Here is a 72,089-nt window from a genome sequence, read left to right on the forward strand (position 1 = left end):
GTAACTTGGCTGCAGTATCCGACCACATGTCACTGAGTTTTGTCTTTGTCTGTCAGATGCCTTCTGAAAGTGATGAGTTTTGGATACCGAGGCAGTAGCCTCATTACTCCACATTAATTTTCAGTTTTTTTGTTGCAGTTTCCGTTTTCCTATTGGTCTGTGACACTTTGTCACAGTTGAAGTTGGTTCACCATTTCAGTGCTGTGATGGGCCACAGATAGCAGTCAAATGGGTTTGCAGAAATGTCAGCAAATTTTCTTGATCAATGAGTTTTCTTTTTGATCCAATCCTTTGTAGAATGTCTCGTTGAGTTTGCAGAAATTGTCGTCCAACATCTCAATGCCAAGATCTCTGTGGAGGTCTGCTATTCTTACAAAGCAAGGAGCACCTGCTGCGATCCATAAGGCATTGCTCTGAAGTCTCTGCAGGTCTTTGTGATACTTTGGGTGGCAGCCACTCCAAACTGGTGAAGCGTAAGTCATTGTTGGTTGAATTATTGCATTGATTGCTCGCACCCTGCTCTGCATAGGCATCGACTTGGCCCTCAGCAGTGGGTACAATGCACCCAGTTTGTGTGTTGCTTTCTGGCAAGTTTTCTCTATGTGGTTTCCCCAGCTGAGTTTGGAGTCAAGAGTCACCTATAGGTAGGAGCTGTTGTTTTCCCATTTGATCTCCTCTAAATTGAGGAGGATCTGTGGATGCCTCCTGTTCTGCTTTCTACTGAATAACGTTGCTGTGGTTTTGTTTGTGTTCAGAGTTACCTGCCATTCACTGTACTATCCGGAGAGTATGCTGAGTGATCTCTCGAGTTTCTTAGCCACTTCCTTTTAGCTGAAGAATTGGGAGATGACTGCAACATCATCGGCATAAAGAGCATGAGTAATATTCTTTAGGTCCGTGGGGATATCGTTTGTAAATAGATTAAAGAGGAATGGTCTAAGAATTGATCCGTGAGGCATTCCAGCAAGAATATGGCGTGATGTTGAGCATTCTTCTTGTACCGCCATGTGAGAGGTCAGTTCTGTCAAGTAGCTAGATAGCAGTCTAACCAGGTAGCTTGGAAACTTGACCTTGATAAGCTTGTAAAGCAGTCCCATGTGCCAAACTCGGTCAAATGCTGTGGCTACATCCAGAAGGACTACTACAGCAGACTTATGGATGTTAAATCCATGGCTAATAATGTTCACAAGTCTGATAAGTTGGTGAATTGTCGAGTGGCCTTTCTGGAAACCAAACTGTTCTTTGGAGAGGAGGTTCTCACTTGACACAAAGTCCATGGGACGGGTGAGGATAACTTTTTTGAAGAACTTTAATAGGCCACTTAGCAGTCTTATGGGGCAGGATCTCATAGTGGTTTCCCAGCCTTAGGGAAAAACAGTGACTCTTGCTTCTTTCCAGGCATTAGGGAAGTACTGGTGCCGCATATATGCATTGAAGATCTCAGCAAAACGATCCACTGCGTCATCTGGGAGCATCTTGATGGCTTGGTTGGTTAATTTGTCCTTTTCTGGAGCCTTGCCATTTTTCAGTGTCTTTACCAGGGCCAGTACGTCATCAGTTGAGCATTCCTCAATAGTTGCAGCTTCTGTTTCTGGCAGGTGTCCCAGTTGGTGCTTAGTGACCTCTTGTCTGACTTCTGCTGCCAGTTTGTTTGCCTGGTTAGGCCTGAAGGACGCCTCCATCATGTCAGCTAAGATCTCAGCCTTGTCCCTGTTGCTGCTTGCTAGGTGAGTCTTTCCTTGTATTGGTGGGTTTGGTTCCTTCTTTCCAGTCAAGCGTCGGGTCATTCTCCAGAGAGAGTTGTCAGAGTCCTTCAAGTTAGCCGTAGCTGTTTCCCATTTATCACCTCTGTGCTGGCTTATTTGCATCTTTAGCTGTTTTGCAAGCTCGTTGCACTTCTCCAGCAGGTGTTAGGAAAAACATGGCCAATCCACATATTGTGCTCTGAGCATGGCCACTAGGTAGAGTCATTGTATACATTATAGTCACTGGTGCCGTAAAAAGACACTGTATAAGTTATTCCAGTACTGTCTAAAACGTGTCAATACATGTGTACATAATTGCTTTAATGTTTATTTGTTTCAAGTAAGTATTTTAAGTTATGCCCAGGATATTTTTGTCTTGTATAAGCTGGTGTGATTTACAGAACTAGCACATTTGCAAAACAAGCTGTTCAAATGTTGTCTCAAATGCACGTGTCTGCCACTTATCATTAACAATGATTGTTTTGACAGTTGGCTGCGTGCTACATGTGTCAATCCCTCATGCACCTTTTGACAGTTGGCTGCGTGCTACACGTGTCAACCCCTCATGCACCCCACCCCTACGAGACCTATAAAAGAATCACAGTAACAACGAGACACGGTTGCTCACGTCATTCTGTTCCCACTTACCTGATTCCTGATGCACCTTCAACATATCTGCATTCCACGGTGCTTCCGGAATTTCCTCCACTCTGGAAAAGAAAGAAAACTCAACTAAGGCATTCCCAGAATTCGCGCTTCGTGCAGGGAGGATTTACAACCATTTCCAGGTACTTTGATGATTTTAGAAAAAGCTCATTGACATTTACAGCTCGCACGAAAAGACTTATCATGCATTGTTTAAATGAATGCTTTGTACAGTGACTTTTGCATATTTACTCAGTGACTTTAAATATATTGCCTGCATTCTTTGTTGAACGTTAGCGGTACCGGTACAAAGAGGAAAGAAGCCTTTTCTCTAAAACCTGAGACATAGCTTTGCATGTTTATTATACATCAAACGATAGACAGTGGAATACTTCTTATTGAATAAAGACTACCACATAGAGAGAAAGATGCTAAAGATTGAGAATTCTGTATTGAGCAGTACCACATAGAGAGTGTTCACAGTACAACAAACGTTCCTTGAGCAAGAAGACAGCTGTGTATTGTTTCTTATTTTTTATTTTATCTCTTTTTCTCCCTTCCCCTGGAGGTCTGTTCCTGCCTTGGTGTTTTTGAGTGCATCAGGGTAGGCATAGGCTTTTGGGGGTGTTGGGACCTATCGTCTCATCTCTCAAATCGAACAACCTGGTTTTCAGGTGAGTGGTAACTTGACAGCAGGGCAGTGGTGCGATACTTTTGCCACTGTCTACAGGCTCTGTTTTTGTCAGCGATCAACTTCTTGATGCTGTTCGGGAGGTCGTGGATGGAGCAATGTTGGAGTTTCTGCTGAGGAAAGATCCTTTCACTTGCAATGTGGATTGCAGCTGTGAAGTGGTAAACCGCATGGTCAATGTCTTCAATGCAGCGTAAGGAACCAGTGATTCCTCCAGGCTTCTCTTGCATAGGCTCCAGTCTGCTTTCATGAAGTTGTGCCTGGTGCCCTGTTGCTGTTGTTCAATTACGTCTCCAACTGTGATTGATAATGGGTTGTGGTTGGATGTCAGCACTGGTAAGGTTTCAACTCCATAGACTGGGAGAGATTCTTCTTGACGACTATGACTAGAACATCCTGTTTATGCAGTGCAGAGCCTGGATAGTGTGTTGGATGAGTAGGGCCAACCTACAAAGTGCTTCTCCCTTGAGTGGGCAAGTAGAGCGTGTCCTTTCCTGTTTGAGGTGGGAGAGTTCCAGCACTGGTGCTTGGCATTGAGTTTGCCTCCAATAAATGTTGGGATGCTGGAGTCCAGTAAAGCATCCATGTCCTTTGGGCGTAGCTGGCCTGGGGGTGAGTAGGCGGCAATCAACAGTAGAGGGCCTGTAGATGTCTGGATCTCTATACCAATTGCTTTTATACTCCCCACTGGTGGAAGTACAATGTTGTGGTGCTTCACTTTTGTGCTGACAATCACAGCTGTTCTTCTGCCCCTAGCTCTGGTGGTGCAATCTGTGCTGTACACCCTGTGGTTTGCTGAGTTGAGCTTATGGCTGCTTTGGAGATATGTCTCGGAAATAAGCGCTATACTCATATCTTTAGTTTGGATCACTGAAATAATATCGACTACCAAAATATCGACTACCCAAAATATCGACGAGAAAATATCTACAACCAAAATATCGAGTTTGTATGTACAAACAGGTAAGTACAAAAATATCGAGTACAAAATATCGTGTACAAAAATATAGTTGTAAAAAATATCGACTTTAATAAAAACAATGTTTAATTACATTAATATAAAAAATTAATTACTAAAATATAATTAACAATACTTAAAATAACTTTTAATAATTAAATTATTAATGAAAGTAAAAAAATAATATTTTTTTAATCATATTTCTTAAAACATATATATATATAGTAACAAAATGTAATTAAATAATAGCCAATATTATTAACGTACAAATACAAAAGAGTTAAAATTACTATTCCCACTGCAAAGAGTGCAACAGTGGATATATGACGTTACAACGCAACTTTTACAACGCACTACCATTACAACGTAAATATTGGTAAGTATATAATAATTTTTTTTAATTTACATTATTTAAAATTATTTAAATATAATTTAATTTAATTTCATAAAATTAAATTAATGTAAATTTAATTTTACTTTATTTTTACACTGTACCCCTGTACCCCTGTACCCCAAAACTGACCCTGAACCCTAAAAAAACCCTTTACCCAAAAACCCAAAACTGACCCTGAACCCTAAAAAAACCCTTTACCCAAAAACCCAAAACTGACCCTGAACCCTAAAAATACCCCTTTACCCAAAAACTAAAAACTGACCCTGAACCCTAAAAATACCCCTTTACCCAAAAACTAAAAACTGACCCTGAACCCTTAAAATACCCCTTTACCCAAAAACTAAAAACTGACCCTGAACCCTAAAAATACCCCTTTACCCAAAAACTAAAAACTGACCCTGAACCCTAAAAATACCCCTTTACCCAAAAACTAAAAACTGACCCTGAACCCTTAAAATACCCCTTTACCCAAAAACTAAAAACTGACCCTGAACCCTAAAAATACCCCTTTACCCAAAAACTAAAAACTGACCCTGAACCCTTAAAATACCCCTTTACCCAAAAACTAAAAACTGACCCTGAACCCTAAAAATACCCCTTTACGCAAAAACTAAAAACTGACCCTAAACCCTAAAAATACCCCTTTACCCAAAAACTAAAAACTGACCCTGAACCCTAAAAATACCCCTTTACCCAAAAACTAAAAACTGACCCTGAACTCTAAAAATACCCCTTTAATTTAACATAATTAGCAATTAATCAATTAAATTAAATTAATTACCAATTAAATTTTAAATAATTAACATAATATTTAATTACCAATTAATTAATTATTACTACCAATTAATAAATTTACATATTTAATTAATTATAATTAAATTACTTCCCACCCTATTCCCCTATAAACCCACAACCCGCTACAGAATAAAATTACACAATAATTTAAAAAAAATCATTAATTAAAAATAATTATAACATAAAATGACACTTTTCACACATATTATAAAATAAAAACACTATAAATAATTACATATTATATAAAAAAAGATATTTTTTACTTTCGATATTATTTACAGTCGATATTACTTCACTTACCTTAAAAACGATATTTTGGCTGTCGATATTCTGTCCTGTCGATATTTTCTCCAAACGATATTTAAAACTCGATATTTTGTCCATTCGATATTGTGGAGTCGATATTATGTCTGTGCACCCTTTAGTTTCCATCAGGTGCAGGAGCTCAGCGGTTTTCTTCTGATTGCTGTGGCATTCCACATCAAGAAGAGGGAGTTTCCTTTAGATTTGTCTGCCATGGTAGTTGTTTTCTTCAGTGTGGAAAGGTCTGGCCATGACATGTGCCACTGTTGTCACCACAGGGTGGATATTCATGTCTGCGACTACTTTTGCAATCTTCACGATGATGTCCTGCCAGTTGATGGCTGTGCCTATTGCACAGGACGATGGTGGGGCAGTTGTTGTTGGTGGGCTGTCTTGTTTGGGTCTTGCAACCTCTGCATATTTCCTTACATCTGCGCGCTTCGCTATGGCTTTTGGTTGATGTGTGGGTTGGGATCCTGTGTGGCAATCCAGGTTTGTAGATGTATGTCTTCCTTTGACCCTGCTCTGTTGCTGGTGACTGGCAAGAAGACGTTTGTGGTTGTGGAAGCTGCTTGTGGGGTTCTTCCCTTTTTCTGTTCTGCAGGTAGGGACAGCAGCGATAGCTTGCTGTGTAATTTGATGTGCAATTTGCACATATCGCTGGTTCAGTTTCTCTGTTCCTGGTGCATTGATTGGAGGTGTGCTCGCCTCCACAGCATAAACACCTTGGTTTCTGGTGGCAGAATGCTGAGGTGTGCCCCAGGGATTGGCAGTTGTAGCACATGACGGTGCCCCGTCTCCTTGTGACTGCTGAGAAGACTGCTGGTTTTCCACCCTGGCTGGCCAACAGAGTTACAATGAACTGGGGAATTTTCTTGTTCTTCTCCGCCGGAGAGACTATTTGGGTAATATTTTTTACTGGTAGTCCAAGTGTCTCTAAGTCCTGAGTGATGAGTCCAAGGGATGCGTTTACTGGAAGTACCAGTATTACGAAGCGCTGGGCTTTTGCAGTAGTCAATGAGAAGGTGTGGTATTCCATTTTCTGATCTGTAAGTATGCTGGTCACACTCCTGTAGTCTTCTTGTGTGGTGAGCATTATCTTGGTGTGGTCCTGCCAGGGCTTGATTGTGAAAGTGGAGGTGCAATGTTCCTCCAGTAGCTCTATGAGGTCATTGTGAGTGGGCAAGTTCTTCAGGATGATGGGAGGGATTCGCAGTCGGGTTGTAGGACCTGAAGAGGTTCCAACTACAGCCGTCTTGTGGTTTTAAGGGTTGGCATTGCAGTCCTGGGAATTTTGAAGAAATGGAAGCAGTTTGCAGTTGCAATTGCAGCACCTCTGGAAGTTTTTGGGCTTTTTCTTTTGAATTCAGGCCAGGTTGTGTCCTCTCTTTGACTTTGTGTACCATTCCATGCTTTCCTTAGCATCACTAGGGTGAGCAGTGGCTTCTCCATTCATCGTGGATGATGCTTTGTTGGGGCAAAAGTGTGAGCTCCTTGGGTAGATATGTCAGCTCAGATATTTTAGCTCAGTTGCTGCTCCGGTCGCTGTCCCTTTAGACTGTCTGGTGGTCTTACATCTGAACGTAGCGTCTATTGGAGGCCCTTTTCCTTAGGTTCCCTTTCCACTCAACGCAGACTTTCTCCACGCAAGCCAGAGAACGGAGGTCCCAGCCTTGGGGTCCAGTTACACAGGGTCTGGACTATCAGCTTTTCACCACAGCGGTGTGCCCGTGGTCAAGCCAGTCAAGCCAGGGTGATGCAGGCCCAGCACCTAAGTGGGTCTAGAGGAAGCCCTTACAGTATTCAGCCCTTCCTTCCTTGGTACACAGCCTGGCCCCAGTCAAGCCAGGGAGACGCAGGCCCAGCACCTAAGGGGAGCAGAGAGTGAATCGTAATCGGAGTCTGAGCGCAGAGCTGACCAGGAATGAAATACTGTATGACCACCCATCCATGGCAGCATTGGAATTTTTTGTAGCTGTTTGATTTTAAGCAACTAGACTGCCAACTCCCAAAGCGGAATCAGCCAAGAAGTGTAAAAGAAAAACTTTGTGTTTTTCCGCTCAAGGTTAAATGCTCTCTTGGTCTTTTTTTTTTTTTTGCATATCTTAGACTAATGTTTTGTGTTTCTTATAATTGTAAAGCACACTGACTCCCTTTGGGGTAACAGTTGCACTAAATGCAAATCCGAAATAAATCAATTAATTAATCAATTATTTAATATCACATATATTGACTGCTTGACTTGTTTTTTTCCAGACTACATAACGGAAATTAGTTCTTCATTTCTATGAGAGAAAACGTCTGTATTCTGCTGTCATCGGTCCGTATGCTATATATACATAGCAGCTACTGCAACAAGGCAGCTTTCTGGCAGTATACCTATTTTGCATGCAGTATTTATCAGTGCAGTGCTGACGGAGGGATTAAGACGAGAATAGAAGAACATGGGTGATTGTACAGCACTGTCTGCATACAATGTTGTCCTTCTGAGAGAGAGGCCTTGGCAGTCCTTAGAAAACCACAGATACAAATGTGAAATATTGGTTCTTTCTTCCTACAAATTGCTTACATTTGTAACAGGGAATGACACTTTATCTGCATTTACCTTCCACAATAGCACAAACACAGCAGTAAATTACTTTTTGAGGTCAATCAGGCTATGTCAAGACTCAATGGATATTCAAAAGAAAGCACAATAAGCTACAGAAGTCACAAATAATACCACTTATACGAGGCTTTTAAAAAACTTTAAAAGGCTTTGATTCACATGAAAGTCTTTCTCTGTTCGGATAAATTACATGCACCTTGGCCCCTCATCTATTTTCCCACTTGGAAAAATTATCTAATTTGAAAAATGAAGTATGTGATGCTCTAACAACAAAAGCCAGATAATGGTCAGGAAGGTGAGGGACGCATTAGGGTAATTACACTGCTATGAAAGATGACTCTGTGATGTTCTTAAGTCCTTTGACATCAGACTTTGGTTTCCATTATACACATCCACTTCAGATTATGAGATGCATAGATATCATCCAAAGCACAGTATGGGCTCAGCACAAGTATGCAATTTATCTTTTTGATGAACTTATGTTTTGAAGATCAAGAAGCATGGTTATTGAATGGACGGTTGAGGTATCTTTTGCAAATTATAAACTAAATTTTTTATGAAATGCGTAGGGCGCAATTTTCAAAGGCATTTTCATTTGTAATTGTTTGTTTTCAACTGAAAATGTTTGTGTTTATGAATGCTAGGTATTCACAAAAAGATAACTAGTAGGTGTGAATCCTCTAACTCCTGTGTAACTGCATGCCATGACTGTGTACAAGTACGCAGGAGTAATGCCCAGTGATGTGGTGAGAAGGAGGATTTACAAGGTGGTGTTAGTTTTGTGATCTTACAAATTACACAAACTTGTAGATTGTGAGCATTCACAAACTCAGCTCTGAAATGTTCTGACACCAGTAAGTGGGTGATGATTTGCAATGGGTTGAATTAGATCTATTTCTAGGGTGGGAAGGGAACTGGGGTGTCATCAAACTTCATGGTGGTTTCTCCACAGAGAAATATGTATTCACATGGAATAAAATTGCCAAGAAAAAAATGGGTTATTGCACACATGATCTGCCTCTCCCTGTGAACTTGTAAAATGCCTATAGTTTAGCATCATGGAAACAGCGTCACAAAAGTCACTTGATGGGTGCGGCTTTCCAAAGCATACGACTTGGAATGCCTATAAATATCTCTTTTAGTTGGACCCAAGAACTCACAAATCTCAGTATTAATTCTATTGACAATGAAGTGTAGGGTAGGGAATAGGTTGAACTGTTCTGTTATTAAACATGAGTTGGTAGACATTTTCCTATTATCGACTACCACAATATGATGAAGGTAGGTATATATTAGTTAATATAGACATACTGTTTTTAACTTGTAATCTTGGGGAGACATATATTACCAATGAACATAAATGTGGAGTTGAGCATAGTAATGCTATCCTTACTCTATCCTTATTTGTATCATAGTCAAGCATTACCCGGTTATCATAGATGTTTGGACTATGTTATTTTGTGTATGATATTCTGGTAGAATTAATTTCAGATAGAATCTATCTGTAAATCATCACTGTTCCAGAGCCTCAAAATAGTATCATACCTTCCTTACACGGTGACTGATAATCAGGCAGTCACTATTTTAATAGTGTGATAAGATGGAGGCAATAGTCTCTGCAGATGTATGTTTGAAGCTCTGAGCTCGGGAATCATGATCAGCAAGTCGAATCCACAGTGCACTGTACTGAGATATCACAAAAAGTTTTGAGAAGACATTTGGACTCATAACATATACCTGGTAGGCTCACAGCCAACCAAACCACTAAATGAGGAGGATAGTGAAAGGATTGCACTGAAAATACTGAATCGTAAATCAGCTACATAGTTATGGAAACAGCTAACCACCACTCAGTATTACTCACCAAGTAAGATTTACTTTCTTTTGCGTTTGTACCTCTTTTGCACAGAATTATTTTCTGAAACAACCAATATTACTGTACAAAGAAATATGTTTAATGAGAAACCAACTGGGAGCAGTGAGTGGAGGCACAAATGTACTAATTGAGAAATATGGTGATCTTGAAAAGTGGACAAAAGACACAACATTAATATCTGCAAATTACAAGAAGGATGCAAATGATCAAACACTAAGCTGTGCCTTAAGGAAAGGTAACAAAGCCTAAACACCAACTAAAGCCCTATCAAAACTACATGACCACAAAATTTAGAAAAGAATATTGGAACAAACTGAAGAACCAGACAAAATGTCCTAGTAGAACTGCAAATTCCAACTATTCCAGGACCTCTCTTGAAGCTGGCTCATATGCAGAAGGATGATGAAACTGATAATACTCAAACCTCAAGAACATAAAATCAGATACAAACATATATTCAACGTTGGCATTCCAATAGAATAGATTTTCCAATAGAATGATCCTCATAATTGATTACAACTCATCAAGGGTGTATATAGTTGCTCTAAAAAATTGGGTTGCTAATTTACTGGGGTGTGAGCCCTGGTCAAGAAGAAACCACAGACCTTGTCAGAGTGAGGCACAAGCCAACCCCAAATTAAACTGTGCTCAACCCTCTGGTAGCGGGGCACAGAGCAGTTAGGGTTAACTTAGAGGACATTTTTTAAGTATTTGTGCAACACTTCGAACAGTAATAAAGTGAAAACACCACCCAAAAAGAATTACACAGCAAGTTAGAAAGATAGAGTATGCTTTATACCAAATGAAACAAGATCAAAATGACATAAATCCAATCAGTTGAACCGGAAAAATGCAATTTTGAAGATATTTGAGAAAATAGCGCCAAAAAGTGCAAAGCACAAACTGTGGACATCTGGCATGCTGGACCGGAACAATTTCACAAGTTGAGGGTGACCATAATGGATCATGGGCCGACTACAAGGACCCAGTTGGGCCTGCTGAATGGAGAATCTTAAATCCTGGTTTGCAGATCGTGGCAAGGCTGTGATGCAAGGGCTTCCGTTGTCACTGTGGAACCCGTTGACAGGGCTTATGATGCGAAGTCCAGATTCAAGGATGCGTTGCGCAGTCGGTTAATGCATCAGTTCTGAAGCGCTGTGAGGCTGCGAAACAGAGTCCATAGTCAAAGCTGCCAGTGATGGTTGATGGAAGGCCCTCCTTTTTCTCAGAAACATTACTCAAATGTGTACTATCCACATTATCTAATGCATTGCTAAAAATAAACTCTTGTCCTGGTTTGTAAACCACCACGCAGCTTTTATTCCACCACCTTTTGTTCTGCAAACATACTGCAGTGCCAGATACATTTTCCACCCTCACAGGATGTGATAAATTTGAAGTATCCTTGCAAACCACATCCGGTTTGGTAATGCGCACTTAATCCCCTTCTTGAACAAGTTTGGGTTTTACCCAATGAACCTCTTCATGATACCCCTTTCTTTTACTTTGCACATCACTCAATCTTTCCCTAACTCTTTCATTGACTCTACCAAAGTAATTTCCTTCACCATTACAGTTTTCACCACTGGGAGCCAGAAAAGTACGACCTTCCCTGCCCCTCATAAGGCAATAGGGAGTAACACCAGCGGTCGACTGAGGGGTATTACGGTAGCTCCATCGTTTTTCTTGTACAAATGCAGCAACAGCCTCATTATTTGCCAAAACTGTTTTGATGCCATCACTTAGAAGTCTGTTAGCCCTTTCCACTTGGCTGTCAGCTTTGGGGCAATAGAGAGGTGCCCGTTCCACCCTTGTGCCACATATACCTAGGATTTGCACTATTTAATATGAAACAAACTGTACTCCATTATCTGACAATAATACTTTGGGAACCCTTCAATTTGAAACACTCCCTCCAAGAATTTGGTCAACATATCAGTATTGAGATTTTCAAAACACAGGAATGCTCAAGCCACTTTGAAAAATTATCAATGTGTACAAGCAAATCATCTAGACCTAACATTATACAGACCTGACAAATCAATAAAAAACATTTTCCAAGATTTCTGCGGAATACTTTGAAGATTTACTGGCTCACACAACACATTCCAATTTTTGTCAGAATTCACACAAACCTGACAAGCATCAGTGAAGTTCTCTATTGCGGCATCCATGCCCAGCCACCAATAATGTTGTTTCACCACCTTCCTGGCTCCAAATACACCTGGATACCCATAATTAGCCAGCTTTATTAGCTTGTGTCTAACACCCACTGGTGGTACACATAAATCATGTCTTAGAAATAAGTTATTCTTAAAACTTGAAAACTTGAACAAAACTTTGTAATCCGGAACCCAAATTGCTTTCACATGGCCAACCTGTCATCACATACTGCTTTACTGTCTGCAACTGCTCATCTTCCTCTGACATTCTTTCCCATTCCCATTCTGAAATAATGCACTCACATTTGTCCAACTCATCCACCAAAGCAACCACAGATTTGGTCCAAGATAGGTTAATCCACTACCGCCTGTTTGGGCAATCTATATAAACAGTCCACAGAAATGTTTTTTCCACCTGGAATGTATGGTATCTCACAATTGAACTCCTGCAATCTAGTGAATAATCCTAACAAACTCAAAGATGCTTTTTTCAAATCTTACCTCATCCATCATAAACACCAAAGGTTTATGGTCTGTGACCAACTCATATGGCTTATCCCACAACACATTCTTAAGTCTTAAGATCTCTAAAGCCGATTCACAGGCCAAGGCTTCTTTCTCTGTAGTGCTATACTGCAGCTCAGCATCTCTTAATGCTCTAGAGATTAAAGAAACTACCCTCTGCTTGCTGTTATTCACCTGACTAAACACGCCAATGGAACTAGCATAAACTGTGACATACCACTCTCCATTGGGATCAAAAGTAGAAAGCTTCATCCTGTTTCGTTGACCATACAAACAGTACCCCTTTTTAAAAATGTTTTTTTAACAGTTCCACAAAAATGACGTACCCCTGTTCAAATCTGGCATAATAGGCTCCTTGTCCTAAAAAAGATCTCAAAGAATCTTTGTCATATGGTCTAATGGAATTTCAAATAGCACTAACCATATCTGCCTTTGGAGAGATGCCTTCACTAGTGATCTTGTGTCCCAAGTAATCAATTTCCTTGACTAAGAGCATGCACTTATCCTTACTCACATTCATACCTCTGCCTTTTTTAATTCCAAGCCCACATTCCAACAACTTATTATGTTCTTCATTTGTGTCAACAAACATAAGAAAATCATCCTGCAATGCTTGTACCCCCTTAAGATTCTGAAACAATATGTCAATTATTCTTTGGAACACAATGGCCACCGAGGCGAAGCCAAACAGCAGCCTTAAAAATTGGAAAACTCCAAAAGGAGGTGCAAACACTCTAAGATATTTGGATTCCGCCTCCAAAGTTATCTGCTGATATGCTGACTTAAGATCAATTATTAATTAATATTTAGCTCCATTGACCGCCACAAGCAACTGCAGAAATCTAGGCAATGGATGTTTAGCACAATATTTTTATTAACTGATCTCTAGTCAACACATAAGCATAAATCCACTTTGCTTCAAAGCTATCACAAAAGCCGGAATCCATTCTGAGCTGTCAGCGGGTTCAATGATACCCCCAGCATACAAATCGTCCAGGTGTTGCTTGAATTGAGTGTGCACTCCCAATGCCAGCATGCTTAATTTTGTTGCACCGAAACAGCCCCTTTTCTTTTGTTTAATCCGATGAGTGAACCCCCTCACTTGCCCAAACTTATTTCGAAAAACAGCACTATTCTTGGCAATTATCTGCTCAACATTGCCAAGTTGTACCTCAATATGGTTTTCAGAACATCGGACAATCAATGTTTGGGCATACCATCACTCCCAACGTTCCTAGAGCATACCACCCAACAATGTCCTTCCCATTGACTGCCAAACATCTTTTTGTAAAACATTCACAACCTTGAAACTCAAGTTTGTCTTCAAAATATCCCAACATATTCATTTCAAAATTTCAAAATGCTTTGGGAGTCACATCTAATTTCTTGAACTCTATATTACTCCACTTATTTTTGAAACTTTCTCAGGTAGTATGGAAATAGGAGAACCCAAATTATGCATGACATCTAAAGCCAAATTACCATTGTGAACCTCACCCAATGGTGCTTTAAGACCTTCTTTAATCCCATTTATATCGAAATCATACTGTTGATCATATAGTGTAAGAATCATGTTCGGTAAAGCATCGTTAGTATCATGTACTGCATTCACACTTACCCCTGTACCTATTCTCACACTACACTTCTGCAAACACTCTAAAAATGTACACTTTGTTGCACTTATTACATTTCCTTTTAATAGCTGGACAGCCTTGAAAATTACTATGATGTTATCTTGCACCACATCGGTAACAACTTGTGCCAAACCTGGTACTATTAGTTGTGGAAATCTTCCTCTTCACCTGAAGTGCACACATCGGAGAACTCACATTAGTCTGTTCCACCCTAACACTCTTTAAGATAAAATTAGTCTTTCAATGCTTTGTACAATATCAAGAACCTCAAAAACCTTGGAATTATGGCAAGCCAAAATTCTCTAATGAATTTTCCTAGATTCACAATTAAACACAAATTGATCTCTAATGTAAGTATCTATATTAGGACCAAACTCACAATGTGCCACAAGCACCCTTAATGCTGCTACATGCTCCTCTACTTACTCCCCCACAAATTGTTTCCTGTTAAAGAAACCATGTCTCTCTATCATGAGACTGTAAAAAAACATAGCGAACACACAGTTAACATCAATTGTACATTACGTGCATAGTCAAGTTTCTGAATATGTGCGGAAAGTACCAGGTACCTGTGACAATTCCTTACAATTTCCAAGTCGTTCCAAAAACTTCCAAGCCGATAAATAAAAGAGCTCCTCACAAAGTAATCCTCCTGGTTTCACGATAATCTTCACAGTGGGCAGACACTTGAATCATCACTCGTCGCCACTGCAGTAAAGGGTTTCAAGAACCGAACGAGGTTGAGGCATAGAATAAATATGTGTTCATTCAAGTGTCATACAAATGCCCACTGGTGAACAGCAGAGAAACACCTCTGCTCACCATCCGCTCCTCTTCCAGCCTGCCGGCCGGACTGTCCAATCTTTTCCTCCACGTCATTCAGAATGCCATGAACCAAGTCATTCTGAATACACCTGACTTTGGATGGCACAGTAGTGGAAGTGAGCAATGGCAATGGTAAAATTGGGTAGCAGCCTCTGAAGAAATATAATTGGACACATGCACTTACTTTTTTATTTATATAAAACAAGAATTGGCTTTAAATGTGTCCAGAATCGCACCAAATTGTTTAAATGAAACGTTTTTGGAGAGTAGAAAAACTTAAATCTTCGCACCCTCAGTCTAAAATATAATCATTCACTATTTTCAAAACAGCAACATATATAATTAGCATTTAAACAGCCAACACATACATTTAATGGTGTCTCAGTTATATAATATGTTGCGCTGGTCAGCCCCACAGGTTCTACAGAAACATTATAAAGATCAGGCTGAACTGCATTGTAATGTCTCCCTCTCCTAAGAAAATGGCCTGTGTTTATCCTTTATCAGGCTCTCTGGTAGACCAATGAATGTCATTGTACATATGCTGAATATGCTGAATGCACCTGAAACCAAGGAGATGATCAGTTAGAATCATTGCATATCAAGATTTTGGTGGTGATCAAAGACGGACACATGCCAAATATATACTCAAACAATGGTTCACCTGGAATTCATTTATACGAACATTGTAGATAGGTAAAGAGATATATTTAAGCTTACAGTTAATGAAGTAAACCACTGATACAGTCTTATGAGTGCTTTTAAATAAACTTGAAAAGTATAGTAACTACATGTGTAGAGTAGAAATTTGTAGACCACATGGAAATTGTACAAATGTCCCATACAAGGTGCAATAAGCAGACAGATAAACAAATATGTGCTGTGTCCCAAGGAGAAAAAACGAAATAGAATCCAGCATGTGTTTATGTACAGGTAACAGTTTCATTATGTGTTTATAAATGCCCATGTAGTGTGTGAAAATAGCAAATTCTTTTAAGTTAGCCATAATTAGTGTACTTCAGTGTTGATGAAGTTTTCGAACTCTTTAGAAATGTTGAGTTCCCTTTAGGACAATGAGATAACAGGGACACCTGAATAATGGGTAATCATAAGGTCGTTATTGGATGAAGGAACCAGGATGTGTCCAAGTTAAAGTGACGCACACATTGTGATAGATACAATGTATTCACTTGGTTGTGCTTGCTAGTGTGTAGTGTTACAGTGGGTAATTGGTATGCCCTTCGACCCCAGGGTCGGTTAGTAGGGGCCAAATATACTTTTCTGAGGAATATATCCAGCTCGAAGACAGTGCAGAATCCAAGCGGCAGCTGGCCAAATCAGCCCGAAGGAGGAAAGTAGGAGAACAAGGCACGGTCACTATCTCAAAGAGAAGTTACTGTTGGGAATAGTGGCAGTGCACTGTTAGAAGCACACATCTATTTTGTTCCTATTCTCTATTTTGTTGAAGTTCTGTAGCCCCTAAAACAGGTTGGTGGCACTTGTGTTTAAATGATTAGGAATTTAAGGGGACCTGAATGTCCACATAAGCACCTGCTATTTAGGTTACTCTTCTGTCACTGGCAGAGCTGGACGGGGCATGGCGGGCACCAGGCGTTTCCCCAGTGGGCCGTTAGGGTGGGGGCTGATTTGCCTACAGGACCGTTTTTGCAGCATAGCTGCAATATTGCCTTCTAACAAAACCTGCCCTGGCAAACAGCTCGGATGCACCCCCAATACCCCCTGGGGGACCAGCAGAGCACTTTGCCAGGGCCGGTTTTGGTTCCCAGTCGGACCCTGGTCACTGGAGCCAGTGTCTAAGTGCTGTTCTGCACAAGAAGTTAGAGCCTGATTACAAGTCTGGTTGTCTTGCGACCACCAAAATCCCAGTGGCGTAAGAGTGGCGGTCCACCTTTTTGTGTATTATGACTTTCAAAGTCGTATCAGCGGTTGACCGCCGGCTGCACCACGGAACAACACTGGTGGTGGCACAGCTGAGCCACAACGCAATTCACTGAGCAGGGACTGACACAGTCCCGCTCAGCATATTAGTGGGTCATCCCGCCCAGCATTCATGGTGGGAGTCCCGCCATGAAAGGCTCGCGATGGAGGAACAAAGGGGGTCCTACAGGGCCCTATCTAACCCCTGCCATCGGGATACATTTATCGGGGCACAACATGTGCCCCCTGTCTGTATCCCCTCGAGGTTCCAGCACGGCATGAATGTCACATCAGTCGCAGCTCCTGCAGGTAAGCGCAGTGGGGCGGTGGGGCAGGGCGAGAAGTCGACAGATGACGGAATAGGATTTATTTAATTTTCCCGATTCCATCGTCTGTCAACATTTTTCCCTGCCCCTTCCGACCGTGCTTACCTGCAGAAGCCACAACTGTGTTATCGACCATGTCGTGCTGGAGCTTTTTTGCTGGTTCCATTGTGGTGCCTGTTTTCCAGGCACAACCATGGGAAAGACAAAGGACCACAGACCTTCTTACGAGTTGAACTCATGTTACACGAGTTCAACTCGTAATCTGGCCAGCGGTCTTTGCGCAGGTTTGGCGCTGCGGAGGCGGCGTTACGCCAGCACTGTTGCAGCAAACTCATAATCAGGCTAAAAGATTTAAATACGGACTTCACAAGATGATGGGTTTTGCTTCCGGTGGGGTCTTAAAGGCCTACACTGACCAATAGATATAGAGATTTTCATACCACAAGAGCGTTCACAATAGAGTCACAGAAAGCTGAATTTGTTCAAGAAGCATAAATCAGCTACAAAAGAATCTTAATTTGTCCTAAAATACCGCCAGCTATTATAAAGACACACCCAGAAGGGATTTGATGGACGTTAATTGGAAGTCACTGTTATGAAGGCAAATTCCATGTGAACAGTCTCGCTCAGCATTTTCAGAAATGCAAAACAAGAGTTGAAAAAATAAATTGATTTACTGTTAATATTCTTCGGGGGTGCTGCATTAGCTTTTCTGACTTCATCCTTTGTTCCTTCTTTTCTGTTTTTATACTGCACTATCATCACACACATTGCACAACATTCAGCATTCTCGTAGGTCCAGTCTGTTTTCAAAGAATAAGGTGACCTTGTGATAGTGAATTGAAAAGCCTTTATTTTTGATTTAATATATGTTATTTTCGTTTCACATCGATAGTATTGCTTCGCATTTACCTTAAGATAAATCATCATTTTATAAAATGCACTGAGTGTCAAACTGAATCAAATTCTTTTGAATGAGATTTGATATCGGAGTGACTTCCTATAACGCAAAGTAGCTTTTGCGAAAAGAGCAGCTTTGTCAAGGAAATGTATGCTTTTGTTAATTTTTGTTATTAATTGCATATTGGTGATTTCCTTTCTCTTGTGGTTCCTATTTATATAATTGCTTCACTAAATCAAGTCATGCTGCATGCAATGAAAAGTGTTGTAGGGCTTTATGCCTCACTTCATGTCAGTTTTTATTCATAACCAGTTTAATGATACATAATTTACCGGCGCGTAGGGATTCCAAGTTGTGACCCGTAGATTACTGTGCAGTTCAACTCATTGAGCCACCCTGCCATTAAAAACAGTAGGCCATATTCATGAAAAAGTAGCGCAGCACAGCAAGACACCTTGCTGCGCTGCATCACTTGGAAAGGGGGGTAATGCAATGTATTTAAGGCAATACGGCGTATTCCTGTCCTTTCCCCTGCGCTGGTGTACAATGAGCTGCCTACCACCAACGCAGGCACCCTTGCACGGCTGCCTGCTTTGCATGCAGTATTGTTGTTGTGTAGTGTTATGTATTATTTTAGGACCCTATTGTAAGTTTCCCGATTCATGACCTTATATAGGCATAAATCAGCATATCCTTATATAGGCATAGAAATCATAACCATATTTAGGCATAGCTCATGCAGTCCAAATACGGCAGGGCTACTTCCACTAGTTCCGAAAATCCACACCGATTTCTTGGAAAACTCAGCTTCAGCAGCCGGGGACTTCCCCTTGCTTGAATATTGATTTGTCCAAGAACTCATGGAGTTTTCAAAGAACTGAGACTCTTTGATGACGTTAATATGTCCAACTGTACATCAAAGTCGGCACCTTCAAGATATAAATATGCTCACACTCGCCCAAGCAAACACACGGTGGTTTGGAGCAGTTCGACTATCTACTTGCCCAACACGCCCTGCTACAGCAAGGGCCGAAGGAAGCCGACCCTCCAGCAGAGGCACTGAGAGAGACGCTGTCTTTTCTCCTGACGAGAAATCTAGCTCCAGTGTTTCCAAGCCGAGCATTTTCACCCTCCTGAGGCGGAAGCCGGGAGGTCCTCTGCACTAACTCTACTCAAGATTCTTTTAGCGTGTAAATTGTACTCTGCTTGATTGAAGAAGTGGCGTATTTTATTTTCGTTTGTGGCACTTTTAAATAGAATTTGAAGCTTTTCATCCACGATATTTCCCTCCTTCCCTCCTCCCTCCTCCACTACTCGGGCCACTCTCAGCTGAGCACAGACGCTGAGAGATCGGTCCCGAGTAGACGAAGTCCTACGCAGCGGCCATATTGGGGGTAGTAAGCGCTCTGCCGCGCTCTAGTTTTCTATAAAAGGGGCTTCCTGCTTCGGCGCCTGTTCTAGCCGAGCATTTTCACCCTCCTGAGGCGGAAGCCAGGAGGTCATCTGCACTAACTCTACTCAAGCTTCTTTTAGCGTGTAAATTGTACTCTGCTTGATTGAAGAAGTGGCGTATTTTATTTTCGTTTGTGGCACTTTTAAATAGACTTTGAAGCTTTTCATCCACGATATTTCCCTCCTTCCCTCCTCCCTCCTCCACTTCTCGGGCCACTCTCAGCTGAGCACAGACGCTGAGAGATCGGTCCCGAGTAGACGAAGTCCTACGCAGCGGCCATATTGGGGGTAGTAAGCGCTCTGCCGCGCTCTAGTTTTCTATAAAAGGGGACGGTCTCCCTCCGCGTAGCGGACGCGTCTTGCGGACGCTCCGGACTCACGCCGGAGTCATGCCAGAGTCCTGCCCGTCTGCGCCCGTCCGCTCTAAGGAAGCGCCAAGGGCCACGAATAATACCTCGCGAAACAGAGACCCCGATCTGTCTAGAGCCTATCTTCTATCCTTGAATAAATCCTACCCGCATTGTCATGACACCCTTAAACCTGACACCTGGTATGGCCCAATCCACTGCCAACACTGTAAGACAACCTTCTGGCCAGAGCCAGTATTTATTAGGAAGTCAGGACCCATTACCTTACGAGGGGGGCTTATTAATGCCAGATCAATGTGCAAGAATGCACAACATATCCACGATCTGATTTTGGAAAGAGACTTAGATTGGCTTTTCATTACAGAAACGTGGCTAAAGTCCTGGTGCAATCCCGACATAGCAGTGGCTCTCCCACAAGGGTTCCAAATCCAACGTCTAGACAGACAGGAACAAAGGGGAGGGGGTTTGGCTATTATCCACTGCGACACTATAACATGCACCACCCATGAACTGCCAGATATCAAGGGGGCAGAGGCCATGGCCTTCTGCTTAAACATCCATGACTCCTTGACATTTTCTGGCGCCCTAGTATATCGCCCCCCAGGACAACCCCAAGACTTCCTGGAGAGCATTGGGGACGTACTGGGCGAGCTCACGCTCAGATTTGTCCAGTTTACATTACTAGGGGATCTCAATCTCCAACTAGATTCCCCAAAAGACCCAGGAGTAATGTGCTTCATGGAAATAATGAATGTCCTCGGTCTAACCCTGCTGACTCAAAACCCCACTCATAGAGAAGGCCACATATTGGACTGTATTTGCTCAAACTCCAATACTCTGACTATTAAGTCTCTATTGGTCCAAACCTTGTCAGATCACAAATTCATCCCTTTCGACCTGATATCAAATTCAAACTATAATGTCCAAGGAAAAACAAATAAAAGAACTGTGGGAGGTAACAAACCTGACTGGAAAAAAGTACTTGTCCAACCGAACCTTCTAAAGAATGTGACAGACACCAAACCCATATTATCCGGCCATACCACGACAGACAATCTGTATTTCTGTGAATGGATCACAGCTTTAAGTAAGCAGTCTGATCTGACGAATGTGAAAGAGCCAGGTGGCACCAAAAAGAAAAGGAACGCCCCTTGGTTTTCACCCACCCTGAAATCTGAATTAAGTAGAGTAAGATCATTAGAGCACAGATGGCGTAGAAATTATGAGGAAGACGCCTGCAGGATCTATAAAGTAGCACGTAGACAGTATCTTGCCTCAATTAAATTAGCAAAAAAGGCTCACTTCCTAGAGGCTATTGCCTCCTCTGGGAACGGACAAAAAGAAATATTCAGGATTGTTAATAGCTTTACTAATCCTACAGCACTTGCACAGGAAATCCCTCCCTCTCTACCCCTTTGCAACTCCATCGCTGATTATTTTGAAAATAAAATTCAAGATATTGTCAAGGACTTCCCTCTATCAATCCTGACCTCTCTCGATAATGAAAGATTGGAATTAAATAGAGAGAAGGACCCTAACACTCCCCATCTCAACGTGTTTACACCCATATCTTTAGAGGAATCACATCTGGCCATTCTGTCCAGCAAGTCAGGATCACCGTTCGATCCCTGTCCTCCCATGTTTTTAAGAGCCTTGGTCAATGAGGTAAATCCTATTGTTAATAGTATCATTAACTCATCACTTGCGACCGCAGAGATCCCACCTGACTGGAAATTAGCTGCTGTCAAACCTCTCCAGAAAAAACCTCTATCTGACCCCACGATTCTTTCCAACTTACGCCCTATCTCACTGCTGCCTGTGCTCTTCAAACTGACTGAATCTTTTGTCAATAAACAACTCACCATATTCTTGGAAGATAATAACATCTTTCATACCAATCAATCTGGCTTCAGGTCCAAGCACTCGACCGAAACTGCCCTCCTGTTCTCTGTTGAGTCCCTGCGTACCGCTATGGACCAAGGGAAGAAGGCCTTCTTGATATTACTCGATCTATCGGCGGCCTTCGACACGGTCTCACACACCATCTTGATTGACCGTTTACTCAATTCAGGGATAGGAGGTGTAGTGCTGGACTGGTTCAAAAACGTCCTCAGCCTAAGACGGCAAGTCACGGTGCTTGGCGAATTCAACTCCGAAGAAAAACACATCAGCCCAGGGGTACCTAAGGGCTCTAGCTTGAGCCCTGTACTTTTCAATCTTTATATGGTACCCCTGATCAAGCTCATTTCTTCTTATCAGATCAGTACTATATCTTAAGCTGGTGATACGCAGCTTATCCTGGTACGTGACAGGGAACTGCCTGGAGCTGAAGAAAACCTTAAAAAATGCCTGACTGCCACATTTGAATGGATGAAGACCAATCATCTCAAATGTAATTCTGGGAAAACAGAAATCCTACGGTTTGGCCCTAAAAATCTGTTCTCCCCTAAGCAGTGGTGGCCGGAAGATGCTGAAGCCCCCCCAAATACCATCCTTTCTGCCCGTAACCTGGGTGTCAAGTTTGATGACGCACTGTCAATTAAGCAACAAGCCATCGGGGTGGCCAGCACATGCTTCTATATCATCAGAATGCTCAGGAAATTCTTCGACCTCCTCCCACTGTCAACTAGGAAAACGGTAGCGGTGGCACTTATTACATCAAGACTGGACTACTGTAACAGCCTGTATGCAGGAGCCAATAAGACCGTGCTCCACAGGCTGCAGATGGTCCAGCATGCCACCGCTCGCCTGGTCCTTGGTTGGCCCAGGAAATCATCCGCTTCAGCTGCACTACACGCCCTTCATTGGCTTCCCATCCATAAACGTATCTTATTCAAAATCTTAATTATTACTTTCAGAGCTTATCACGCACAAGAACCCAGGTATCTCTTAAAGAATTTCAAACGCCACCTCCCCACTCGAAGTCTGAGATCCTCTAACCAGAACTTGTTAGTTGTTCCAAGATTCAGACTAGCCACCAAAGGGGGAAAATCCCTTGTGGTACTGGGTTCCAGAGCATGGAATAAATTGCCTCTCTCGCTTCGACAAATCTCATCAGAATCCCTTTTCAGGAAAGCCCCGAAGACCTGGGTCTTCACACTTACCGATGCTGCCTGTAGAGCCTTAGTGTAGAGGATATTAGTTCCTGGGAATTGCTCCAGCTAACCACCCTTCCATCCTAGGGTTGGTATTTAGCGCCAAGATGCTCCTTGGAGTGATAGAATGCGCTATAGAAAAGTTGTTTTACATTACATTACATTACAAGCTACCCTTGCGGGTTGTTGGGAAATCGAGTCCCGAGACAAGCCTTCTCCATTCTAAACTGAGGTACGGAGCTGATTAGACCCTTAGAGAAATATTGTACAGATTCTTGGCAAAAGAATACCACATTTATGCTACACCTCACTTACTTCCTCCCTTGTACTAAGGTTAGGTTAGGTACACCGGGGTAGGCGTATTTAGAAGCACCAGTTGAATACTTTTTGCCTCTGTTATTTATATATGTATTTCTATACGGTTTAGGAACCATACAATGCTCTTACAGTATTATTTTATTCTACTATTTACACTGTACGCATTATATTTTACAAACTGTTATGATTGTAGCAGTTCATTTCTTATGCTTAAGAAAGAAGACTGTTCAATGAAACCTTTTATTGAAAGCGCCTGTCTTTCTACTTTCTCCCCACCTCTAGTGAAACGAAGCATGCACGATTGACTAGGTGAAATATCTATCTATTGTTTCCACAACTCTGAAGATGCGTTTTATCTTGGGTAAACAAAGTTGTCATGTTTATGCGGTTGACAGAGACTAATCCCTTCTTGTGAATTCGAGAAAGTTTCTAGTGACCTCTGAGCTAGCTGGCACACACAATTAAGTCTAGTATATTCGATAGAGACCTAGTCGACTTCAGTCCTACGTCTAATCTATAGGATATATTATTCCAATGCGCAGAGCCTATTGGGAATATAGGAACTACACTACATGGCGCCCAATGTAGGGCAAGGCACTAATTTAACGCTAGATACTAGAGCAACTCAGTCGTGCTTTTCACAGAGACCCCTTTATCCCGTTAAAAAACTCCAATAGACGTCTGGAGTGGGTTAAAGGATAAAATATCCGCCTTAAACTGAGTAGGATGAAAAATCCTATGTATTAGTTTTTGGTTTTGTTCAACGTTGAAGGATACAGTGTTCCAAAATATTGTGCACCTTATCTTTATTTCCTTGAAACTTGCTCTGCAAACCTTCATAAAAAATGATGGAGAGTGACGAAGAGTTAGCTAGAGCTGTAGCAGCAGCACTTGCACAAAACTTAGATTCTACAGGTTTTAATGAGAATGACCCAGATGTTATACACATCCCGGCAAATGTAAGAAAAATTATAACTTACAAACTCATAAATAATGGAGTATCATCGAGAGGTGGTAAAGTGATATTTGTAACGGAGGCACTTGAATATCGGCAGACAGAGGTATTCTATTCATGGATTGTCTTTCCACAAGCAAATCCAGTAACACATGAGTTCCACTTCTATAAAATGGAGGAACATCCAGCGGAATACGTTCCTTTCGAGGACGTTGAAATTCCACTAACTTACCAAGAGCATCAGCTCTGGTTTAATGGCGCCCTACAACATCAAAATCACATTACCAGGCTCGGTCCACTAGGTAGACCATTATCCACATGGCCGGTACTAGCCAGTTATGCACCACATCCTGACATTGAACAAATGAGAGGACCAGAATTGCTAGCCCAGCTAAAACAGTTAAACAAAATACATAGACAATTGGCACAATATGTCATGCGGACCTCAACAGTCCAAACTGCTATAAGAATTCCACAGCACACCCCTCATCAGGGGAACACAAACAGAATCACACCACAGACTATACAGTCAGTAATCGGTAAGTTGCCCGCAAAAAGGGAACAAATTCCATTCTGGTTAGCCCAGAAAATTACTCAAATAGAGGCAGTATTTCCGGATAGTACACCTCATGAGAAACACAGGATTCTAACAATATGTTTACCAATGGGGATTGCACCACAGGTAGAGGACTATGGGCCCGATGTAGGTAAATCTAATTTACCGATTCATAAATACCGAATTTTACAGATTCGGTATTTATGAATCGGTAAATTAGATGTAGATAAAAAATCGATAATTTTTACCGATTCGGTAGGATTCGGTAATTTTACAGATTCGGTAAATACCGAATCGGTATTTGCCATTGATTCCTATGGGCCTTGAAGCCCATAGGAATCAATAGCAAATACTGATTCGGTAATTACCGAATCGGTAAAATTACCGAATTGACAGGGGGAACAGGGTGTCACTTTGACACCCTGTTGCACCCCTGTTTCAGGCTTGTGTGCCATGTGACACACATACATGCCCTTAGGGCATGTCTGTGTGCCACATGGCACAGGTGTACATGCACAGATGTGCATGTACACAGGGATTTGTTATTTACCATGTAATAGTATTACATGGTAAATACCGAATCCTGAAAGCCCTTTAGCACTGTTAACAGTGCTAACTACATTAGAAAAGACATAGTCGGTAATTTTACCGCTCAGTAAATTTACCAAATGGGTAAAATTTACATATTCTGTAAATTTACCGATTCTGTAATTTTACCGATTCGGTAAAATTATTGATTCGGTAAAATTACCAAATATGTATGTTTTAAACACCCCTACATAACAATGTCCAAATACCGGTCGGAAACGGCCGAAAATCGGTATTTTTGGCCATTTCCGACCGGTATTCGGGCACCTACATCTGGCCCTTAGACACTTGGGGTACAGTCTTTGCTTCAATCTACACAAAAACACATGGTGTTCCGTCTATGGCGGTAATGCCAGATGTTCTGAGACAGATTCAAAATGAATACGGTCCAGAACTGGCCTTGAATTTAGGTATGAAATTACTGAAAGATTTCAAACAGGTCTCAGCTATCTTATTAGCTAACATTAAAGGTGAAGCAGCATCAGTGGCAATCCACCAGAAATTAAAAGAACTTGATATTACTGAGCCACCGTATGAACTTGCCAGAATTATTGAAAAATCCTATGAAGAACTAGGAAGAGATAGTTTGGGAGGGAACCCTGTAAAACCTGAAGTAACAGAAAATCCTGAAAAAGTTTTTATCAAAAACAATCTAACTACTCCTAAAAAGAAATGGGAAAATAGTAGACAGTCACTTCCTAAAGAGAAGCGCTCTCAGTCCAGAGGTAGATCTCCTCAAAAGGAGCACTCTAAAAAGAGATATAAGCTTAGAAATAGGGATAATTTAAGAAAACCTGATAGATATCAAGGTACTGATACACGATCCTCTCGTACCTTTCAGACTTCCTTGCAGGAATCCGAAAGAAGAGGACGATCAGAACAAAAAGAAGAATGCGTGAAGACCAAAGACGATCAACACGTTCCAAAAAATAAGAAAACTCAATTCTCCAAAAAGAAGGTAGCAAGTATTAAAATCAGACAAGCCGAGGATCTTGAGGACACAACTCAAGAACGGGGAGTGGGCCTTGGCAATGCTGGACAGCGCAGCAGAGGTCACCATAGCTCGCAGGATCCTGAAAGATCATCTGGATACAATGGATCTGAATGAATGCATTCAGGTTGAAAATGCCGACACCAGGGTTAGTGTACCCCATAAGTTATATGAAGTAACACTCCGAATAGAGGGGGATATAACTAGGAAAATAAAAGCACTCTTTTGTGAGAAACTATCTAGGGGTTATAACATCCTTCAAGCTGAAAAAGACTGGCCACCTGATTTTGTCAGGGAGTGCCCACATGGCAAAGAGATCATTATGCCAGCCTTCTCTAATCATATTCCTATTCATAAAAAATACACCTATGCCAGAAAATGGGCTGTAGTCCAGGCCCCAGCATTATATAAAAATCATGTGGGATGGGATGTGCATTCTCCTCACCTCAAAATCCAGTTACAAAATCAACCTACTGCTCAGAAGCAGTATCCAGTAAAGCAGGAAGCTAAAAAACAAGTCAGGGAGATCTTAGATCAACTTGAATACCAAGGGGTGATTGAAACATGCACCTCGTCAATGAACAATCCTTTGTTTCCGGTCTCCAAACCAGACAAAACATATCGTCTAGTTTTGGATTACAGACATTTAAACTCTTGTTGCAAAACTTTTGCAGTACAAAATTCACACAGTGCAGCACTGATGAATGATATAGTTCGGAAGAAATATAAAACTACTTTAGATATTTCAAACGGTTTCTTCTTTCAAAACATTGCACCAGAAAGCAGGTACTTGAACACTTTCTCCATCATGGGGACACAACAACACTTCTGTTGTCTCCCCCAGGAATTCAAGACCAGTCCTGGATTATTTTCAGCCAGAGTAACAGAGCTACTACAAACATATGATGATGAGGCATTATCTTATGTCGATAACATCTATCTTACAGATGATGATTTGGACAGGCACTTGGAACAGGGTGAACACCATAATACTTGGATTCGCCTCTGAAGGGTATAAATTAAACTTTAAAAAGTCCAGAATTGCCCACCTAAACGTCCTATTCTTGGGAGACGAACTTTCGAGTGAAGACAAAAGCCTGGCAGCAAACTTTTTAGAAAAATGTGCGCTGCTCCAAACACCAAAAACGCTGAAAAACCTACAGTCAATTCTAGGATTCCTAAACTTCGGAAGAATTTACATTCTGAATTACGCAGAAAGGGTTAAACCTCTCTACGAACTAATCAAACCTGATTTCAAACCAACTAATTGGACTAAAAAACACACAGAAATGTTGTGTTCAGTACAAACAGACATGTTGGCAACAACACACTTACAAATACGTGACAATGTACGCAACCTTGTTATCCGAATCATCCCAGGGAGATGCGGATTCACATACCTAACCTTTAATGAAGGTGAAAAGGTACCAATAGCTTACAAATCATACTTCTACACACAAGCTGAAATGAAATTCACTTCAACAGAAAAAATTCTGACAGCGGTTCAGACTGCTGTAGCAAAGGAGAGAGCCCTAGTACAGGGTAAACGCAGAAAAGTCGTTACACCTGTACCTGCCTTAGAGGCAGTGACAAAGGCAAGCATTCCAAATGCAAAAGCTCTAGATCCAAGATGGATACAATGGGTTAATTCTCTTGCTGCAACAGACATTGAATACATTTTTGACCCTTACTTGAAGACACAAGAATTTCTCCAATACGAACAAGAATGTCCTCTGTCTACTGAAATTCTACCTCTAGAACATTACGGCTGTATAATATATACAGACGGATCAGCACTGCCCGCAATTGGGGGTAAACAAGCTTACAGTATTGCGTGCCCGATTGTTCCTCTTATTCTGTAGAAAGTAAATCTAAATACAAAGCAGCCCTTAAAGAGTATCGGAAAAAGATCATAAATCATAAAAAGTGCTACCTGGCGGAGAAAATCAATAAAGCACATGGCTCCACTAGGGAGATCTTTAAAACGGTAAGAACCTTTACTGATCCTTTGGCTCTTAATCACCAATCCCCGGTCTCACAGTCTCTTTGTACTCGACTCTCCGACTACTTTGAGGAAAAAATCGCATCCATATATGACTCCTTCCCTAGTAGTGTCAGTCTAGGAACTGGCAAAAAATTATCTGCTCATCCTGCCTTAGCCCCAGTCTTCTCAGAATTTGAGGAGATTACTCTAGATTGCTCTCTCGCAGAGCTTCTTAAATGTAAGTCAGGTTCACCGAGCGACCCCTGGCCGGCCAAACAATATAAAGTGCTGGCCCCACTTCTGAACCCTATTCTCAATGACATTTGGAATGACTCCCTCAGGACCGGTGTATACCCGGATTCATGGCAACACTCTCAATTAGTTCCTATTCTCAAAAAGGCCAGTGCCGACCCAGACATCCCGGCCAACTATAGGCCCATTTCTCTGCTTCCCGCTCCAGCCAAAATTCTAGAAAAACTGGTACATCAGGAACTAGCAGGCTTTATAGAAACCTATGGTTTATTGCACAACTCTCAACATGGATTCAGACTGGGATATAGTACCGAGTCGGCCTTGATAGACATGGCTGACTCTGTAAGATGGACGCTAGACAGGGGCTCAAGAGCGGTGTTGGTGCTGCTGGATCTTTCCGCAGCATTCGACACCGTCTCTGACCCTATCCTGTTGGACCGTCTTCGGTCACAGGGCTTTCAGGGTAGGGCTTTGAACTGGTTGTCTTCTTTTCTGTCGAATCGAACACAATCAGTGTTTACACCACCTTTCACATCCACTAGCCGCCCGCTCAAGTGGGGCGTCCCCCAAGGCTCCTCATTGAGCCCTCTTCTATTTAATGTTTATTTTTCCCCCCTGGCCGAGTTAATTTCCCAGACTGGAATAAAGGTCACTTCATATGCTGATGACATCCAGCTTTTATTTTCTTATGATGATCCCACCCAGACCACTTTTGACCCATTGAAAGACTGCCTCCGTAATATCGCCAGTTGGATGGATAATAACTTCCTCAGACTGAATGCAAGAAAAACTGAGGTTCTATTCTTCCATCAATCTTGCCCCTTGGAATCGAACCTCTGGTGGCCAGTAGACCTGAGTGCGGCCCCCTCACCTAAGGAATCAGTCAGAAACCTTGGGGTCAGATGGGACTCCAATCTTTCCTTTCACAATCAAGTTCAGGCTGTCTCTGCTGCCTGCTTTTCTAAAATCAGGATGATAAAAAAATTAATCAATTACCTCCCCAGTAATACCAGGAAAACCATTGTCCAGGCATTAATAACATCCCATTTAGACTATGCTAATGGCCTCTACCTTGGACTTGCCTCTGGTTTATGTCACAGGTTACAGATAGTCCAAAATGCTGCAGTCCGGCTGGTCTGTGGTCTATCCCTCCGAGAGCGCATATCGCCACATCGGCGGAGATTGCACTGGCTGCCAGTCCACAAAAGGGCAGAGTTTAAAGCATTAACCCTAGCTCATCGAGCAATAAAGGGAAAGGGATTGGCTCATCTCTCATCCTGTCTCCGTCCATACAGTAATACCAGACATCTCCGATCTAATTCAAAATGTCTGCTGTCCACCCCCAGATTTAAAAAAGCTCGCTCTGGGGGAAAAACCTTTCAGGTGTGTGCCTCCTCCCAGTGGAATAAACTTCCCATTTCCATCCGCATGATCCAGGATGAACTATCATTCCGCAAAGCTTTGAAATTATTTCTCTTCTGTTAAACATCTTTGGCCATGACCTAGTACCTGAGCATGAGCGCCGGGACACCCCGTTGGGGTAGCTGTGCGCTATATAAAATACACAAATAAATTGTTAAAGGTCGCTGACACGATGGTAAATTCAGACCTATGGTAACAAAAACTCAGTCCCTAGGAGACTGTACTGCTCAGCGAGCTGAACTACAGGCATTCAAGACGGCGCTTGAAAATACCAATTGCCAATGAAAGACGTGCCCTCAGGCAGTCGAAGCGTGCTTGGAGAAATCAACCTTCCTCTGCTAACTTAATACTTCTTAGAATTGCCAGGGCCAAATACAAAAAACACATCTTCAACGAAAAAGCCTCCTTCCTCCGTTCTCAACTCGACCAGGCTAGAAATCGTCCCAGAGAACTTTTTAACATTGTCAAAAAACAAACCTACTCTGGCCTTCCAAAACTATTAGCCACTGTTGAGAGGTGCGAAGAAATCACTAGCTTCTTTTCTAATAAAGTCTACAAGATAGAGCTATCCTTCGGTAAACATCACTTACAACGAAACTTTTACAACGCACTACCATTACAACGCGGTCATTACAACGCAAACTATTACAACGCATTGCGCTGGGGGGCGCTCTAGGATAGGGAATAGGTTAATTTACTATCCAATAACCTTCCCTAGTGTCCATGGGGACTGGAGTTGGAATAGTAAATTAAACTATTCACTATCCAACACCCAAAAGCGCTATGCGTTGTAATGGTATGCGATGTAAAAACCGTGTTGTAAAGGCAGGCATTGTAATAGCCTGCGTTGTAACATCATACATCCCTATCCTTCTCTAACACCCCCCCACCTAACCAACTCCCCCCTCTTTCCAGTCTCCCCTCATCCAACACCTCGTCCCGAGCATTTCAACTGCACTTTTGTCCACTTCTCCCCCTGATCATGTTCCCTCACAACCCCTCCTCGCTCTCCCCCAGTTTGACTCCAATTATATTGACCCCCAGCCAAAAAACAATGCCTCTTAGAGTGAATTCTTTCCTATATCTGATACTGCTGTTCTCAACATAATCTCTAAACTCGAACCATCCTCCCATAACAAAGATCCTCTGCCCGATCATTTGGTTCAGGAACTTAAGCACATCATTGCCCCTATATGGCCCAACATTATCAACTCCTCCTATGCCACTGGTAGTGCTCCTGCCTCCCTTCCACTAGGTCAAGTCACCCCTATTCTCAAAAACCATGCTGCTGACCCTAGTGAGTTAATCAATTTGCACCCTATCTCAAACCTTCCCTTCCTCTCCGAAGCCCTTGAAAAATATGTCCTGTCACAACTGGATAACCATATCGACTCTTTCAATCTCGTTGACGCTTTCCAATCTGGTTTCAGAAAGGGATGCAGCACCGAAACTGCAATGTTCAACATTACTGATGACATTCATCGCTCCTCATCCTCCTTGACCTCTCTGCGGCCTTTGATACTGTTCATCATCTCACCCTACTTAAAACTCTCAAAGACTGCTTCGGTTTGGATGGCAATGTCCTCAAGTGGTTCACCTCTTATCTCCATAATAGAACCCAACAAATTCAGCTCAGCGGTTGCCTCTTCAAACCTCAACCTGTCTCACTTGGTGTCCCACAAGGTCTATCCTCTCTCCAACTCTTTTCAACCTCTTCATTAAACCCCTCACCCTTATTCTCAAACAAGCTAATATCAGTTACCACCTTTATGCCGATGACACTCAACCATATTATAAGATCAAATCCCACAACAACATCTTACATCTCAAGGATACCCTGACCAAAGTCCAAGCCTGGTTTCATCTTAACCACCTCAAACTAAATCCTAAAAAAACTGAAATCATCCTTTTCGCTCCCAAAAATAACTCTCTGCCTAGCCAACACTGGATTGCAGATATCAAAGCACTTAATTGCTCTCTCTCCACCTCCAACTCTGTCAAATCCCTTGGCGTCAACATTGACCAGAATCTTAATCCCATCCCTCACATTAAAAATGCGGCTAAAGGTGCTCTCTTCACTCTACACCACCTTAAACAAATTAAAACCTTTATTCCAGCTGATGATTTTAAAATCGTTGTACAATCTCTTGTCCTTTAAAGAATTGACTATGGCAACGCCACCTTTGCTGGCACACCCAAAGTCCAACTTGCCCTGATTAAATCTGTTCTCAACCAGGCGGCCAGACTTATCTCTGACTATAAGCGATATGATCACTTCTCTCCTGTCCTCAAAAACCTCAAATGGATCCCATTAGAAGGCAGATCCACTTACAAGATTGCCTGTATCACTCACAAGGCCTTCACAAAAACACCCCCTAGTACCTTTCTGACAAACTCCAAAAAGCAGGGTGTACTAGATTGTTGAGGAGCACTAACGCTCTTGTCCTAATCCCCCCTCGGATCAAAAGTAAAAAGACTCAATCACGCGCATTCTCAGGCAATGTTCCTTCGATTTGGACCTCTCTTCCCAAAGATCTTCGTTGCAACCCCTCCTACCCTCTCTTAAAAAAAAGCCTCAAGATGCTTCTTCTCAACAAATATTGGGGTCCTTACTGATACTGAACGCTTTGTCCATTTTCTCATTTCACTACTCTACTCACCCCCTCCTACTTCCATTTCCTACATTCTCTCTCCTTCTCCATCTACCCCGCTCTATCTACTTATTCAACAGTCCTCTTCTCCGTTACCTGATCTCTTAATTACCTCTTCCTTTTACTCTCGCAAGATTCAAATGCCTTCTCCAATGTTATTAAAATGCCCAATGTTGACCTGTTTCATGATGTTTAACCTATCCTGTAAAGCGCTCTGATACTCTTGGGTCCAGTAGCGCTATATAAAACCTTTTAAATAAATATATAAAATAAAATAGTGTGCGATTCATATAACTGCGTCAGGAATTACAATGAATATCTGCAGACCTGGGTTCAAAATGGTTTTAAGAACACAAAAGGTGGCAAAATCAAGCATAAAAAGCTTTGGGAACAAGTAATTCTTTTGCAGAAGGAACTACAAAAGACTCACGTGATTCATACACTGAGTCATCAGCGTGATGGCGTTCACATTGCAGGGAATTCATTGGCTGATGAAGCCACTAAGGCAGCTGTGCAAATGGCTTCCGTAGCTACAATCAATCATTCAAAAAAAACAATAGACGTTGTAACCATACTCGCTGTCAATGCCACGAGCAATGGCAGCAGAGCAGTGTTACCTCTAAATTATCCACTCGAGTATACATACATAATTGATCTAAACTCTGTTCCTTTTGCTCAAATCCCTGGAGTGGGGGATAGGGTAATTCCAAACAGGAACAGAAGAGGTGCTCTCATTTTTGAAGCACATATGAGAGAGGGTCTCCAAATCTCTACTAGAATTAGAAGAGATGTATACTGGTGGCCAGGGATGAAAGCTCACGTATACGAATTTGGAATTAATTGCGATGACTGTTACAAATACCAAAGCTTTGAACACCACCAGATTCCTGACTACAACGTAGCCCGCCCAGTACAGACACCACTGTTAGACAGCATAAGGCTATCTGCATGCGAACGTCCAAATGGACTGATGCAGTCCCACAAATATTAAGACGAGATTCATTTGGATGTGGCCTCAGCGCTCAGCTGACGCCCGAACTGTTATAAAAGATTTGCGAGTCATTATCAGCACAAATGTAATCGGCACGCTACATTCTGACCAGGGTCCTGCGTTTAGCTCTAGGGCTTACAAAGAGGCTAAGGCCAGCTTGGCGTTGCATTCGGATTTTCGAGTCTATTCCATCCAGAGGGAAATTTGGTTGTGGAGAGAAAAAAACGGGACATAACGCCATCTATAACAGCTAGGGCATTAGGTTCGGGTGATGGGTGGGTCAAACATCTAATAAATGTCCAACGTAGTCTTAATAACCTGCCAAGAAATTCTCTGGGTGGAATCACTCCATATGAAATCCTTTCTGGTACTAGAATGTTGGTCGAAGATCTCGATCATCACACTTCAGTGGTGGAACAAAAAACGTTTGATATCAAAGATCGTTTTGCTGTTTTACAGGACTTAAATGAAACAAGAAGAAGTCTAAGCCATACCAGCGAAAAGCCAATGACCACTGAAGAAAAGCCACCTGTCCCAGCAAGACCTGTCTGGATTCCAAAGATTGGGGATCTGGTCAGGGAGAAAACAGCCGACAAGAAGGAATTTGGGCCTCATTACAGAAAACCAGTACCTGTACTAGCAATCCACGTATCAAGAACAGTACTACTGCCGCCCATTGCTGGAAAAAAGGAGAACCGGTCTGTGTCAATTGACCTGGTAAAACCACACCATGTGGCCAATAATAAATAGTAGGCCCAGTGGACTCCCAAGATGTAGCAGACGACCAAATCTTGCTACTATCCAAGAGGTTCATACTGAAAGACTTATCACGTTTGATAATCCTGCAGTGAGAAAAGAAGGACTATGCAATAAAGCCATGGAACTTGTGCCTCTTGAAACCCAAATAACAGTTCATCAAGAAACTCCTGTCTACAATGATGTAGCTTCTGACTATACAAACATGTCAAGGGAACAAGCAACTCCAGCGATTTCAAAGAATCAGGACGCAATACCAACAATTGACAGAACTGCCTCTGGCTATTTTATCAACTTCAATACCTTTTCTGAGTATCCTAGTGAACCTGAAACTACGCCAGCAAACAAAACTTTCAAGGAAAAAATACAAAGGAACTTGGTCAAGAGCTTACAAATACATATCTGGTTTCACCATGGGTTGAACTTTGGATTGTTTGAGGTGTACTTTATTTCCTGCTATGGCTCATTCTTGTGTTAAGTTTGGCAAAGCTGATAGATGGAAAACACATTAAAATGGACACAGAAAGTAAGAACATCAACTTGCTCCTGAAGCCACACAAATCATCTCATCATGAACAACGAGACCTGTCATCAGTGAACATCACATCGGTCCCACTACCTGGTGGAAAAGCATGGGATACAACTGATTATGAAATTTATGGCCCTGTTGAGCTGCTAAAGATTCCTCATCAATTTAAGGTTTCCTTGAGTGATTTCGTCTCACCTAGCACATTTTCTGATGATTGGGACTTTGAGACTGTTAATAACATGATGGCAGACTTAGAAATGTCAGCAAAATTTACAAAACATGAATACTTAGAAGGTTCATCAAATTATGAAGAAATGTGTTGTTTTAATCATTTTGGCCATCATTACTTGGACACATCTGCAAACCCTAGAAATGTTTTAACTTATAATCTATGGGAACATTGTCCAACTCCTCCAAAAGGTAGTTCTGAAACATTTCTTAAAAAATTTCCATATTTCAAATCCCAGAAAGTTTTTACTTTAAAAATGTAAATAAGACGGGCATGAAAAATATGTTGACAAATACTAAACACATTTATTCTGCTGCCTTTTGTGCTCAATTGTCCACCTTAGGCTTTGACTTTTGGAAAGACAACATTGAGACAAAAACTGTTTAGGGCACAAAAGACTGGCAGGTACAAGGTTTAGAAGTATTCTTCAGAGCCTGCATCATCCCAGAACAAATGATGTTCCTAAATGACACTGTTCAAAAGACATCTTGTCTTGGCATTGCTAAGATAAAAGATTTAAACCAACCGTCCATACCTAAGCCCACACCTGATAGTAATTAAACTTCAGATGAGGAGGTAGATGTAAATTATATTTTACAACAGAACAGAACAAATCCTGAATGGAAAAATTGGTTAATCTGGCTCACAGACACGAATAACTGTCAAGATAGATTCCTGAACAAGACACACGGGTTCACAGTAACTAGGCCAGATCCAAGATATATCCAAAGACAACATCCAGGGATAATAACTACTTACAGTGTAGGAAAACTGTGCCTTGAATGGCAACAAAAATCCACACTTCCAGAAATCAAACAACACTTATCTTTGCTTAAAGATGGCATTGATTTTTGAGGATTCTCAATGGGACCTCGTAATCCACGTCATAAAAGTTTCATATTTGCCGGTATATACGCTGCTTACAATGAAGCTTGGAAAGTCACGCAAATGGAAACAGCTGAAAGAATACGAGATATTGATCGTATTCATTTAGAGAAATCACTCTCTGTAGTTGACAATGGGTTAACAACTCTGTCGTCCAGAATTTATTCTTTGGACAGCATTGTATCATCTGTGATAGACATATTGGAACAGGACTTGCTAATGCTACAACACGGCCAGTCTCAATTACGTTCTATAATGCTATTAAGCAGGACATTGCAAAACCTTCGTTCTGGCTATGTGCCTTGGCGTTTAATCAACATTACGTCATTGTTTACTGTATTTAACCTTACGGATAAACAAATCTCATTGGCACAGAGGGGGACAGACTATACGGTGCTGAGCATTGAAAAACTGGAGAGATTACCATTGACCGTTTCTGAGAAACCATCAGTTGAATGGATAATACATGGCACCATCACGATACTAGTGACAACTTTCCAGTTTCAGTATTGCTTAAAACACATACTAGCAGGCTTGTATGAAAGGTTGGGTAAAGAATATATTAAGTCGACCTGGGATTTACCATACACACACAAATGTTGGAGTGGGGAAAGGAAGTATTTGTTAGCGGTAAAAATTGTGAAAACTCACTAAGCGGAACACTATTGTGTCAAGGTATTAATTTACACGGAGCCTGCGAAGGTTCTTCCAATAACCTTTCTTGCCACCTGCAGGGTTCGCCCACAGCGGTGATATATACAATTTTCAGGCAGCTTTCCAATGGTAGCTACATTATGTTAAATAATCACAGCTGTTGTGGAATGATGCCAGGAATAAGCTATCTCGTTACTGTGTCAGCCAGGGTCACTTGGCACTATGGCCTTCACTGAACATCTCTTCTATACGAATTTCTACTTTTAGCAGAATGAAAGCCATTCTTTTGCAAAAAACTTTGCCCCTGACCTCGTCCAGAGAGACGTATGATCTGCAAGTTGCAAGGTCATCTGCAGAGATACATACATTATTATCAACAAACTGCCCAGTACATTTCACTGAAATGTTAGGTCGTATCTTTAACCTGTCTGATACCAGCGGTATTGCACATGTATTTAAGACGATTTCTTCGGAACTGTTAGCACCCTTTGAAGGAGTCCTGGGCATTTTTCCTAACTTCGTCCACTCTGTGTTCGGCAGCCTGCCTCTCATTTTGGGACTCGTAGCAGGGATCTTATTTTTATTCCTCCTGCTCCATTATGACAAATCCGGCCACCAGCGATACCCAAGCCAGCATGGAAAATGCGCTGCAGGCTATGTGGTACCGTGACAGAATAACACAGATCCTTGGCTTGGCTCGTTTGAGAGATCTGAATACCACATGGTTCCTGTCATTCAGACCAATCTGGCAAGATTGCATCTTACCTGATCTACAATGCCTGCTTTGTGGAGAGGAATGCGTGTTAGATGTCTGTATAACACTACCATTGGTTATGCCAACGGATGCTGACGCATTTCTGGGTCCGGTAACGGCTCAGGTGTTGTGTTGCCCCCAGCGGTTACCAATCCTGATGACGGCATTCATTGAAATTTCACCGGCGAATCCAACTAGAGGTGAGATACGCAGATCAACAGGCACACAGGTACCATCTGCTATGAACATTGCTAACGCGGTAACCGACGCTGATGGCGATGTTTCACATATGTGCACAATTGACCTTCTTAATGAAGTAGTCGAACTTTCATCTACTGTGGTAGACGATTTCCTTGCCAGCCTTGATGACTTAATGTTTTCTCCTGACACCAAGAATAACTTTTGAAAATTAGCACACAGCGTCCTTTCGAACTCTAAAATTTGACCTTCACTTTTTTCAAAAACAAAAGCTTCTAACTTGGGAACTGTATTTTTTCTACGATTTGATTTGACTTTTTTCCAAAACTTTTAATCTGGCACGAAAGTAATCTGCTTAAAGTAGAACTATTCTTAGAGAACATGAAATTCCTTGAACACTTCCTAGAAACAATATTAGCATAATCCACAAACCAAAACAGTTTGCATATTCTGCTATGGGATGGTCTCGACCTTTTTCTTCTGTAACTAAGAGCCATTTCATAAATGTAATTTTCGTGATTCATTCAGTTAGCATTGCTAATATCATTTCATATGCTTACAATGAAGTTATTTTCCTTAAATGTGTACTATACAAAATGCTAATTATTTTGTGTGCACCCATTTCAAAATGCACTTTATATGATTTTTTGGGGATGTAAACACATGCTCTAGATCATATGTTTTAGTATTTACTCTTTGATGAACACAATAGCGTGGAGTGGGTGTTATGTATTATTTTAGGACCCTACTGTAAGTTTCCCGATTCTTGCCCTTATAAAGGTATAAATCAACATATCCTTATATAGGCATAGAAATCATAACCATATTTAGGCATAGCTCATGCAGTCCATATACTGCAGGGCTACTTCCACTAGCTCCGAAAATCCACAACGATTTCTTGGAAAACTCAGCTTCAGCAGCCCGGGACTTTCCCTTGCTTGAATATTGATTTGTCCAAGAAGTCATGGAGTTTTCAAAGAACTGAGACTCTTTGATGATGTTATTATGTCCAACTGTACGTCAACATTGGCACTTTCAAGGTATAAATATGCCCACACTCGCCCAAGCAAACACACAGTGGTTTGGAGCAGTTCGACTATCTACGTGCCCCACGCGCCATGCTACAGCAAGTGCCGCAGGAAGCCGACCCTCCAGCAGACGCACTGAGAGAGACGCTGTCTTTTCTCCAGCTGAGAAATCCAGCTCCAGTGTTTCCAAGCTACCCTTGCGGGTTGTTGGGAAATCAAGTACCGAGACCAGCCTTCTCCATTCTAAACTAAGGTACAGAGCTGATTAGATCCTTAGGGAAATCTTGTGCAGATTCTTGGCAAAAGAATACTACATTTATGCTACACCTCACTTACTTCCTCCCTTGTACTAAGCTTAGGTTAGGTACACCGGGGTAGGTGTATTTTAAAAGCACCAGTTGAGTACTTTTAGCCTCTGTTATTTATGTATGTATTTCTATATGGTTTAGGAACCATACAATGCTCTTACAGTATTATTTTATTCTACTATTTATACTGTACTCATTATATTTTACAAACTGTGTTACGATTGTAGCAGTTCATTTCTTATGCTTGAGAAAGAAGACTGTTCAATAAAACCTTTTATTGAAAGCGCCTGTCTTTCTACTTTGTCTGCACCTCTAGTGAAACGAAGCATGCACGATTGACTGAGTGAAATATCTATCTATTGTTTCCATGACTCTGAAGATACGTTTTATCCTGGGGAAGCAAAGTTGTCATTTTTATGCGGTTGTCAGAGACTAATCCCTTCTTGTGAATTCGAGAACGTTTCTAGTGACCTCTGAGCTAGCTGGCACACACAATTAAGCCTAGTATATTCGATAGAGACCTAGTCGACCTCAGTCCTACGTCTAATCTATAGGATATATTATTCCAATGTGCAGAGCCTATTGGGAATATAGGAACTACACTGCAGTTGGAAGGGGCACCTTCCTGCACAAAACATTCCTGAGAGGCTTTTTCCTCTTTCTGTGAGTGCTGTAGCACACATAGAAAAAATAAAAAAAAATAAGGAGAAATGAAGATATTTCTCCTTGTTACGCCTCTCCCGGGGAGGCATATCTTTTTGTCGCATTCTCAGGTTTACCTGTTCTTGTAAATCTGGGAATGTGTCAAGTTCCGTGGCTATTGTGTGGGACCCCCACGCAAGACCCATGGAAACGCCTTCCTGGCGCAGAATAATGCAGTGCAGCGATTTGCGCTGCATTACATTCGTCGAGATTTATGAACCCTTGCAGGGCCACACAAGGTGCCCTTCTTGCGTGGCTTCAAAAGTGTCCTTTTCAATTGTGTGGCGCATGAGAGACACAAAGGGGCTCATAAATATGCCCCTCTGTCTTTTTCTTTTTTTGCTGTTAAAGTGTCCACCAAACTCTATAAACATATCAACAATGATTCTAAATTGATCATTGTATATATTTCTGAAGCCAGCATAACATTTTTTAACATATGTTGACAAACCCGGGTTATCCTAACTTAGCTGTTTCCTCTTTTATATCCCCTTTTACTGTCATTTATTTATCTTGCTTGAAGACATTCAAAATGGATGCGCCCTTGATTTGTGATTGGTATGTCATGTTAGGTTCAAGGATGAATGAGTCAGGTAATTTCTATCCACGAGGATCTGACTGCCACTATGGTACTCTATTAGATGATTAGATTTTGCACTTGTATGGATTTTTTACATTCTTCATGCTGACGGCACACGCTCATTTTTTATTATATTGACTGCTGAATGTGCATTCTAGGCTGCTCCAATAAAGCAAGAAACTGAGCACTTTAAGACTTTAAAGCATGTGATCGCATGAGTACTACTTTTTGATCTATAGGTCTGAATACTTTGAAAATAATACTATTTTCTCTCTAACTTTTTTGACAGTGTGGTTTCACATGTAACAAAAGAGTGAGATCGGGCGGATGCTTCGAAAAGTAATGCACCATATTACTTTACTCAAATGTTTTTTTTTTCTATTTCCTCCTAAATTAACTTTTATCTGATTCGTAACTTTATGCATGCTGAAGTTTGATAATGTGATGATTCTAAAATTCCACCTGTCCAAACTCTGAGTAAGAAGATGCCAATTTAGATGACAAAATCCTTTTTGGATCACTACATTTACATTTAAGGCAGCATCATGAACATTTTGCGCCAATTGAAGGAATGGTTTACAGATCTGCACGTATGTAGTCATCTTTTCTGTGTTTAATACGTCTAAAAATCAGTTTGCACTACATGAGTACATTTTTACATCTATGTCAATGTCCTCCACCTGGCTTCTAAATATATTAAGATAGTTCTTCCAGGATTCTAAGCCCAATGTGAGGATCTTCAAGACACACCTGTGATAGGTTTTTCTGTGTCACTTCAAAATGTCTCTAAATAACAAACGCCCTAGCCAACTTGACTGCCTGGAGTTTTGCCAATGGTCCAAGGACCTACACTGAATGTCGGTTATTGACTGAGCTTAGTTATTGATAATATTGGTAATAGGCCAGCATTTTCCATATATCTATTTATATATTTAGGAGACCTGGCCTGATGGCCACAGCTACCAACCTTGGAACCTGGGGACCCAAGCCCACATCCCAGGCTCAGCAACTCAACCTTGTGTGATTCTGGGCAAAACAAGTAATCTCCCTGGGCCTAAACAATGTGAAATGCATTTGTGTAATCCCCACGTGGTGTACTAGATCATCACCTTCCCCTGCATGTAATGTACAGCTTTCTGTTGTTCCCCAGCTCGGTTTGTGCTGTTTAAATATCAAAACATATAAACCATCCAAACCTTGACTGAATCTTTTTTTCTGGGCAGACCATGAACTAATGTAATTATATCTCAGTACTACACTCAAATATATCAAGTGCAGCAACAAGCTCAAATTATTACTGTTAACTACTAAACATTTCTAGAGAGTTGCACAACTAGCCTTAGCTTCAGCTTCCATTTCCCCCCTATGTCTACTGCTATAGCCAAGTGGATATACAGTATTACTTATCAGCATTCTCTTAAATACAATCAAGCACCAGATACTATTGCTCCAAAAAGCACAAAGAAAATATACATCAACGAAAAGTCTCACCAAAGATGGTACAAGCCTCCTTTAGCTACACTAAGACAATAGGGGAGACAGTTTGAGCACTGCTGACGTAACTCATTTGGAGACATTGTACAAAGAGATAGGTTACACAAAGTGATCATTATTGATGTATCGAATTTACAAACGGTTTAATTTTGTATTGTGACCTATGTAACTAATATTGACGCGTTGAAAAAACTCCACCTCAACAGGCTGCAGAACAACCTACTTAAAAAATATTAATTAGGCAGGTCAGTATTTGCATTCCTTTGAGATGGGCTGCAAACACAGAGATGGGGGCAATGGAGCAACAGACTTCGGGGAGTAAGCAGTCGTCCCGTGGACTACTGCCTATTATGCCCAGGCCACCTTTTCACATTTCCCAAAGGTAAAGCTGCCAAGTGGGGACAGCTTCACATTTGCAAGTCGATGACCACCTCCTATTGCCACCTCCTTTCTATGACTTTCAATTATAAATCATCAATATATCTCATACCAAATTGTGATTCGTAAAAGTCGCAAATCACCATTTGCAATTCAGAATGTATTTTTTGAATCATAAAATAGGCATTTGTGATCCGCTGAGTCTAGTGACTTAGTAGACCAACACATCCACTATAGAGGCCTGTGTTTGAGGTCACAGGTTCAAATCCTGGTGGGTCCACTCAGCCTTTTATCCTTCTGAGGTCAATAAAATGAGTACTGTTGGGTAACAATAGACATCTGTTATTCAATGTCAAGATACCCTTCTGGGTGAATGTGTACTTTACAAATACATGGTATGTTACCCATTCTTTTATTTAAACAAAAAATATATATATATATATCTTTAGTTCCTATGAAGCCATTTAGATTGGTATTAAATGTGATTGATTGAAAGAATTATATACTATAACATATTTTCCATCCATATCATTAACTGTTCATTCTACATTGGCTTATTAACCTGTGGTGAATTATGACTTGAGACAAGACAATTGTGTAATATCGTTAAATGCTGACTCACTTGCCTGCATACAGCTCTCCAAAAATGATACTCCTTAATGTCTGTCTTGATAGAGCCCTGAAATTCTTCAAGTACGTACTGGAAATGTCATTACTCTGATTCAATTTCCTCATCCCAGTCCTTACTAATATGAAGTGTCTGTCTCTCCCTAACAGGCACTCTGCTGACCACCCAAATCAATGCCTGGGTCATTTATGAGTGGACTTAACTTTTTAATGCCCTTTAACCCAGTTCCCCAAAATCTCCAACGTCTTAGTAAACTACCCAATCTTCAAGACAAATATAAGTCCAACCAAGGTTGGAAACTCAAGCCTATGCACTGGGACAAGGAAGATGGAATCAGAGTAGTTCATCCTCAGCCTCACGCTCTTCAACACATACATGGTTCCACTAATATTATGTTATGTTATGTTATGTTATGTTATGTTATGTTATGTTAACAGACTTGTAAAGCGCATGGCTGCCCAAGTTACGGGGTGTCCCAGCGCTGAATCCGCAGAAGTGGAGACTGAAAGATGAAACAAGAAACAGGGGGAAATCAAGGAAAGAGCCAGGTCTTAACTGTCTTCCTGAAAACCCTATGATCCTATATGTTCCTGATGGTGCTTGGGAGGGTGTTCCAAAAAGATGTAGCTAGAGCCCGAAAAGAGCGACTGCCTGTCTGGGCTCTCTAAGTTGGCAGGTTATGCTCAGACGTGGGTCCCTTGCTCACTTTGCCACTGGACTCAAGCTTGCCTGGCTGATGAGGGGTGTTACCCCGAAACCGGTCCCAGGATACTTGTTTCTGGTCCGGGGAAGACCTGGCTTGGCAGGTTGGGCTGGACTGTACCCATGAGGCTCAGGGTCAAGACTGACTTGCATATAGCTGGGTCTGAACTGGGGTGGCAAAGTGATCTAAAGAACGATGATGGATTCAACCCAGATCTGTGACTGTGGGTGAGTGTCTGAAATGTTGCAGTTCTCCTTCCATCATCTCCTTGTGTTTGCTTCCCATCATATGCTATTAACATGGATAAGGTGTTCCAAATTGAAGCAATCTACTCTGACTCGCTTAGGGAACCTACGATTAACTCTAGATCCTTAAATAAGAGCAAACTCACTAGATTCCTGTCACAGAGTGCCCGAACCTACCCCCGAGGAGGAAGAAAACTGTGATTTAATGCCCCCTTACATCTCCCCTGTTTTCTACTTACAATCGACGTGGGATCTAGCAAGTCCGGACTGTAGAGGTCCCTTTAATCCAGCAGCTTCCCCCGTCCATGTGACTGGATCAAATGACCTAATCGGAAGGCAGGAGGAGGAAGAACGCCGTATAAGCAACCACACAGCCCAACAGAGTGTCGCTTACTTCTGGAACCAGGGCTGCCTAACGTCCAGTGAAGCCAGAACCGGACCGAAGAAAGAAGACCCCGACACGAATCCCGGAGGAGAGTCCGATGCTGTGGGACCAGCATCCGACGTCAGGAGCCATCCCGATGCCAGGAATCATCCTGACACCAGGAACCATCCCAACGCCAGGAACCATCCCGACGCCAGTGGAAGGGAGCCGGAGACCATTCGGTATCGCCAGCACTCCAGCCACACTCCAGGAGGAGGAGTGTGGCTCCCTGAGGTATGGGCCCGAATCAGGGGGTGGTGGAAGAAAGGGGAGGCGGGTGTTAGGCCCCTGAGAAGGAGGGACGGGTTTAAAGATGAGCTAAAGAGCACCTCTGCATGTTTCACTACCCGTGGTGACGGTCCCGGTGTCACTCCCTCACACCCTGTCCCCTTCAAGTTGTGTGCTCAGAATTCTAGCGTGACCGTCATTTCTTTTCTTTTTTTTTTCTCTTTATTGTTTTACACTCCATGACGGCTATCCTCACCTAACTCCGGGGTAGACGGAGGGATCCAGGACGCCCTGCAGTATCGCTCTCCTAAAGCACGGAACAGACTGTCACGCTATAATTTACTGTGTTCTGTCCCAAGAGAGTTGGAAATAAAACCTCTCACTTACCTCTCCTATAATGGCTCCTCGTGGTTTTCTACAATTCCCCATCACATTACCACCTCAGAGGATCCCAAACGACAGCTTAAATGCACGGTGCTCAATTGCAGATCGGCAGTCCGACATGCTGCAGACATTGCACCTTATCTAGACATTTTAGTGCTGATGGAAACCTGGCTTAACGATTCATCTGTGTCACTAATCGACATTTTACTGCCCCCTAACTATGACATCATCAGGCTGGTTAATTCAGGTGTGCTGGTGGGGGGCATCACATGTATACATCGTAGCAATTTTCCATTTAGACAAATACAATTTGATTCCCTATTGTCATGTGAATAACTGTGCTTCTCATGCAACAACAGGCAAGCATGCAAATTCCACGCTCTCTACCACCCTCCACAAGACAATCTCCCTTTCATAGACTAGTTCATAGAAATCATCTCTACAAACGTGGAGTATCACTGTATCCAGATCTTCCTTGGAAACTTTAACCTCCTTAACCTCCATTGGAATGACCTGATTGACCCGTCAGTCAATAGCCTCAAATCCTTCTTATCAGACCTTAACCTCACTCAAAGATGTGATAGTCCTACTCACATCAAGGGAACTACCTTAGATCTGGTCATTGGTAAGATCAACTCCATTCAACTTGTATCTATTGCCCCATGTGACTGGATGCACCACCATTGCATCTCCTTCCTCATCTCAGAATCGGGGAGAATCATTAAAGCTCAGCTGAAGAAACCTTGACATTGACGAAGAAATTTAAGAAACATTCACTTATAAGATCTGACTTCCCGCACTGATAACATCCTACCTCCTCTGGACATTTATGGTGTTGGCAAACTTACAGACCACTATAATTGCCCCATGACTAACATATTAAATTCAATGGCACCCCTACAGCTAAAAAATAATGCCCTCCAAAATCTCCAAACCTTGGCATAATGGGAGCCTAAATACTGAAAGAATCAACCTGAGACAAGCAGAATGTTTGTGGCGATCATCTCCCTCCCTTGGCCATCTCAGTCAGCTGAGATCTCTGAGAAAGCTATATAACAAACACATCAGATGCTCTAAAGCAGGTTATTTAAGAAAACAACTAGAGCAAGCCAAAAACCGACCATAAAAATTGTTTGAACTCATAAAGCTTCAATATAACCCTCCCTCCATGGTACTCCGACAGAGGCCTAACTGTGAGGAGTTTGCTACCTTCTTCTGTGATAAGTTAACAAAGATAGAAATGGAACTACGAGCAGACTTGGAGAAGCTACCTTTCACCTATACACCATCTGGGTTGGGTGTGCCCCCTCAAACTCTGATTTGCGCTCCCAATAACAATGCTTTCTGGAGCCTATTCAAAATGGTGGATTTGTGCACCATTCACAAAACTCTGGCTAAAATAAAACCTTCTAACCACTTTAGCGATCCCTTACCATTGAACCTCTTTATTGAGATCAGATAACCCTTACTCCTTCTCTGGATGAAGATAGTTAACACCTCTCTGCCTCAAGATTCAATCCCAGATTGCCTAAAGTCGGGGCAGGTCACCCCCTTCCTTAATAAAATGATGGCAGACCATTCTAACCTCCAAAACGTTTGTCCAATCTCCACTATCCCTACTCTGGCAAAGCTCCTTGAGAAATGCGTTCACACCCTGCTATATAGCCGAATGAAACAATTTCAAATGCAGAACCAATTCCAATCCGGGTTCCGGCAGGGTCATAGCATGGAATCCGCTCTTACCCACATTCTGGATGATGCATTATGAATGCGGGACCAAAATGAGTCATGCCTCCTGATCCTCCTCGTTCTTTCGTCTGCTTTTGATACGGTCAAACATGGTACCCTTATCGATCTAATGAAGCATATGATGGGGCTATCAGGGACTGTGCTAAACTGGTTTCAATTATTCCTACACAATAGAACCCAAAGACGCAAGGATAATAAGTCTCTGTCTAACTCCTCTTCACTAATTTTGGGGGTACCACAGGGTTCCACACTTTCACCCACCATCTTCAATCTGTTTGTGGAGCCTCTAACGGAAATCCAGAAATTGTCCAACATCCAGTATCACATGTATCCTAATGACACTCAACTGCACCTGAAAGTCTCCTCCCCAGAGGATATCAGGTCTCTAAGCTCAGTACTTCAGGAAACAGCAAAGTTGGCTGACATTTAATAACCTGAAATTAATGGTCTCAAAACTGAATTCCTCCTCATCAACCCAAGCAAACTATCTTCAGACATTGCAAAAGAGTTGCATAAACTTACAGCCCTCAACTGCACTCCAAACATCATCAATTCCACAAGCTCTCGAGGGATAATGCTGGATAAGCCTATGAACATGCAGAAACACATCATCAATTCTACGAACTCTCGACGGATAAGGCTGGATAAGCATGTGAACTTACAGAAGCACATTAGTGCTCTCATCAAAAGAGCAAACTTCTAATTGAGCATCCTAAGGTAAATGAAACCTTTCTTCCCCCACAACGACCTCAAGATTGCCCTGCAAGCACTAGATATATTTAAACTGGATTATGATGGTATACAACGCTTACAACGCAACTTTTACAACGCACTACCATTACAACGAAACTTTTACAACGCAAAAACTATTACAAAGCATACATTTACAACGCATGTTTTTACAACGCAGATACTTTTACAACGCATACCATTACAACGTAAGCATTGGTAAGTATATAATTATATTTAAAATGTTATATGTTTGGTTTTTTGGGTAAAGTGGTATTTTTAGGGTTCAGGGCTAGGTTTGGGTTTTTGGGTAAAAGGGTATTTTTAGGGTTCAGGGTCAGTTTTGGGTTTTTGGGTAAAAGGGTATTTTTAGGGTTCAGGGTCAGTTTGGGGTTTTTGGGTAAAGGGGTATTTTTAGGGTTCAGGGTCAGTTTTGGGTTTTTGGGTAAAGGGGTATTTTTAGGGTTCAGGGTCAGTTTTGGGTTTTTGGGTAAAAGGGTATTTTTAGGGTTCAGGGTCAGTTTTGGGTTTTTGGGTAAAGGGGTATTTTTAGGGTTCAGGGTCAGTTTTGGGTTTTTGGGTAAAGGGGTATTTTTAGGGTTCAGGGTCAGTTTTGGGTTTTTGGGTAAAGTGGTATTTTAGGGTTCAGGGTCAGTTTTGGGTTTTTGGGTAAAGGGGTATTTTTAGGGTTCAGGGTCAGTTTTGGGTTTTTGGGTAAAGGGGTATTTTTAGGGTTCAGGGTCAGTTTTGGGTTTTTGTGTAAAGGGGTATTTTTAGGGTTCAGGGTCAGTTTTGGGTTTTGGGGTAAAAGGGGTATTTTTAGGGTTCAGGGTCAGTTTTGGGTTTTTGGGTAAAGGGGTATTTTTAGTGTTCAGGGTCAGTTTGGGGTTTTTGGGTAAAGGGGTATTTTTAGGGATCAGGGTCAGTTTTGGGTTTTTGGGTAAAGGGGTATTTTTAGGGTTCAGGGTCAGTTTTGGGTTTTTGGGTAAAGGGGTATTTTTAGGGTTCAGGGTCAGTTTTGGGTTTTTGGGTAAAGGGGTATTTTTAGGGTTCTGGGTCAGTTTTGGGTTTTTGGGGTACAGGGTAAAAAAAAAATTAAAATAAATTAATTAAATGAAATGAAATTAAATTAAATTATATTAATTTTACTTATATTACATTAAAAAAATTATTATATACTTACCAATACTTACGTTGTAATGGTATGCGTTGTAAAAGTATATGCGTTGTAAAAAATTGCGTTGTAAATGTATGCGTTGTAATATTTTTTGCGTTGTAAAAGTTTCGTTGTAAAGGTAGGCGTTGTAAAAGTATGCGTTATAACGTCATACATCCGATTATGATAGCTCACCCCTTTGTGGACTTCCTAGATTGAAGACATCGCAACTGAAGGCCTGTCTCAATTCCACTGCAAGGCTCACTACAGGCTCCAAACTTTATCTTTACATCACACCTGAGTTGAAATTAGTAAATTGGCTCCGTTATGAGGCAAGGATTCATCTAAAAATTGCTTGCATGACCCACAAAGCTTTATATTACAATACCCTGCTATATATTGTGCAAAAACTTAAGCTCTCTGGGGGATCTAGACTCTATAGGTCTCCAATACTCTACTATTCAAGCCACAGAAATTCCATAAAAAGAAAACCCACAATCGAGCATTTTCTGGTAATGCACCAAGAATTTGGAACTCCCTGCCACTTGATATAAGATTGAATAATTCCATGGCTTCCTTCAAAAGGGAAGCTAAATAAATTCTGATTAAGACGTTTCTGGGCTAGATCCTCACTTCACCCTAGGTCTTGCTTTCTTAATCTTGTTCTTATTGAACTGTTATGACTGCTATGATGCGTTTTGACCTCTTTTTGCCCAGTGTGCTATTGTTTATATTTTTTGTACCTTCGTTACTGCCAATCTGTAAAGTGCTGTGATACCCCAGTGGTTTTGTGTGCACTATACAAAAATGTTTAAATTAAATAAAATAGATAAAATAAAATAAATATGTGGGTTGGTCTTTCTTCGTCTTTGGGTGTGATGGGAAGATCTACTTGATGTATAGCTTTCCATTGAGCAGAAGCTCTGGGCTCATCCATGCAGCATATCTATTCTGCTACTATTTGGTCTTCCCCATTCACATTCATTTCTCAGTACTGGCTGCAGGGGTATTCTGGAATGGCAATTTTGGTAAAGGAATGCTATCTTCTATCCTTCCCAAGGGGTTCAGTAATCACTTTTTCTTTTTCTGCATGTATTTCTTAAATGTTTCTGACCTCTGTGGGCTATTGGTTTTTGGCTAGCAAAAGTATACTTGATCATATCTTCATATTAGTAAAGACTAGGATGAAGAAGTGGATAAGGAGGCAATGCTTCAATTACTAAGCAGTGATGACAAGTGGCAATGTTTTAGGTGTTGACCATCAGTTTTTCATTTTATATGGACTCACCTGCTGGTAATATAGGGTTTCAACACAGGTCACTGCTATTCAGTGCTCAGTGGATGTGCTATGGCCCCTACAAGATGTTGCAACTGGCTTAAACCTGATTGGCATGTTTAACTTTCCTATAGGACCGTAGTATACAGGACATTAGTATACCTAAGGAAAGTTAAATGTCGGACACCAGTGCCCGTTGTGACATCCACTATAATCACAGTTAAAACATTACTTTAAGCCAACCCTGTGTAGCCTGACAGTAGCATTTTGAAGCCTGCAGCACAGAACTGTCAAAATCACACTTCTGACTACAACATATCCACTGGTCTAGCGAGCCTAAACAGACCCTCAGCATAGGCACAGACCTTTAAAACTGTAATCACCAAAGATCCTTAAAAAGGAAAATCCTTAAAAAAGGACAGATTCCCATCACTCACTGAAGTGACATGCTTTATCATCTGGGATCTCCTCTTGGTTGAAAACCTGGTGAAAACCAAGAGCTACAACCACCTCACTGATAGGGGGGGAGCTCAGAGGGATTTTTTAAAAAGAATCTAGTTTTGCTAGGATTTCCTAAGATTCAACAGATGTGGGGATTTATAATGAACATGAGTGATGGGCGCAGTGCAAGAGTCTGTGAAGTGAAAATTGAAATTGGCTAGCAAGAGAAAAAAGTTGTATTCGTTATCTCTTAATATCCAAATTAAAAACAAGTGCAAGTGCAGTTTTAACATATAACCACATGAGTCCAAAAACAGGGTCTGTCTGACTTTGCTTTTGGTCTCTGTCTGACACCCTGAGAGTCTCTAAGAGCCCTCCCCTGAGATCCTGGGGACCTTAGAAATATAATATTGTGGGTGGCTGAGCAACAGAAGAAAGTTTGGAAGCTTTGAAAAAATGGTTCCTCCAGAGCTTCAAGAGGACCTAGAGGAAACGTACCTGACCTTGCAGCTCCTCAGCATCAGATAGTATTTCAACTTCATCCTTGCGAAGTCTTCGAGCAACTACGAAAAAATGACCCATTCAGTTTTAGGATTTCGAAAATTGTCAGCAAGTAATTTCTAAAAACTCCAGAGCACCAGTGGGATCAACCTGCTTCAAATTTCCAGCCTTCATCTTCACAGCATTATCTACAATTTCAGTGGTGGCTCACGTAGGGTTTTTTTTTTTTTTTTTTTTTTTAAATGATAACGTCCATTTTGCCATTGAATTCTCCAGGACCTGTCCACTTGTTGTAACTTACCAGGGCTTCATCCAGCTCATCCTCAAAGAGTGCCTGGGTCCTCGCCTACTGCTTCTATAGACTATCTTTGGGTTTATGTGCTTTTTGGCGCTATTTTTACTTATTCTCCGGTTATACTTATTGTAGTTTATTTGTTTTGGTCTTATTTTACTCCTGATTTGGTTTTCTTCATTTTAGTAGTAATTTTGGCACTGTTTTCTGTTTGGTTATGTTAGGAATGAATCAATATTTTCATGTGCTGAGCGCAAATATATTGTAATATTACTGTATATTTTTCACTTATTGATGTTTCAAAGATGGAGATCGAAGGATGTCCCTAGGTTAGAATATTTGAAGCTAAAAGCGGAGCATATGCCTTATTTTGAATTTGTTTACTTCAAAAGAAATAATCAATTAGACTAATACTTGGCTATATGATACAACTTAGATTCCTATATTCACTGGAGCATGATGTCAGTTCACTGAATGTTGAATATAATTGGTTGAGTAATAGAGAGTTATATGATGAATTTATTTTACATTACACTAAAACAGGTAGTGCCCTTATCCTTAGAGGTGGACCCTTGCTCACCCCAAATAATAATCTACTTTCCTACAACCAGAAATGACATTACTCTGTTGTTGTGTGCCATTTGTAGAGCACACTTTCAGCCGCAAGGGTATCCTGGCACTGAGCAAGTGTGCTGGCCTTGACTGAGGTCAAGGGAGGTGGTTACTCAAAGAGTCAAGTCTTCAGCTTGTTGTGGAACTTAAGTAGCAAGAAGGGTCTCTATTATGAAGTAGGACATTGTTCCATGATTTGGGAGCCATGCATGAGAAGGCTCAAAAGCAACTCTATTTCTGTGTATGTGTGGACTGAGTACGAGCAGGAGTTTGGTGATGTGTAGGTGTCTGACTGGTTGATGGTTGGAGATGCAATTGTTCAGGTAGCCTGTGACTGTGTTGTGTAGTGCTTTGAATGTGTGGGTGAGGAGTGTGAACTGAGTGCATTTGTATATTGGAAGCCAGTGTAGCTCCCTGAGGGTTGCTGTTAGGAGAGTGCTGCTTGGAAGGGTGAGGGTGAGTTTGGCATGTGTGGTTGTTTGGTGAGTTTCTTGGTTAGACCAACATTGAGGGCATTCCCATAGTCCTGCTTGCTAGTTACAATGGTGTGGGTGATTTTTCTGGTTCTGCTCAGGAGCCATTCGATACTTTTACTCAGGATCATCACAAGCAGGAAGCTGTGTTGGTACTGACTTGTGCAGACATGTCCAGCTTGTCCTCAATGATGATTCCGAGGTGCTTTGGACATCACCTAGGCAGCGACCTTGGTCATGCAGGTGGTGAACTCATTCCAAAAGATACAATATGAATTTTGTGTCATTGGCATATGAGGGGATGTTGACATTGTAGGCATGTATGACATTGGTGGTGCGGGACTACGGTCCTTCTAAACTGTTTTTATGCCCTGCTGTCCTAATATTTTAATTTCGCACTATTTCTTGTTTGCTTAATTACCTTTTGCGCACTGTAGCTTGCCAGAGCTATTACCTTCCTTATCTTTTTGGCCTTTCCGCCCGCGATACAATCTGCACTGATTGGGTGGCCAGGCCCAATCAGATGCAAGGCAGGGAGGGCTCATTTGTGCCCCCCCCAGCCCATTTAAGACGATCGCAGTGCGGACGCGCAGCAGACGCACCGCTGGCGCGCCAAGGGCATGCCTAAGGCAGCCTGTCAGTGCCTTTTTGCACCTGGATGACTCCAGGCGCCAGGCATGCTGCTCATTTGGAGACTAAAAGATTGGTATATTCTTCTTTAGAACTCCTCCAACTAAGAACTACCTGGAACCCATGAATTAATCAAGCTCGGGCCCTGTTGATTGTCTCCCTTCCTGCAACCACTGCTGGTACACTATCAGAGGTGAAGGCCACGTTGTTAATACCCCGTCTCAGACTCTAAAAATTCTTAGTCTTTAACTGCTGCTCTCTAGTCAAAGACTATGCTGACATTTTGGACTTGCTACAGGCAGAAGAACCTGACCTTCTGTTTCTCACCAAGGCTTGTCTCACCTCCACCACTGTGGCTGAACCTCAGCTGGCACTTCCACAGAGCTATCTAATAAAAACACTTAATAGGAAAGATGGCAGGGGTGGAGGAATAGCGATCATTCATAAAATCATCTACACATGCAGTCTGACAAAAGAGTTGATTGCAGACAGCGAAAGTGGTCTATTTAAAATCTCTGTAAATCGTAACTACTCCTTGACGGGATTACTTATCTATCGCCCTCCTGGACCTTCCAGGATATTTAGGGACCCTCTTATTAATGTGATTTACATATTGGCTGCTAAATCTGCCAATTTTAATATTATTGGGGATCTTAACCTCCAGCTTGAGGACCACCATAACAGCGAGACCGCTGACATTTTGGGAGATCTTGCTGCATGCCCACTACTGCAGTTCGTTTTCAGTACTACTCATTTGGCAGGTCATCTTATTGACCCAGTATTGTCCAATATTCCTACCCTCAGAGTCCTACCCTCCCTTCCCATGGATTGGACTGATAATTTTCTTGTCTTCTTTGTACTCCCCTACGAGAATCAAACAACACATACCTATTCTGAGCTGCTGCTAAAACACCCTTATGTGAAACAGCAACCATAGGGGTATACCCAAATAACCCACCCGAACCTGGGTAAAGAATACAATACTGCAAAAAAGTGGAAGTGGGTCGGGGGGGGATGAATCATCAAATACAAAAAAATCAGGATCTCCTGCCGACCTTTTTAAACCAGATCAATTTTTACAATATTTGCCCTTACTTCTACCCACGCTTTGTAAATTAATAAATCTGACCCTCACTTCCGCCATTGTTCCCAAGTCTTGGAAACACAGCAAGGTCATCCCCTTGTTGAAGAAGCCTACATTAGATGCATCTAAACCCGAAAGCTTTCACCCGATCTCTCTACTTCCTATTGTCGCTAAAATCACTGAATCCTATATTAATTCCATCCTTACACAATTTGTAGAGCTTAGACCCAACACAAAATGGTTTCAGGGCGGGCAACAGCACGGAATCAGCTTTATTGGCTGTGACTGAACAACTGTGGGGCACTTTGGATGAGGGCCAGACCTCTGCTCTGATTTTACTTGATCTTAGTGCCGCTTTTGATACGGTATTGCACAAACCTTTGCTGCGACGCCTTCAAGAGATCAGCCTAGGAGGTCTAGTTCTCATCTGGTTTGCGTCATTCCTTAGCTGACAGATCCTTTCAAGTCATCTTCCATCCCTTTGGCTCCCAAAAGCACTCTGTGTGCCATGGAGTTTCCCAGAGCTCAGCTCTTAGTCCGAAATTATTCAATATCTATGTCCAGCCCTGGTGGGAGTGGCCAAAAGTAGAGGCATTTATGTGGTCTCTTATTCTGATGACACTCATCTTATCATCTCAATATCTAACACCTCTGATCAACATGTCACCAAGTTTTGTGATGACATGGTGGCCATTGCAGAATCGATGACGACCAATTGCTTGCAGCTTAATGCAAGTAAATCGGAGATCCTCCTGGTGGATAGAGACATGCCTCTCTGGGACGACTAATGGTGGCCCACAGCACCGGGAATTCCTCCTGTTCCCAAGGACACACTAAAAAATCTGGGTGTGTGGCTGGACAGCACACTTAACTTTCAGGTACAGACTAAATTAGTGGCGGGCAGTTGTTTCAGCCTTTAAGCGGCCTGAGGCCGCTGCTCGGGTTCTTTGACCTCCATACTCACCAACTCATCATCCAGTCTACTATCCTCTCCAGGCTATATTATTGTAACTCACTGTATTTGGGTACCAATAAGGCAGGCATCACTAGATTACAGAGGCTTCAAAATGCTGCTGCTTGTGCACCTTTGCTCTTCTGCGGTCCTGCTCCATGGCCAAATATATACATAAACTACACTGGCTTTAAATCTCTGTGCATAGTTCAAAGATTTTTTTATGGCCAGGCCCCTTCCATTCTAACAAATCTTCTCACACCCTATTTACCTGAACATGCTCTCCGCTCATCACACCAACTTTTGGTGTGCACCCCCGTGTTAAACAAAGCAAACACAAGGAGATGATGGATGGAGCGCTGAAACATTTCAGACACTCACTCCCAGTCACAGATCTGGGTTGAATCCATCATCGTTCGTTAGCTCACTTCGCCACCCAGTTCAGACCCAGCTATATGCAAATCAGTCTTGACACTACGCATCATGTGTACAGTCTAGGATGAACTGCCAAGCCAGGTCTTCCTTGGACCGGTGTCAGGGTAACACCCCTCATCAGCTAGGCAATCTTGAATCCAGTGGTAAAGTGAGCAAGGGACCCCTGTCTGGGTATACGCTGCCAACTTAGTGCGAACAAAGCAAGCACAAGGAGATAATGGACAGAGCGCTGAAACTTTTCAGACACTCATCCCCAGTCAGAGATCTGGGTTGAATCCATTATTCTTCTTTAGCTCACTTTGCCACCCCAGTTCAGACCCAGCTATATGCAAATCAGGCTTAACCCTGTGCCTCATGGGTAAAGTCCAGGACGAACTGCCAAGCCAGGTCTTCCCTGGACCAGAAACAAGTATCCTGGGACCGGTTTCGGGGTAACACCCCTCATCAGCCAGGCAAGCTTGAGTCCAGTGGCAAAGTGAGCAAGGGACCCACGTCTGAGCATACCCTGCCAACTTAGGGCGAACAAAGCAAACACAAGGAGATGATGGATGGAGCGCTGAAACATTTCAGACACTCACTCCCAGTCACAGATCTGGGTTGAATCAATCATCGTTCGTTAGCTCACTTCGCCACCCAGTTCAGACCCAGCTATATGCAAATCAGTCTTGACACTACGCATCATGTGTACAGTCTAGGAAGAACTGCCAAGCCAGGTCTTCCTTGGACCGGTGTCAGGGTAACACCCCTCATCAGCTAGGGAATCTTGAATCCAGTGGTAAAGTGAGCAAGGGACCCCTGTCTGGGTATACCCTGCCAACTTAGTGCAAACAAAGCAAGCACAAGGAGATGATGGACAGAGCGCTGAAACTTTTCAGACACTCACCCCCAGTCACAGATCTGGGTTGAATCCATTATTCTTCTTTAGCTCACTTTGCCACCCCAGTTCAGACCCAGCTATATGCAAATCAGGCTTAACCCTGTGCCTCATGGGTAAAGTCCAGGACGAACTGCCAAGCCAGGTCTTCCCTGGACCAGAAACAAGTATCCTGGGACCGGTTTCGGGGTAACACCCCTCATCAGCCAGGCAAGCTTGAGTCCAGTGGCAAAGTGAGCAAGGGACCCACGTCTGAGCATACCCTGCCAACTTAGGGCGAACAAAGCAAACACAAGGAGATGATGGATGGAGCGCTCAAACATTTCAGATACTCACTCCCAGTCACAGATCTGGGTTGAATCCATCATCGTTCGTTAGCTCACTTCGCCACCCAGTTCAGACCCAGCTATATGCAAATCAGTCTTGACACTACGCATCATGTGTACAGTCTAGGATGAACTGCCAAGCCAGGTCTTCCTTGGACCGGTGTCAGGGTAACACCCCTCATCAGCTAGGCAATCTTGAATCCAGTGGTAAAGTGAGCAAGGGACCCCTGTCTGGGTATACCCTGCCAACTTAGTGCGAACAAAGCAAGCACAAGGAGATAATGGACAGAGCGCTGAAACTTTTCAGACACTCATCCCCAGTCACAGATCTGGGTTGAATCCATTAGTCTTCTTTAGCTCACTTTGCCACCCCAGTTCAGACCCAGCTATATGCAAATCAGGCTTAACCCTGTGCCTCGTGGGTAAAGTCCAGGACGAACTGCCAAGCCAGGTCTTCCCTGGACCAGAAACAAGCATCCTGGGACCCTGGCAACTTATGGTGAACAAAGCAAACACAAGGAGATGATGGACGGAGTGCTGAAATTTTTCAGACTCCGACCTAGTTGCTCTAGGCAATTGGTGATGTATAGGCATATAAGCCTTATAACTAGTTGATCATAGCCATCTGCAGAGAGTGGCTACCAAAGGTGTGCCCTCATGGCGGGCTGGGCCATAAAATAAAAAAAGGGACTTATATTACTTGAATCTGCCATTGCATTGTAAATAGATATGGCACTAGATGATGAACCCCAAGAGTAGGAAGTAAGAACATTTGAAGAAGGGTTTTGGGAAATGTTATTTAAATGATTTTCTGAGCACAGTGAAAAGCTGAATTAATTATGCCATGGGAGCAAATGCTAGACCCCCATGTCAGCAGTCCTAAGATAAGGTGCATGGTCAACAAGAGAACCCAGCTCTTCCTGTTTTCCTGCTGAGGACAGTTCCATGAAGACGGTAATTGAAAGAAGAATATTGAAGTGGTCAAGTGTCTATAATTTCAAACGTGCCCTCTGTGAATAACTCAGAACTAAAAGCAAATCCCAGATAGAGAGAACTGTGAAATGACCTTAAACATATTCAGTAATCTGCTAGCTAAAGCATCTGTCTCATCCATACCAACCCAAGGTTCATAAAAGGTCTGAATGATAAATCAGTAGGCTCTGTGAGAAGAAACTATAGAATCAAAGTAGGTGAATGATTTCAATGACTGAGCCCCATTAATTTTATACCAGGGACTAAAGGAAGACCTGTGAGGACTGTAAGGATTTAAAGTGGCAGGACATCAGAAAGCTTGAACTGCTACAGCCAAACTACGGGACAGACCTAATTTCTGAAGTCTCAGCCCCTCAACTTCCATATTAACAGTTGAAGTTCCAGTACAGCCTTCAGGAGGAGGACCGTAAAGCAGAGAGGATGAGGAACCACAGACAAAATCCATTCCCATGCAATTGCTAACTGTCACAACAGGAGGTACGAGGTTGCAGCAAAAGCCACGACCCTACAAGTCACTTTATCTAAGCTCGCTAAAGAGCTGTCCGGCCCAACACTCTCATTCCTACTGGAAATCCTGAGAGCAAAAAGTGGGCCTACTTTAGCGTATGGCATCGAGATATTTAGGGGCAAACTAAATACAACCTTAAACTAACTTGTGACCAAGATCTATAAAAAAGTCCTCCACTTGCCCCAATCTGCCTCTGCTGCCCAGATCAGGCTAGAACTGGGCTTACTAAATTACGAGGCCTCCAATACTGGCACATTCTTAAAGGATATTTTCTTTTATCCAAATAAAGATTATTATTATTATTATTAACAGGAGGTACTGGGCAAACCATCATCTTCAAACAGGGAACAATTATGAAGACTTTTTTGTCCACTGTGATGATGAGGGGGAATGGAAGAAAGCAAAGGATAGTCAGTGACCAATTACATGGGAGAGCATCCCCACACCATGCTCCCTGAACCTGAAATCCTGTGCTAAACGGGGAAGCAAGACAATTGCTCTTGAAGCAAAGTGTTCCAGAGAAGGAGTTTCAAACCAATTGCAAATTGTTGTAAATGTCACCTGGGGAAGACTAAAACTATAAAAGGAACAAAATGCACAACTCAAGTTTTCAGCTACCCAGCTGTTCACTCCTCTGCAAATATCTGCATATGGATAAATCTGTACTTCAATTGCACCTACTGATATCGATCTGGTGATTCTAAAGCACTTTGGTTACTTTTCTGTCTGTCCAGACAGTCAAATGACAAAACAAAAGTTCATCTTGCAAGATGAATGGTAGTCAAGTCCTTCCTCTTCAATGACCGTATGGATTCCCTCTTTGACCAGAACTCCTGAGTTTTGAGATTAACTCAAGTTGCCACCCAGCAAAGCATGGAGGCATCTATTGTGAATATGACAACATCTGGAATGATAAACGTCGTTTACAACACGGTGTTTACACCGCACGACCTTTACCACGCTGCCATTACAACGCAAGTCGTTACTACGACTTGCTCTGGATGGCGCTGTTGGTTAAGGAATATTGTAATTGTACATTTCAACACCTTCCCTACTGTTACGTGGGCTGGTGTTGGAATAGAAAATTATAATAATCCTCAATCCGCGCCCTCCAACACAAGTCGTTGTAACGACTTGCGTTGTGTAATCCGCGATGTAAAGTACCGCGATCAAAATGATCGCGTTGTACTATCATACATCCTCTGGAACAATCATAGCAATATCTCTTAACAGGCCCCAGATAGGCACCCACATTGTAGCTCCTTGCACATCTCTATTGTGGGGAGGGGTGTTGGAGAATTAATTAGAAATGATGCAGGGTTCCAGTGCTGCAGAATGTGGGTGGATAAGTCATCCACAGGCAGTATTGCAAGTAAGTGAAGAAATAGGGGCGATGCCTGAAAAAGAGATAATATCAGGCCTCAGGACTTAACTAAATTTGATCCAGTACAAACTAAAGGATAGTAGGAGCAATGATGCACCATATCTCCCTGCACACTCAACATACCTTGAGCTGGAGAACTTTCAGCCTGAGGGAGAAATTGATGAGATTGTAATTTAAGAATTCCAGAGTCTCAATGAAGAAAACATTCCCCAGATCTTTCTAGTATCTTGGCCCTATGAATGGCAGGTATTGTGATTGCTGGAGCTGATTTTTTTATGCAGAGTTAATACGATGCAACCTCTGAAAATTGCCTAAATCAAAACTATGTCTGAAGCTGAATGAATCATCCAGTCATCCAGGTGAGGTTGTAGTGCAATGCCTCATTGTGTTCCATTCCCACCAAAGGAGATAAGGTCTTGCTGAAGAAAGGTTGAGCTTATTTCAGGTGAAAGGGAAGGACATGAAATTGAAAAGGAAGTTCCACAACAGCAAATCAGAGATGTTAGAAATGATTGGAATTAATTTTACTATACAATTAACCCTCTTATAAATCCAGAGAAATTGTGAATTCCCTTGGAAGAACTAAAGGGAATGATACACTGTAACATGACCATCTAGCAGTGAATTATTGAAACTGACGGATTGACTTGACAAAGACAGATGATTATCAAAACTATCTCCTCCACCCTGGGCTCTTTTACACCAAGAAAACATGAGAACATACATCCAGAACTCTTTTTTGAAAGAGATGTGGAACACTGCCTCTTTTGTCAAATAGTACTTTCAGAACGCATTTTTATTTTACATGAAGCCAAATGCTTGCTTTGAAGCTGGAAACAAGTGTGTTTTCCAAGAATTGTAGGAACCGATTCACAGAACTAACTTAATACAAAATCCTAAACTTACTACCATGTTGGTATTCACAGAAGGCACTTACTCATTTTGGTATTCACTGAAGGTACTTACTCATTTTGGTATTCACAGAAGGCACTTACTCATCAATGCGTAAGTGCCTTCTGTGAATACCAAAATGAGTAAGTTACTGAAAATGAGTAAGTTACTCATTTTGGTATTCACAGAAGCCTCTTACTCATCAATGAGTAAGTGTCTTTTGTGAATACCAAAGCCACCTACTCATCAATGAGTAAGTGCCTTCTGGGAATACCAAAATGAGTAAGTGCCTTCAGTGAATACCAAAATGAGTAAGTGCCTTCTGTGAATACCAAAATGGTAGTAAGTTTAGGATTTTGTCTTAAGTTAGTTCTGTGAATCGGGCTCGTAGTCTATAATGCTTGCTTATAAATCTGGCAACTCAGCCGTCCAATATTGAAGTGGCTCAAATGTCTCAAAAGTCTTGACAACAGCTGCGAAGAGGGAGACAAGAACTGAGATTTTTTCAGACAGCTGCATTTTACAATTGGGATGATATTTGCCAGGCAAATCAGGTTTTGAAAACGATGCATCTTGGCTTTCTGTACCATACAATCTTGCACCTGACAGAAGAGTTTGGATCACTGAAATGGAAGCTTCATTCATATAGCAGCTTACCGGACTACTTTGAAGTTCCAGTCACTTACTCAAATTTGGCAATGCGCTGCCATCTCAGCTGCTGGTCACATGGCTGAAGAACAAAGACCATCAAAGTCACATCAGAAAGGAAGCAAGTTAGCATCTTTAAATAAGCTCAGATACATTTGCACTTTGCATCGTCCTGGGTCAAAGAAGAGACGCATATACAATATTTAATGAACAACTGAGGTATGTATATAGCATGAGTACCAGCTCATAGGGCAAAATGAGTCACCATAGAACAGCATCTACATGATGATCAACTGGATTCACAAAAGAAGTATCATCTATATTCATATTAGAAAGTCCCATCAAGTTAGCCAACATGGAGTTTACCTTTACTGATTAAAGAATTTAAGTTTCAACTTCCTCCATGTGGTAGAAATGTATCATAAGCTATGGAATAGCTGTCTTAGGGAAGTTTTTCTATTCAAGTAAAATACATTTCTGTGCTGCAAGATGCATCAGTTAAGTAGTCACAGGTCTATGAAATTGTCGAAATAACCCACCACTAGTATGATGTTGCACTTCCTCTAGAAGGTATATTCACATTAGAGCAAAGATATATCAAAATATTAGGAAATTCATCATGCCATATGTTTTTATCCTTAGGGCCTGGATCCAATTGCTCAGATTCAATTTCCTCTGAGTTGGTGTTTGGGGAAGGCCGGGATGAAGAAGTTAATCAGGAAGAACTTTTAATTAGGAAAGGTGGAGAGAAAGTGAGATGTTTCCTCTTCTCATCTCCCGTTCTAGCTTACTTTTCTTCTATTAAGTTAAAAGAAAGTCTCCTTCGCTAAGCTCTTTAAGTCATCTCTAGAAATAGAGCTCTGATGCTAAGGACTGGGAGATATATATTTTCTTTTTAATGCTTCTCAATTGCAGTAGACAGAAAAGAGTTAGAAAGTTAACCATATATTTAATTTATACAAGAAAAAGAGGGCCATCTGTAATTGTGAACCTATCAACAAGAAGGCCAATTCACCACAGGGGCAAGCCTCCTATGGTAAGAGTTATTTGCCAATCCTTAAAAAAAATCTTCCTCAGCCAAAACGGTCCCTATTATGCCGTAGCATGATAAAACCATCTACATAAATTATTTCACAAAAAGAAGTTTAACCTAAAACCCTGCTGTAGAGAAGCATTTTTTTACAGCAATCAATACCTGTTAAGCTCCTCTTGATCCTAAATGGTTTAGTGATTGAAGCCTAAACTCTGGATGAGGCCGCTGATGCGCATGTGTCAAAGGAGCACATGATAACTGCTGTGTATGATGCTAGCAAACTGCCTCTTCCAGTGCTTGTTACAGATCAATCGATCAGTGAGAGTGACTGTACATGAGTATCTCTCAGTGATCATCAAAGGCCAGTGCTCGAACCAACAACCTCATGAAGAGGGAAAAATCAAGACCTGAAAACCTCTTGGCTACTTTCTTTTGTCAGTGCACTCACAACCAAGAGTTACACAGAAGGAGAGGATTTTACATTTATTATGCCTTAAATATCATGTAGTTGATTTACCACGCTGTCTTTTTTTTTTAAACTTTATTTTCCGTTTTTCATAGATCCCAATAAACAGACACGAATGGTTACTGTCGGGTACATCAGCCTAAGGTTCAGAACAGCTACAACATTATTAGCAATAAATGGTTGATATGGCTAGGGGTAACAGGATAGCGGACCCTGCATACATTTATTTGTTCTACTGATGGAGCGAGATTTGGAAATAATTTTATTTCAACTCGTGAAGTCACACTTCCATAATGTAAAATAACTTTATTAACGTTTGGTGCTGTGTTTGTATTAATTCAACCTAGTTTAAAGTTGCATTTCATGAAAAGAACACGCGGGACACTAACATGTGTGCTCATAAATGTGCATTATTGTTGCATCTTTTGTTCGTGAAAATTAATAAATTAATTTTTGTCCTTTTGTCATGTTATAACTAATTGCAGCTGTTTTTAAACGTATGCATGTGCTTGTTTTGCTTCCCTTGTCTATGTGGCGTCACTCTATTCTCTATAGGTGCATCAAGAATTTCGATGGATTTAAAGAAGACTGGTAGATATAATGCTGCTTTATTTGTTTGCTTTAGCTAGGTAATTTAGACTAATGGGTTAATCATAAGTAAATGCTGGGTGGCAACAGAACAAATAATATTTCTTACATTAATTATTCTTTTGTGTTTGTTTATATAATAGTGGATGTTAAATTGACAGCTTTGGGCCTAGTTTACTCGAGTTTGCAAATAATTTCTGCACGGAGCAAGAGAGATTCCTTTCAAAGAAATATTTCCTTTCGGTGGCAACATTTGGAAAGCGTGGTGTGTTTCTAGCAGTCTCCTACTCGGACAAGGCCAAGGCCAGGAACCGGCAGGAGGAACATTTGATAACTTTGCATCCGAGGAAGTGAAATGACGTGATGTAAAATTTTATGCAAGAAAATGTTGCAATCTGAGGAAGCCTCGGAGCTCGAATGCTAGAGACAATGGACTCTAAGAAAGTCACGGAACTGATGTTTTGAAAATGAGGTGACATGTCACTTGTCACTTTTGAACCGATGGGACTCCGAATTTTGCAGAAAAGAATTACTTTTACTTAGATTAGTTAGCGTAGTAAGGTATAAAAACCCATTCCCCGTGGAAGGGTTATGCTTGCTGCTGCTTTTGCTGACCTTTAGATGAGGATGTCGTGCTGACGGACTTTATTTGGAGCACGTAAGAGCCCTCAAAAACTTTACTTTATTTTCATTTATTTAGCATAGTTAGGGACTTAGCTTTTGGAAAATGCCAAATTAATAAATACCTTTGCAATAATATAATTTTGAAACTTATAATGTTTTTACATTGCAATGATTCTAATAAAAATGCTTTAATACAAATTACATTTACAAATTATAATAAATAGCTAATAAAATCTTACTTTTGAAAACAAGCTGGTCTTGACTTTTCATGAATTCAGGTTACCATTAGCTAGATTCTATCGCCATAAGTGGCTTAATAAATAGTTAGGTTTATTGAAATGATGATATCCATTTACCGCGGTTGTATATAAATGTATATAATTTGTGAATAGGTTAATTAGGCCACTTGGTTCAGTAGGTCATAATATGTCATGTTTAATTAATGGGCCTTTGTGTTTAATTAGTGATTATTAATATAAGTTGTAGAGTTGGGTAGCGTAATTTGTGACATATTGTCTATAGGCCGCTGGATCAATTACCTTGGTAGCAGAATTTGATGGTTGCTATGGTAACCAACACATATGGTAGTTACATAGGATTGATGTCTAACATATGTTGAGTCCGTTTTCGTGCTATATGTAAGGTTTTTTCCAGCAGCGTGAAAATTCCTTGTTGTACCGGTACAAATTAGTGTGATGAGAAGGTAGTCACACAGCACATTTGATCTGTTTCAGAGTAGTGGTATCGCCGTGTATCACAAATGTTGTCGCCGTGCAACACAAGTTAGGGTTAGGAGTGAGTGTTGTATAGTGAGGATTATCTAAGAAATTTGAACAGCATGAGTATAGGGACAATGAGCCCGCTCTAAAACTCACTGTGATAAGAGTAATAGTATATATTCGAGCTTGAGTGAAGGGTAAGTTAACGCCGGTGTATGATTATCTATAAACAGGTGAAAGTCCTGTACGGATATCATACTTAATATCTATAAACAGGTGAGAGTCCTGTACGGATAACGTCGTTTATTTTACTAACGGTGCATGATATCTATAAACAGGTGAGAGTCCTGTACGGATTTCATGTGTGTTTGATTAGGGACATTTTCCGTTTGAAAGTGCGCAATTGTTTTGTAAGAGGGTTCAAGTTAAACTTTGAATTGTCACTTAAATGTGCATTCTAAGGGAAACGAGTTCATTATTACTTGTTTGAAGGGTAGAGTAAAAGGATTACTTTATCGGCAAATGTATATTCTGTGAGAATAGCGTCGTCTATTCCACGTATAGAATTATTGTATGAAATACTATCACTTTATTAGAGAAACAGACAGATGAGTCTTTCTTGTGGTTGTTAAATAAATTTTTCATTAAAAAGCGTTCTTAAAATGGCGCTGTGAAAAGTTTTTGTAAAGGAGGGGTGAGCGCTGAGAGTGAGACACGAGAAACCGCAGCAGCTGTGTACGTCACACGGTTCGCGCAGTGATTGGGTAACATACGTCACTGGCTGTGTTCTGATTGGCTCTCGTAACTCTGACGTGCTGTAAACTGATTGGTTCTTTGAGAAAGAACAATTTCTATTCGTTGAGCAAGGTAGTGACGTAGCTCAACTCTGATTGGCTTGTTGATGTGTTTCGCGCACGGATTGGCTAGTGTTACGGAACATCCAGGAAATATTTTACGATCATTTCCTTCAATTTAATTTGATTCGAAAAATGAGTTATTATTTTAAACATGTTGAGAAAAAGCCTTCAATACTTCAAAGGTTTAAACATTTTCTTTCACCTGACAAGAAAATAAAAACGCGAGGTGGTAAATTGCTTCATAAATACAAAACACCTGCAGCATATATGGAAGGTGAATATGGATATCATACTGTCTTGTGGTTTGATGTCTGGAAGCATTACACAAAAGATGACGGTGTTTTGACTTGGCCAGAAGATGGTTCATTTAATATAAAAATTTTAAGAAATTTGAGAGAAAAGATGAATGCTCTTATACCGAAACCGAGACCTACACAATTTGAAGCTTTAGTTGAGTGGGAAGATGAAATGTTTCAACTTCAAAGAGAAGCGAGTGGTATTAAAAGACCTCTGAAAATACCAAGTTATAGACGAGAGACACATGAAGATAGAATGCGAATGTGGAGACAGGGAGACATGTGTGATGGTCTCTATTTAATTAGAGAAATGGTTTTAGGATCTCCTGGTGAAAAAAGATCTGAAAAGAAAAATAATGTAGTCATAGAAAGTGAATCTGAAGATGCAGTTTTAGAAGAAATTTTTACTTCTAATAAAAGAAATGAACCTTTGAGACCTCCTCGATCATGGTCTACTCCAATGGTTTCTACTGAAACCACACCAAGTGCACCTCCTATTAATGAATCTCCAAAATTGTACCCTAATAATTCAGAATGTTTTGAAACTCCAGAAAAATCAGAAACTGGGACAGATGCTGATGTTTACATTGGGGGTAAACATTTTTCGTTAATTCCAAAAGAAAGGGAAGCCCCTAAAATTTTAATGAGAGAAATTAGAGATGAAGACATTGTAAATACTTCAGAATATTTACGATCAAAGGAAGAATTAATTCGGCAAACAACTAAAGGCATGGAAGCTGTAACTGTTCCAGTAACTATTGGTCCTGTTCAGCCTGTTTTTGAACAAAGAGAAAATAACAAGACAAGTTTAACGATTCCTTTAAATGCAGAAGTTCAAAGGATTGCTGAAAAATGTTATTCTGATTTATCTGAAATTAATCATGAGAAAACGAAAATGCCTGATTTAACTTTCAATGAAGGTTCTTTTAATAATTCACCAATGGGTGCAGAATCTGATGCTGAGTCTTCTGAAAGAAGAGGGTCAAATTCAAAACTTGATGTTGCAAAATTAAAAGCAAATTTAGAAGAATTAATAATTGGTACAATTGGTTCTGACAGTCTAAAATGTTGTCGTGATGATGAACTACTGTTCATCTGCAAGAGTATTCAATGGAAAACGAAGAATAAATATGATCAGTTAGAGGAACTGGCAGCTGAACTCGAAATTAATTTAAGTAGACAAAAGAATTTTGGAAAGCATTATAGATTAGATTTTACAGAAAAGGACATTGAGAATTTGAATTCAATTGGAAGAATAATGCACATAAAAGACTTGATTGTTTATATCAAAAAGCTTGGTGAATTGAGCAAATGGAGAGTGAAGTGGACTAGAAAGAAGGAGGATGAAATATTAGAGAAATTATCAAAACAATTTCCAATGAGAGAAATTGCTGGTGGAGGTTATGTTCATGTTCCTTGGTCTAGACAGGATATTTTACTTTTCACTAATGATTTTCCAAGACTGAGGGAGAAGCCTGTTGAATGGTATCGACAAGTAGACAGGTTTATAAAGGTTTCAAAAGTTCTGTGGATTGATCTAGACGGATTTTTTGACATTGTCGTTCCGTCAGATCTTTGGACAGAATGTAAAATTGCTATAAGTTGGCCAAAAGAGGAACCAGAGCGAATTAAAGAAACTGGTGCTCCAGCTCCAATAGTGATGGATTTTTACGGTAAGGTGATTTATTGGTTAAAACAAAAGATTGCTCCAAGAGAAGTGGATTGGGTTAAAATAGATCGAACTAATCAGGAACCTAAAGAATCAGTCCATTCATTTTATGAAAGGTTATTACTAGTTTTCAAACAATACAGTGGTTATGAAAAATTAGATGAAAAGGATATGAGCCATTTTATTTACAGATTTGTTTATGGTCTTAGACCTGAAGTTGGGGAAATGATTAGAAATAGTATTGTCGGATGGCAATCACTTTCAGTTGACGACATTTTGAGAAAAGCAAAATACTGTAGTGATGAGTTAGAAGTCAAACAAAAGAAGTTAAAGGAGAAAGCAATGTGGGCACAGGTGAAAGTGGCTGAACAACAAATTGCCAGTCTTGAAAATAAAAATGGAAATTTTATTCAAAATCAGAATATGAATCAGGGTCAAGGAAAATTTAAATTTAATAATAATAAAAGATATAATGCTAAAATGGATGATTTAAAACAGAAATTGCCTTGTTTTAATTGCGGCGAAATTGGACACTGGAAAGTGAGTGTAAAAACCCACCCAGAAATTTTAAAAATCCATTGTTAAACCCACAGATGCAGAACGATGTTGATCTGCAGCAACAGCTACGTTTGCAACGTAAACTGAAAGACCTGAGTCTTCAGCGACAGCTACAAAATCAATTGGTTCAACAGCAGAATCAAATTCCACAACCTCCCTTTCCTAATTCTGGGGGAAGTCAAAAATATAATCCAGGTGTGGGATTTGAAGGAGATGATCAGGTAATAAGGACTCAAAGACAAATTGTGCCAAATGCTTCAGGACAGTTTTTGTTAACAGAGAATCAAGGAAGTGATTCTGATGATTACTTCTGACGGTGCCCGAGAGAGGGGGAAGAGTGTGTAATTGGAGCCACTCTTGAGGTTGACCAGTCTGGTCCATTTGTAAATGGGAAAGTTAATGATGTAGACATCACTTTTCTAGTGGACACTGGTGCTACCCGTTCTACTGTTAGATCAGTGGAAATCGAAAACCTACCTCTCTCTGGGGAAACCATCCAAGTAGTCGGAGTTAGTAATCAACAGATTAGAACTGATTTAACTGATCCAGTGCAAGTTGAAATTGGAAATTTTAAAGACAAACATAGATTTGTGGTTTGTAATAGCAGTCCAGTGAATTTATTAGGAAGAGATATATTGTGCAAGATGAATTGCAGAATATATTGTTCTTCTGATGGAGTAGAGTTACAAACAATGGAGGAAGATGGTCTATATAGAATTACAATGATGTTAGTAGAAACAGAAGGATCAAAATTGTTTCCTGCTTTTGAAAAGGAAAACCTTCCTGTAGAACTAAAGGAGACAGTCAAAAATGAGATTTGGGATTTTACTGGAAATGAAATGGGTTTGATGAAACATATCGATCCAGTCAAAATTGCATTGAAGCAGGGAATAGAATTTCCAAACATTCCTCAGTATAAAATGAAAGCAGAAACTATAGAGGGTGTTATTCCAGTGATTGAAAAATTCATTAAACAGGGTGTTTTAAAGGAAATTGAGAGTAGCCCTTGTAATTCACCGATTATGGGAATTAAAAAATCAAATGGAACATATAGAATCATTCAAGATTTAAGAAAGATTAATCAAATTGTAATTCCATGTTGTCCTGTTGTTCCAAATCCAGCAGTCATTTTATATCAAATTCCACATGATGCTGAGTGGTATACTGTCATTGATCTTTGCAATGCATTCTTTACTGTTCCTTTACATCCAGAGAGTCAGGAAATTTTTGCTTTCAGGTTCCAAAATAGGACTCTCGCATGGTGCAGAATTCCTCAAGGGTATACAGAGAGTCCTTCTATCTTTAATGAGTTGTTGAAGAGATCTTTAGAAGATTTAAATCTACCTGGCAGATCGACATTAGTGCAATATATTGTCGATCTACTAATTGCAGCAAAATCGAGAGAAAATTGCATGACAGACACAATTGTACTTTTAAATCATCTAGCAGATGAGGGACATAAAGTGTCTCCTGCAAAATTGCAGTTTTGTAAACAAGAAGTGAAATACCTTGGACATAGAATTGCAAAAGGAATAAGACAGGTAACAATTGAAAGAATTAAAATGATTCAAGCAATGCAACCTCCAAGAACTCAAAGACAGGTTAGAATGTTTCTAGGAATGGTTGGTTACTGTCGACAATGGATAAGTGGATTTTCAGTAATTGCGAAACCACTACAGAAATTGACTAAATCAGATGTAAAAGATCCGATTGTTTTTAATGAATCTGAGTTGGAAGCTTTTGAGAATCTAAAAAGAAGCCTATGTGAAGCTCCAGCTCTAGGCATGCCAAATTATGAAAAGGATTTTGAACTATATTGCAGTGAAAGAGAAGGATGTGCATTGTCTGTACTAATTCAAAGACATGGGAATCTGAGAAAACCCATTGCATACTTTTCAGCAGTTCTTGATCCTGTTGCAAAAGCCTTACCAGGTTGCTTAAAAGCAGTTGCAGCAACTAGTGTCAGTTTAGAGCAAAGTGAAGGAATCATAATGGGGTTTCCTGTAAAAGTCTATGTTCCCCATTCAGTTGAAATACTCATGACAAGGAGTAAGACACAACATCTAACTAGTAACAGATTGACAAAATATGAGAACGTTATTTTAGGAGCAGATAATGTTTCTATTGCAAGATGTGTACATTTGAATCCTTCTACATTATTGCCTGATTCTGAAATTGTTGATGAAATTGATGTGAAGCATGAATGCTTGGACGTTATGAAATACTGTACCAAGCCAAGGCAAGATATTAAAGATGAACCTTTGCCTGAATCAGATTTTGTCTATTTTGTGGATGGCTCCTGTCTAAGATCAGAGGGAGGTGTTTTAAAGGCAGCATATTCAGTCTGTACAGTTGCAGATGTTGAAGAAGCATCATGTCTTGAAGGAATTCGTTCAGCACAGGTGGCTGAATTGATTGCTTTAATTCGTGCTTGTGAAATATCAAAAGATTTGAGAGTTACCATAATAACTGACAGCCAGTATGGATACGGAGTTGTGCATGATTATGGACAGCTCTGGTCTCAGAGAGGCTATTTAACTTCAGCAGGATCTCCAATCAAAAATGCAGTATTCATTAGGAGATTAATAGATGGCATTCAATTACCAAAAGAAATTGCTGTTGTAAAATGCGCAGCTCACAAAAAGGGTGAGGATTTTATCACCAAAGGTAATGCTTATGCAGATGAGACTACAAAGTATTGTGCAAGAAATGGTTGTGCATATAATCGGGAAAGGAGTAAAGAGAGTGATTCGAATTCATTGATGCTAACAACAGTAGTTGAGACATGGCAGGAAATTAGAGATTTACAAAATGAAGCTGATGATGATGAGAAAAACACATGGTTAAAGGCAGAATGTAGACCACGAGATGAAGATGGAGTTTGGACTTACAAAGATGGTAGAGTAGTTTTACCTAATTGTATGATTGCTGACATGGCCAGATTATATCATGGCCCTGGTCATATAGGAAGGGATTCTATGATCAGACTTTTTAAAGAGACATGGTTTAATACCAAGTTCAGAACAATTGCTGAATCTCTTTGTCAGAGGTGTTTAACTTGCCAACAAATGAACCCAAACAGAAAATCAGTCGTAGGTACAGGAATCATAGGTAGGGAAGGTGGTCCTTTTACCAGATTACAAATGGATTTCATTGAAATGCCTTTACACAATTGTTTGAGTTATGTTTTAGTGATTGTGTGTTTGTTTTCAAGATGGGTGAAAGCATTTCCAACACGTCATTGTGATTCGATTACAGTGGCAAAATTGCTTCTTCGAGAAATTATCCCAAGATACGGTTTCCCTGTCACTATTGAGAGTGATGGAGGAGGACATTTTGATAATAAACTTTTGAAATTGATTTGTGAAGCTTTGCATATTGAGCAGAAAATACACTGTGCATACAGACCAGAGGCATCTGGAGTAGTTGAGCAGATTAATGGAACGATCTAAAACAGAATTGGAAAAATGTGTCTTGATACAGGTATGAAGTGGACAGATGCTCTTCCACTTGTTTTAATGCCACTAAGAAGCATACCTGATAAAAAGACAGGTCTGAGTCCTCATGAAATTCTTATGGGCAGAGTCATGAGACAAGCTTTTGTACCAGTAGGGAAATTGTTGAGCATTAATGACAGTGCTATTTTGGAATATTGCAAGAGACTATCTGACGTAGTTACTTCTGTGTCTAATCAGGTGGGAACTGAAGTACAATCAGATGACAAAGTACAGACACATGATCTGAGACCTGGAGATTGGGTTAGAACTAAAGTACATCGAAGAAGAAATTGTCTAGTTCCAAGGTGGCAAAAAGCTAGACAAATAATTCTAGTAACAACGAATGCAGTAAAGTGTAAAGGATTGAAAAGGTGGATACATCCAAGCCACACGATTCCAATTCCTACTCCTGAAAACTCTGATGAAGAGAGTGATTCTACAGATGATTCTGATTCTGAAGTAGAAGGTGAAAGAAATCGAGATTCTGAAGATCGACAGAGAGGTCGACATCTGGAAAATCTGCAAGTGAATGAAGACTTGAACAGAAAAGATTTGGAAATCATTGAAATAGACTCTGAAAGTGATGAAGATCTGTTAAAAAGAAATTCAGCAGAAGAGTCTGTCAAGAAAGTGAATGGAGTAGAGACTATTGAAAAATTTGAAGACAGAGAAGCAGAATCAATTGAAATTTCCGACCAGGAGAGTATCGAAAAGCAGAAAATAAGCTCTGGAAGGAGGAACAAGAAATCAGAAACTGGGAAGCTGAAGGTAA

Source organism: Lissotriton helveticus, chromosome 6, assembly GCF_964261635.1.
Source record: "Lissotriton helveticus chromosome 6, aLisHel1.1, whole genome shotgun sequence".
Taxonomy (NCBI): domain Eukaryota; kingdom Metazoa; phylum Chordata; class Amphibia; order Caudata; family Salamandridae; genus Lissotriton; species Lissotriton helveticus.